General features: G+C 36.1%; 1 protein-coding gene across 3 annotated transcripts; it reads right to left on the bottom strand.

Moving 5' to 3' along the window:
- Positions 1–31656: 31656 nt before the first annotated feature.
- On the bottom strand, positions 31657–68431 carry LOC121416296 (TP53-binding protein 1-like). 3 transcript variants are annotated; one of them, XM_041609830.1, is made up of 26 exons: positions 68176–68431; positions 66722–66926; positions 65969–66111; positions 60236–60365; positions 59362–59474; positions 58038–58226; positions 57357–57438; positions 56120–56962; positions 54675–54850; positions 50795–50900; positions 50359–50503; positions 49382–49971; positions 48673–49067; positions 47735–47869; positions 46092–47139; positions 45280–45469; positions 44698–44825; positions 44140–44221; positions 43516–43613; positions 42566–42793; positions 41528–41806; positions 40422–40516; positions 36922–37044; positions 36015–36085; positions 35427–35575; positions 31657–33200 (listed from the first exon to the last, which is right to left on the bottom strand). In XM_041609830.1, exons 1-26 carry the CDS (start codon positions 68389–68391, stop codon positions 33010–33012), a joined length of 6150 nt encoding a protein of 2049 aa, XP_041465764.1. In that variant the 5' UTR covers positions 68392–68431; the 3' UTR covers positions 31657–33009. The 3 variants fall into 3 exon arrangements, with proteins under 3 accessions (XP_041465764.1, XP_041465765.1, XP_041465766.1); XM_041609831.1 differs by having other exon boundaries at positions 59362–59471; XM_041609832.1 differs by lacking the exons at positions 60236–60365; positions 65969–66111; positions 66722–66926; positions 68176–68431 and adding an exon at positions 60142–60208.
- Positions 68432–72089: the final 3658 nt, after the last annotated feature.

The following is a 72089-nucleotide window of genomic DNA, read 5'->3' as shown; positions in this document are numbered from 1 at the left end:
ATAAATTACTATTGATTAAATCCACAGGAATTCCTCCTTCCAAACCATATCATATTTTTCCTACAAGGGGAGTGTTTCCCCAAACAAGTAGGGCCTAATCAGTGATTTTTCACTAACAAATTTGCCATGAGCCAATCACACACAAGGATTTTGGTAGCTTTTAACAAAAGTCAGTGAAAATCACTGCCATGGGGGGTGAAATGCTTACCAGACAATAACTTTAGAATTTGATAAAGTTTATGATCAGCATCTTCATTCATGACAAACCAATAACCATAAAATCTTTTGTTAGATTTGAAATCTCAGACTTCCTAACAAAAGACACTGCCGAGACAAAGCAGTAAAATCAGGTTTTTCCAGAGTAATTAAATCTAAAGGCATGCGGTTTGGAGTGTGAAGAAACAGAAGTAAGAACTACATTATTGATTGATGCGATGTAAATCATATTAGAGAGGAAAACCTACCTGAGGTACCTCTGTAAATTAAAAAGCAAATCAGAAGACGTTGGCTGCAAGCATTTGATTTAATTCACTTACATTCAGTGTGGTTGGTTCATTGACATGTATTATTCTGGTTTGTTGATTGCCAAGTTCAACGCAACAATGACACCAATCTTTTTTAAGGCCAATGGCCCTGCATTTTAGATTGGAATATATAGCTTGCTTCTTTTTACATGAAAAACTGCAATTCTCTATATTCTTCTACATTGGTCCAAGTGTCAAATTAAATAGAAATAAAATATGACTTCTCCAAAAAAAAATTACAATATCCTAAAGCTAAGATGAGAGGGGTTGCCCCCTTCCACACCCTCCTCCACTCCCTCCCTGCTGGTGCCACCCATACAAATTCTTTGATCAGCCACTAGAGTTACATATTACTTTATCACATTTTTCTTGTATTTTTGTCATAAAATACCAATACATAAAACTAAAGCCCTTATGAAATGAATAAGAAGGTGCAAAGTAGGGGGGAAATAGATAGGAGCTCAGGAGATTTCACCCCTGAACTGCTCAAAAAGAGTCCTGGAAACCATCATCAACTTAAAGCTAAAAATAATGATGTGATATAGGTTGTTAAAAGTAGCCCCCCCCCCAAAAAAAAAATAAATAAATAAAAATGAATGAATGAATGAATGAATGAAAGAATAACAAATAAAAAAAATATAAAAAATATAAAAACAAAAATTCTTTCCTGGTCCAAAGGGATGGTAAGCCTAACACAAATAATATGCAAGTTTATTTTGTGCACAAGAAATCTACAATACCTTTTCTCAATAATTGTTTTTCAATTAGCATTGGGTAACGACTAAATTTCATCTCTAATAGACATAATTAATCATTGGTATGAATTAAGTTAATTTAGATGGAAGTAACACATGTTTGACCTGTCAAACCTGCTAACGCTTCATCTCCTGATGACAACTGGATGTAAATTGAAAGGTCAAGAAGTTGTGTGACCTCTGTCCAGCTAACTGGACTGAGGTCAAATTCAAACTTGATAGCAATGAACCAAAGAGATTGACTGGTCATTGGCAAAAAAACAACATTTTGGGGGGTGGGGATTGCTATAACTTGGACTGATTAAGATTAACATATTCATCAAAATAGAAAAGGATTTGTGCTATTACCAGCCTTTGAAATTAATAGTTTAGTTCACAATTATTAAGTAAAATATTGAAATAACAATGTGCAATGTTTATGTAGGCCTAAAAATAATTATTTTGTCCGTATAGCTAGCTACATAATAATAATTATAATAATGAAAATAATACAAGCTAAACGTAAAGAGGTGATGTATTTTCTATTTAACATAATGAAGATAACATAATCTAATACACTAAATTAATGTTGTGTCTGGCCAAATGAAATTAATCATAATGCATACTTGCTTGCACTGGTTGCTTAATAGGTATGTTCTTTATCAACCCCCCCCAAAAAAAAAAATCTCAAAGTGCAAGTTGTACATTGTATGTTTTTATTTTATCATTGAAGAAGGGGGATAAAAGTATTTTTTAAATGCACTGATTGAAGTGGAGCTAGGCCTACCATACAGTTAAAAGACATAGCCTATTTCCAAGTAAGTATTGGCCTTGTACAGTCGGTGTCCTGTCCACTAGGTAACAAATAATCATTCAGCAAAGCAATAAATCTATTAATTAATATATCAATCAAAATTGAGTCCATGAATACTCTGGGTGGTCAAATAGGGCCACAATTGAACATGCATGTTGCTCAGGTAGAATGACTTTTCACCATGTATTTCATTATTAAATCAATCTTTAAGAGGTAGCATATGTCTTCATGTTAAAGCAGAAATACAATTATTTTATGGTTTGGATGACTATTGTAGAGAGCTTTATGATGATGCACAGTGAGTGTTGAGGGAGTGATGTTATTATAGTGTGAAGTACAAACAAACAAGTCTCTTACTTCTGCTAGGTCTAACATGAACCACAGGTGTATGTCTGAGTGACAGAAAAGTTAGAGAGGAGATAGGCAGGTGAGACAATTTATGATCTGAAATGAGGCTATCATAGAAGATGAATGTATCATCAGAGACAGAAGAGGTGGAAAGAAAGAATGCATGGAGATGGAATGAGGGAGGGAGGAAGGGGAAGAGTGGGGGTAAATAGATGAAAACATAGAGGAGAGGCTTAGAGGGAGGGGGGAAGGAGGGAAGGAGAAAAGAAGGGGGAATACCAAAATGAAAAAAAAAATGAGTTAGGGAAAGAGAAAAGGGAAACCCCTAAAATGATAAAGAATGAAAGTATTGAGATATGATCTAAGTTTGAAACATTAAAGAAAGTGAGAGAGTAATGGCAAGAAACAATATCTTTTTGCCACAATGTAATTGAACTTTTTTCTTTAAAACTAGAGGAAGTGTGTTGACTACTCAGTATGACCTTTATTTGTTTAACATATACTATAGGCCTATTCCCAGTGATAACAACTAAATAAAGATTTAATTTCAAGCATTTATTAATAGCTAAATAGTAGCTGATCCCTACAGCTTCATTATTTGTATAGATTACACACAGTCAATATAATTGTCATTTAGTATTTTTGAATTAAAATATAAGGTATATTTTCATTTTGATAGTACATGCAGAAACCTGCGAAAATATCTCATTTTATCACCTTAGATCAACCTTTCAAAAACACATTCACATCCGAGGATTCATATTCCAACAATGACAATGTGTACATTATCATGAAAACAAGTCTTTGTCCATCAGTCTTTTGTCAGGTCTACAATGCTGTTCCTAACCCCCAGACACCATTGGTGTGAAGTTAGACGGCATGCTGTCACATCAAAGGGCTCTTTATAAATGTACCAACTTCCCCCCTGAAAGGGGCCAGAACGGTGCCCACAGCAGCATGAACAGCGATCCTGCACATGCTATGTGGGAAAGTCAACATGCCTAGACAGTAGAGCAGCCATGCTTGCTTGCTTGACAAACTGTCAATAGACTCGGTCCAAAGAAATGAAGTTTGAACATTTTGAATGAGGGTAATCATTGATACAAATATTGAACTTGTACGCACCCATCAATCCACAGGTGGCGACCATGTTTGATTCATTCTTCAGCTTTCTTGAAAACTTTGAAACGAGATCCCCCTTCCTGTCACACTCCAACTTTACCCTACTTTTTTTTCCTTCTTTTTTCTCTGAAAGTATACATGAGTGACTGTATAAAATGGGACAAGTGAGGGCAGCATCACAGAAAAGTGAACAGTCTGCTCTTTATTGCCTGGTTTATCAATAAAAAGATCACAAGAATGATCTTATCTTAATTGTGTACATTAGTGAAGACCATAAAGCCATGACCCATTTAACAGCTAAGTGAGTTGTGAGAGGAAAAAGGTCATAAGTACGAATTTTTCAATTCCTCTATCACATGTGAAGCTTTCAATGCATCATCCGTTTGTTCGTCGTTCTGCCACATTGTATGGTCATTAACGAACCCAAAACAAGTCAGTCATTTAGGCTCAGACAGATACATGTAAAGCTATGAATTTATAATATTCAAAGTAAATTAATGATGAAGACAAATTATATAGGCCTACATATCAAAGTACACATAAACAGATGACAAATTGCATGCATCTTTCCATATGTTTCAAAGAAAAATATTTAATGCACCAAAATAACAAACGGGCCTACACCACATATAAATGCATTTTCATTCATCAAAATTCAAATTATTATTTTGAATCAATCTCACTTGCTGTGCATCAAATGCAAAAGGGAAGGTATCACTGTTACTCTCCCATCTTCAAAATACACTGCCAAATATTTTCCTTGGTTAATGTGCATTTATTCCATAGATTGAAAAAAAAAACTATGTGAGGTATAGTTGCAAATCATATTGCTTTCAATTTTTTTACTTGCAGTACCAAATATTCTGAGCCAAAAATGCAGAAGCCATTTTCAAATGTCATCCATATCTTTGCAATTTATGACTGTTTGCAGTGCTGAAATTGGCTGAATAAATTGAGAGCGACGCGGCACATACATCCATATTAGGGTAAATGGAGAGTATGGTAGCTGGTGGAAATCGAGGAAGCATGGGGGTAATCTCTGACATAGCTCTTCCTTACTCCAAGGTTTATTGGAGAGTATCCCATAATGCATTTCAATACTAAGAAAGCTTTCTAGTCAAGGGCAAGGTTCAACTTTCATATAAATCACATTGCTTGTCTGTATTAATGTACACATTTATTTCTTCTCAATTCTAGTACAACTCCTGCCAGTGAACTTTATAAAGCAACAAATATTTTCCTTTATATTCATATGCCATTTATATGTGTTTTCGTATTGTAGATTCAATGTCAAATCAGACTTTGGGGCTGCAAAATTGAAAAGATATCATTTGAATCTTGAATCTGACAAATGAAAAAAAAACCTTGATTAATGTGAGATACAATGATACCTCAAGGTTCAGGAGAAAGCAATAATTTTTTTTATCAAGTGCTCACCAAACCAACGATGTACATGAAATCACCCAGTATAATGAATGGATTACGTAGTACCGGCCATGTGGCATGTTTTCCTTCAGCAAGAAATTTACCCACATTGTGCTGCACTCAACCCAGGAGAGGTGAATGGGTACCCAGCAGGATTAATTCCTTGAAATGCAGTGAATACTGAAAGTCAGCTCGAGCTAAATCCAGGGTAATAATAATAACAATCCACCTCGGAATAAATGCCTATAATCATTACTACGATCTACCCAAGATGTAGACACATTCTACTATATACACAGTTCATATAGCCTCATCTTTAATTTAAAATCATCTACAACCTTAATTTAAAATTAGTTAGTCCACAATAATGGACCCCTCTTCCTATAAACTTCTATTTGACCAGTGACCCATCCCCTACAAATTACTTTCATATGGTCCAACTACATGTATGTCACTTATCTGGATGGATGCCAGTCTCAAGGCAGCCAAATGGTTGGGCAACGCTTCAGTTAACCAAATAGGCTTGAATATATCATGATAATAATAATAAATACAGCATTTATAATGAGCCAATGATCTAGAATGACCATTTTAACACAAAAATACAAGGCCTATACTACAATCTACTCAAGATGTGGACTTATCATTCTACAATACACGATCAACATCTCATTTTATTCCCTTTCAAACAGGTGAACTTAGTTTTGTTTTTTTACATGGTTTTTTTTCTTATTCCATTACCAGGATATTAAGATTTTTTTCATATCTTGCACTATCATGGTAACCAATTTTTGCCTACTGGAGTTGGGAGGTGACCTTTTGAAGCCAACCAACGTTGTATACATAGGTCATCAGACATGCAGTATATCATTTTAAACATTGCCTATTTCCCACGTCAGTGAGAAATAGGTCATATCACTTTTATACTTCATATCTATAAAATCAAACTTGATTTACCGGGTGTTATCACTGCACATGTACATGTGATTGCAGCAATAAGTGTTGGCATGTGAAATTGAAAGAGCGTAAATACGTAGTAAATACCGGTGCTGTGTATGTGCCTGGAAGCAAAGCTGAATGAAACTTCATCCATCTGAGAGAGGAGATTAATGATCTGGTTTATATGAACCTCATGCTACCAAGTTTCTGCTTCTCAATACTTGATAGCTTCAGTTAGAGCATTCACACTAGAGCATTCTTTGGAGAATCTTTTCCATTAAAGATATGGATTTTTACTCAAAATGTGGAAATAAACTTGGAAGCTTGATGTACCTTACAAATAGTTGTATGTGAAGACAAAAATCTGCTTTTGAATATTTGATTTTAAAAAATACTGTTTTAGTCTTGATGATTTACATTCAATCTATAACTATTTTTTGGGCAAGTCTTTAGTAGTTTCATGATTCTAAAATGAATTCCTACATGTAGTTCCCAATTTATGTCTCAATAGTTCTAACATCTTTATCCCAAAGAGTTAATAGGGTGATATTCTATTCACTCATCCCTACAGTGTATCTTCTCTAATAATGGCTATCCCAGGGTATCATTTCATTAAAAAAAATCATAATAAATGATAATAATGTGAACAGTGCCTACCATCTGTATGTGTTCTAACCACTATCACAAGATTAAGAGCAGACTGGCGTCTTCTCCCATTCCCATCCGGGATCTAAAAATTCAGATTGATCAAAATATCAATATGCCAACACAAATCTTGATTTCACCCCATAACCCATAACCTAAATGTACAGGTTTAAAATCTTAGCTTTATGAAAACTTATAAAAAAAAATAATTTAGATGTGAACATCCCCCATGGCATGTAGATTAAAAGATACAAAAATCCAAGCTCTTTGGTTAACATGTGAACATATCCTATTGTGAATTGAAAGTAAATATTAACATAATGTGAACAGGCCCAGTGGCATCTACATAATCTAGAGATTCAAAATCCAAGCTCGAAGAGAGTTCATCTAGAATAATTTTGATAAATATGAACACAGTGGTCATCATCTAGATCTTACAAAGTGAATGGTAGAATGGTATCTTCACTCATCCCTATCTGAAGCAATAACACCATTCCTGATTCTAGAAGCTCATAAAACTGTCTCCATGTGTATGTTTATATGTCAGCATGGATGTCAACCCTACTCCAATGAAACATTCCAGATGGGATATGGAATCCATACATCTACAGACATGTTCATATGCAACAGTACCGGATAAAAACTAGTCTGGACAGATTCTGGACTTTCATTCTCTTAGCATTGTATGTAATTTCCTGCAAGTGCCTAAAACAGTGTTATACATGTACATGTATGTATCTCCGAATCACTGGCCCACTCGCTTGACAATCCTTGACTGTAGCTTTTCTGATAACACCATTTAGCAGTTTGCATTGGGTGAAATGAAAGTACTAGTGGAGCGCCTCTGGCAGTCTCGCCTGCATTACGCGATTCAATTTAGCAGCAATGCTGACTTTGAAAACGAAAATAGAGTAATCATTTACAAAAAACACAACATATATGATGATACTATGTTCATTGACCCTAGATGACATTTGACCTTGATCAGGTGACCGAAGACTTGTGCAAGACAATCAGAGATACTAGATTATTAAACCTTATTAGAGTCCTTATTACAGTCCACATTTCATGAACTGAATCCATAAACTTTCAGTTTCAGTGAAGTTATGATGGCAATTCAACGAATACACCCAACACGGCCAAAGTTCATTGACCTTAATCTTGGTTAAGATGATTCCCCCAACATGATCTAAGTTCATTGACCCTAGATGACCTTTGAACTTGGTCATGTGACCTGAAACTCACAAAGGGTGTTCAGTGATACTTAATTACTCTTACATGTTTGTCCAAGTTTCATGAACCACATCACTAAACTTTTAAAGTTATGATGACAATCAACAAATGCACCCAACATGGCCAAAGTCATTCACCCTATTAAATGACCTTTGACCTTGGTCATGTGACCTGAAACTCAGGCAGGATTTTCAGTAATACTTACCCTTATGTCCAAATTTATGAACTAGGTCTATAAAGTTTCTAAGTTCTAAGTTATGATATTTCAAAAACTTAACCTTTTAAAAGATAAAAGATTTGATGTTGACGACGCAGGCGAGACAAAAATGAACAGGCAAGAATCCGGTCTGGGTATTAAAAAGCATTAAAAGTTTCAAAAAGGATTATTTAATATATGCATTACAGACTACAGTTAGTTTTATACTGAACACTGGCTAAAGGGGGGTAGGTCTTAGTCCCAAACATTTCTCGGGGTTAAGTTTAGCCAACTTTGGTTTCAGACATTTTCCATGCCGACAAATTGTTCGGTACTATCTACATGTACATGTAGTCCTGCTAAAGAAGCAGGGTTTGCCCACTTTTTTTGCAGTGCTATACATGTAGGTAATTATGGTTCTGAGAGCTCTGTATGTAGTCTGAAACCACACCTGGGGCCTGTTGCATAAAACCGGAGTTTTTGCCCTGTGTTCAAGTCAATGGCAGAAATCAGACTAACCTTAGTTTTCAGTTTTTACCAGAGTTTTCTCAGGTAAAATGTTTTATGCAACAGGCTGCTGGTTTAGGAAAAACAAAGTTCAGCATTAGCCAATCACAGACAAGTGGGGATTACAAAATTGTCAACATGTATGAATTGTGTGAACTGCATTTTAATTCTTAAGCCTGGCTAACTAGTAAATAGTGAGGGGTTTAAGATAGAGAATCTAATCCCCCCCCCCCCCAAAAAAAAATGTAATTTAATAGTATGGATTTAAGGAGAGGCCTGGATTAAGAAACTTAAGTCTGAAAAGCATACACTATATAACGGAACTTGAGTAACTGCACACGGTCTTATACCCTTTTCATAAACCTTTCCTCCAATTAGCCGCCTAAGAGTAATGCGGATAATTCAATAAAAATTGCGTTCATAAACTCCGAAAATAATCCGCACTATTTTTACGAGTGCCCGTCCTGAAAAAGGAGGATAATCGTCATGGCAACCGCACACGCCCCCTCCGATGCGGTTGTGTTGGAAAAGGGTGACCTTGTGACCGCACCATGGCAATTATCCGCATTATTTGGAAATGCATTCATAAACTCAAAATCTTATCCCGATGCTGCTATTATGCGGATAATAGCAGCATCAAAATAATGCGGATAACTCTGGTCCTCCTCTGATTTTACGACCAAATTATGCTGCTATTAGCCGCATAATTGGGTTTATGACAGGGGTATTAATATTATCTCTGTTGTATATGTACATGTGAGTTTATCAAGGTCTTAAGCGAACAATACTGAATAAATGTTGAAAAATTTTAAGTACCTGTATAGCAAACTTTATAAATTCATCCAATCTTTGTTCAAATTTAAGAAACGGGAAGCAGGGTGATAATTATTGCCAAGATCACAGAAAGACTTCATTCATGATTCAGTTCTATTCTCTAACACAAAACTTTTGAAGCACAAGATTCCAGCAGCATTTAAAAGTTATACACTGAAACTTAAGCTTATATTTTCAATTATAAGCAAAAATAGATCCTAAAACTTTTAAAACTGTACAAGATAGGCTAGCAGTTAAAAGTGTGACTAAAAATTAAACTTCTATGCTCTCGTGTGAACCTAACTATATTTATAAGAGGGGGAATGAGATGAGGTTTGGCATAGATATGTTCCCTGGGAAAACAACAAACATACAATAAATGGCACATGTGTGCCACAGTGAAGGATAAGATATGGTTGAATGGCATGTGACAGGGTATTATGTCAATTCTAATATGATTCCATCTAGAATTATATCTATTTCAAAAAGATCGTATCTTATATCACCAGAATACAGGTTATTTTGAAGGGGGGATGAGAATGAATTTTGATTACTACAAATTAATCTGAAAAAATAATCATATATACTATTTGAAAGCTTCATTGATGTGCAGTAATTTCAAAAATAAGAAAATACATGGGTTTTTTTTTAAGGAAAATAATAAAACTGTACGTCCCATAATTATAATGTAGATGTACAGAGTCAGAGGTACTGCACTTTTTCATTTGGTTGCAAAAATCATGAATACTCTCTAAACAAAACAGAAAGTGCATTGATTGGCAGGCAAAAGTACAGTTTATTACTAGAATAAATTATTCTTAAAATCTATTTGTTTTCTTTTAGTTTAAAACAAACCCCAAAATAGCCTCTTCCACCACCATCAGTAACACCACCAGTACCACCACCAGCCCACGTTCCCCTCATCACAAATACATGAGTACCCTAGATCAGAAGGACAGGTTCTCCCAGGGACCTCCCTAAAATGTCAAATGACTGTAGCAACTAATAATAGAACACATAAATCTGAAGACCCTAAATACTACTCTCAGTGTTTTAAATCAAGAAAATGATGTGGGAGGTTATGATCCTTAACATCACTCTATTTTTTATAAGCTATAGAAGAGAGAAAGTGGAGAATAAACAAGTGTGTTTTTTTACCTATCATACAAGACAAAAAATCTCACAAAATTTACACAGATGGTTATATGTAGTACGTCCTGGGGTGGGTCCATGATTTTTTTAAAGGGGGGTGGCACATTTTCCATGTAGACAAATTTGACAAACAAAATAATACATATTTCGTCCCAAAAAAATTGACAAGCAAAAAAAAGAGAAAAAAAGGTCTTCACTTTCAAAAGGGGGGAGGGGAATTAAGTGTTTTAACAGCATTTTTAAATTACAAATTTTCATTGTGCCTCTCAAGGGGGGCACGAGCTGGCTATGCCCCCCCCCCAACCCTGGATCCGCCAGTGAGTACGTCTCACACAGCAAGCCTAACACTGAATATAATGAAATGTAGGCTGAAAAAAATATGCTGAAAATCACAAACAAGAAAAGCATGGGCACATTTATTATTGCTTGGAAATTAATGTACCTACACACTAGGACATACATGTACATTAATATCTGAGTGTCCAACTCCCAAGTTTAGTCTGAATAAATTAAGTCATTACTCATCTTTTTTGCAGAATCATTTTGTAGTATAAATTTCATTCATAACAATAATTCTTTTAGAATTCATTTTGTCACCATGACAATTAACTTCTAAACTTGATTTCAAAATCTATACACACAAACTTACCTTTGAGCAGACTGTACAGTCATAATAGCCATACTTCAATCAAGGGTCACATATGTTTCCTATATATGTCAAAATAGACAAGATAAATTGTTTAGTTGATTTTGTAAATCGACTCCAATTATATTTACACTATGATATCTTCCTACTACACCAAAAACATTAGCCCTGGATTAATAGCTGAGATTATCTACGATGGGACGTCCCTAACGAGATAAAAAGTTCTACTAAAAGCCCCTCACAGACCTAAATATACCTGCCATCCAGGGTAGAGATCAATGCCTATCTCAGCTAATGACGTCTTTTCTGCAGAAAGTTCAAAGATAAAAGTAGATAGTCAGTCGTCTGTGTTTAGTGTTAGATGTTTAGAAAGGAGTCAACTTCACTTTAGGAGATATGAATACATCACTGAAAAAAAAAATTAATAGGATAAGATTACTGTTGTTGCACTTTTTTTTAATACCAGTACTTAAAAAGTAAAGAGTTGAATTAAAAAATCCTACAGGAATTAAACTATTTTGTGATATAACACATTTGAATTCTTACAAGTATTATTTTTTTAAATGAATATTATTCTTCTATCCTATCATTTTCAAAAAACTATTAGCCTACTCAACGTAACTCTTGGTTTTTTATATTTACCTCCTGAAGTTTTCTTCTTTTTCAAAGACATTTTCAGTTGGCCTTTTGTACAAATTCTTCCAATAAGTTTTTGTTCTCAAATGTTACATTTATATTTATGATCAGCCACCCAAAACAACAGTAATTTCAAGTTTGACACCACTTTTTTTCACACTTCTTGGAAGTCTCACTGAGATTGCAGGGTGCAAATTTCATGCTTGAGTGAACCCCAAACTTCAAGATAAATGCCAATTGTGGTAATGATCTCAAAATGACTTTTTACAGAATCCAATATAATGACCACCCAAGTGTCTGTTTATATGAATTCGGGCGCTTCCATTGGGTCTTTATTCCAGCAATAACATGCACTGTCCAACGTGTGCCTATCTATGTTGGCGAACTTCAGTGTGATTTTTTTTCAGCTTAGATTTTATGATTTCACAAAGTTCAGTTTATGTAACTGTACCAGATCTAGATCGATGATGATATAGAAATACTTACATGTGTAACCTTGGTTTTACAGACTTTCTCACAAAAACATTTTACTGCAACTACTGTCATTTAGCTTTCAATCCCTGTTTTCTTCTTATTCACTGAAGCTCTCACCTTGTTTTTTTCTTCATTCAATCAACTACTTGTGTTGGTTATTGTTGATCAATTTGGACAAAATATCATTTTAAAGATTTAGGATTAGGATGTGTGTTTCCAATACTGGGTGAACAATTGGTGATTTTGGGATGTCAGGACACATTTAGTTTATCTCTTTCATATTCTTAGCTAGCAACTAGCCAGCTACTATTATCTTCACTGTATTGAGTTGAATGCAAACCAACCATGCATTCACCAACAATTTCACAATGTATACAGGTATATAAACTTGATCACATTAATAAATCCATATTACTCAGAGTACCCGTCGTATCACTACTTTCCAAACTACTGCAAAATGATAGAGGTACAACATCAACATATAACAAGAAAACAAAACATAAATTTCTCTAAAATGCTCAAAATTCAAGTCATGGAAGGATTTCAGTCACTACTTAAATGAATTAAATGGAATTTTGATTTAGCCAATATTCCCTGTGCCTACTTTGCTCTAATGAAGTACGCTACTCTTCCACCCCAGTAATGGAAAACAAATTAATGTCGCGGTACTGCCAACAATGTGCGTCCTGAAGGTCAAACGGTATATGAATCAAATCTATTTTGATTTAAGCGAAGACACTCTTGTTGTTTAGAACACAGGAAATAGCATCAAATATTCTTGTACATGGAACAGAAGTATCAGACATGGTATGTAGCTGACATTTCCGAACTACTACATGCACTTCCAAATTACAAGCAATAGGCTCTACTTGCTAATATTGAAGTTCAATAAACATTTCAAGCGAAATTGAAGTTATTTTATCAATCAAAATAATGTAATTGGGGGAAGATGTCCTTTGAAAACACCTGTATTTTTATAGAATATGGCCCAAATACTTTACTGCTATTTATCTCACATTAATTCAGTAATTTACAATTATTTTATTTCTCAAACAAAAACGAATGACAAACAACAGTTGTAAAGAAAGGTGAGCATTTTAAGGAATGAGATTATACAGGTGTAAATGATTCTGTTTAATAATGTTTTTGTTTTGAATTTAAAAAAAAACCTCTACAGTATAAGAGGAAATATATCCTTCTTTATTTCAAAACCTCCAATAATTTTTCTAGGGGTTTTTTCACTGTTATTTACCCTAGTAGGAGATTGTCCCACTTCTTAAGAAAAAAAAGCTTTTTGCAATCTGAATATTGAAATTTCTATTTGAATGGTTTCAGCTGTATTTCAAACCATCCTTATCCACTTTGTGAAATATTTTTATTTCCACTTTAAGATTTAACTCTACACCACAAGTATGTAAAATGACTCTTTTCTATCCATTAAACATCGATTTACTGGCTATCCAAGATCAATCCTAAAAGGTTTAGGTATGCACAGAACAAAACAAAATGCATGGAGCAATTCCATCGAGAGAGAAAGCGTATCTTAGTGATGAAATACAGGGCCTACATTCATGTATATAGCCTTTTCACTTTCACTCAATATCCCTTCCATGGCAATAGAGAGGGCAATAATTTTGTATATTGCACTAAAGTGGAATACCACAACAAAAGAGCTTCTACACTACATCTGCACTGCTATTTTTCATTCTTCCTGGCTGGGGGATAGTGAACACTATCTCACTGACTGAATAGAGGTCCCGGGAGGAACAAACAGTTGGTCTAGAACTTGATCCAGTACCTGGGCCTGATTCCCTTGGGGCTGATATAAAGTAACCAAGTCAAGGTTTGGTGAAGGGATAGGCGTATTTTGACGGAGGTAATCTGATTCTCCAACCCTAATATTTGTGGGTTATTTGGTATCACCTTCATGTTGATTTTACCACCCATTACAGGGTCTCAGTCATGTTTGGATTCATACTTCTTCTTGTTTATTAAACAGAAGATAATCCATCAGGAAGTAGATCACTCCTTTTAATATATTTTTTGAAAAAAAGTATATATTTTTGTAAAGTAAAAGCTGTACTTATTGAAATTTTACTTCTAAAACTATTCTCATTACAATTTTTGGTTACACTTTTACATTTCATACAGTTGATATAGTTTCTAATTGTAGGCCAAATTATTCTATATTTTCAATTAAAACAACAGCAGGATTAAATTTTTTTACCATTTTTCAACAAGTGCAGTGGAATCAGCTCCATATAAATTAAATAGGACCTACTAGTATCACTGAGTATTCAAAGGAATGTGATTTTAGACTAGTGCTCTGCCACAGTAAAAAGAAAGTCTGAAGAAAATGAAAAAATTGTACAAGATCAGTAACATTAATTTGTTCAATGACACCACTATACTTCTTTTAAAAAGCAGAAGCCCTTGATTTAAAACAAGCTTCTTTTTCTTGACCTTTTAATAGAGTTCTGGTAAGACCGCTAAAATATCTCTGATATAAGAATAATTTGGGGGGGTTGCAGCTCACAGGACCACTGAACAATCTGTTGTTATTTTAGTAGCAAAGATAGGCATCTGTGACACTATTCTCATATTTCCATATTTGCCCCCTTTGAAGACAACTGTTAACCACAGGAGAATGGCAATGGAAACAAAGTCTTTTACCGACCTTTCCTTGAATTCTTCTGCCAGGGAGATTTACACAGAACAATGCTTTAAGCCTTTATAAAGCCTTTAAAACTCATCATGTATCAAACTGCAATTGGTTAATCGTTATGACTTCTTCAACGGGATATCTACAGGATCACCTCACTCCCCGTATGCCAGATGAAGATGATGATGATAATGAAGATGATGATGATGATAATGATGAAGATGATGATGACGATGACGACAACGACGACGATGGCGATGATGATGATGATGATGATGATGATGATGATGGTGATGATGATGATGATGGTGATGATGATGGTGATGATGATGACGATAGTGGTGGTGATGATGATGATGAAGATGATGATGATGATGATGATGATGATGATGATGATGATGACTATGGTGGTAATGATGATGATGATGATGATGGTGATGATGATGGTGATGATGATGATGATGACGATGGTGATGATGATGATGGTGATGATGATGATGATCATGATGACGATGGTGATGATGATGGTGATGATGATGATGATAATGATGATGGTGATGATGGTGGTGATGATGATGACGATGGTGATGATGATGATGATGACGATGGTGATGATGATGATGATGATGACGATGGTGATGATGATGATGATGATAATGATGATGGTGATGATGATGGTGATGATGATGATGATGATGATGATGATGATGATGATGATGATGACTATGGTGGTAATGATGATGATGATGATGATGGTGATGATGATGGTGATGATGATGATGATGGTGATGATGATGATGATGATGATGACGATGGTGGTGGTGATGATGATGATGATGATGATGATGATGATGATGATGACGATGGTGATGATGATGATGGTGATGATGATGATGATGATCATGATGATGAAGATAAAGATGACTTTATGAATTCAGGTTATGAACTTTGTTGCAAAATCATATTTTTTTAAAATCTTTTTTGTGTGTTTACATTGTAATCTCACTAGTAATCTGAAAATTTGGAAGGACTTCAAGAATACAGGCAAAAATATAAAACCCAAGAGAAATTGGCTTTAATAACCAACCTAATAATTTCTTACACATGGTCAGTCTTGACCCAAACATTTATTCAAAAGGTCACAGTTGTTCTTTTGAGGTGACCTTTAGCGAATATTGGTCAAAACTTATTTTTTAGCGGGATACTTTATTGAGAAGTTAATGAGTGACCATGCTATCTGACTGATTGAATGCTAAAATGTCACTAATCATAGTGTAAAGGGCAGAGAAGGTTTAGATTAAAATGACTGACATGTTTCCAATTAAATAACATTGACCAATATTTACCCCAATATACAAGAAATTGACCTTTTTGGTTTAGAGGGTATTCATGTAAAATCAACTTGTAGAAGTGCAACCATAAGATCTAGATGTAGACTCTATGGCCCGTATTCTGAAGTCTGGTTTAACTTAGACCAAGGTCTAACTCTGTGCTAAAATTATGGGAAGCCAAAAGTGTCCAACTTTTTATGAAGTTGTGTGTTTCTTATATTTACTGTGCTCTTTCCTGATTCATTGATGGTGAAGAAAATCATCTATTTATACTTCCTAGACAATTATGAATGATTTGAGAGCCAAATGAGCTGAAATATGATATCTTCACGTAAGTGATTAATGTATGTTCAATTGGCTATCCATACTTAAACCACAACTTTAAACCTGAGTTTAAGTCAGATTACGGGCCTATATACCAATATGGCCATCATGATAGCTTTGGAAATTTTGTTTGCCCAATTGTCTTTACAGTATAGACTAATTTCCTACTGAGTCTACTCTATAGCAATGATCCCCCTTTTCATTCTCCTTCACATGATCACAGCACCCACCCTCAACAATTTTACCTTTTTTGCATCTTCAATATTTTTTTCATTGATTTTCAAGATACTCACACAGTAGATTCATTTAAGAATGAATTAAAAAAGACCTAGGCTAAGACGTACATGTAGAGCTAATACTTACAATCAACCAATAAATGAATAGAGGCAAGAAAGCGGGTAAAAAAGCGAATAAAATAGGCCTCACATTTAGATAGACCTTCATACAAAAAAGTAATTACAAACAATATAATTGACTTTATTGTGGCAGTTTATTACAAATACATCCAGGCCTGTGCTGAAGTTACACTTTATGTGCAATGACAACATATTAACAGTTTCAATTTCAGAGGTATAGAAAGTCTAGTCTAGACTCTGTCGCACAAAATTTTGAGGCGAGACATGTAATGTAGGGAAAATTATTTGACTTTGAATAGGCAATAGCTGCAAACGTCTAACGAGCAAAAAAAAATTCAACACCTAGTCAAAAATCTATTTTTTATAGGTTTTAACAATATCATTCATTGTGGTAAATATACCAGGTGAATTCTCTCCTTCTCTTTCTGTTTTTTTTTCTTCGTTTTTTTTTTTTTTTATTTAGGGTGCTTTTTGCCAAGAAATTAGTTTGTGGAGGCAATCATGCAAGCCCCTACAATACACCCACCTTCTCATCTGTATGGCAGTGAATGTGACCCAAACAAATCAGAAATCATGACATTACCCTAAACAAACTTTATATAGGTCTACAGACTATAGAGTAGTCTGGACCAATGCAACTAGATCCCCTGCCACTCACTCTGTTGTTGTGTCTGGACGATCAGATTTAGAAAGTCATTAGAAAAAAATTAACAGCGAAGTTGCAATTTTTAATACAAAATGTTAGGAAATGTTATAGAGAACAAAATAGATGATGATTACAACTATTGAATTCATATTTTTAGTGTAATCCAAAGACAAAAAGAAGGCTTCAAACCCTTCAAAAATATAAATTGTCCGGACACCCGACCCCCTCCTATACTGCGAGGTATTAATAGCCGACCCCGGGCATTACCCCATTACCTGGTGACCAAATTCCTGTCAAGTGCTACTCAGCTTTGTGACGTTGAAAAGATGTGGTGTATTCAGTTTGTGTTTGGTTTCTATCATTGAACTAGCTCATTAATTATAATCCAACCTAGCCGAAAGCACCTACGCTAGGGATCCAGATTTTCTCACCTGCGACTATTGACCACATCAATTAGGGCCGCTGCTCTCTTCAGTCTTGCTTGCTCCCAAAACCCACATGTGGAGCACGACTCCATTATTATCCCAGGTCGCTGCATGCCATGCGAGATCGAGGGGGTCATTTCAGGTCACTCGTGACATTGTCTGTTTTGCACCTGAGTTGATCGATATCAACAAGGCAAAATAATCAGACAAAATAGGGTAGCACGTGGCTCCACTGCCCTGATACCCACTCTGATTCATAATTTCTTTTTTATAACTTTATTGTACGCCTATATAGCATTTCTGGTCTAAAAAGTGCGCCCCCCCCCTTTTTTTGGGGGGAAATAAAATGGAATGGGCCAATGTTTTGTTTTTGTGTGCGTGTTTTTCTTTTGGAAGTTTTGTTTATAATTATAGGCCTATATGCAATTGTTTGTACCTGATGACGGTTGAATAAACTTAATTGAAAATTGACTTGAAATGGTTTTATTCAGGGGGGTGATGGGTGTCCATCCGTTCATCATGCATATCCCTATATTGCCTGCTAATTTTCAAAGAGACCAATATAGACATCATAGGATGATGAGAGCTCACTATTCATATAGATTGATATTCATAATTGGCAATTCGGTAAGAAAGTCATCTAATCATGGACTAATTGTCTCATTAAACTCGATGATCATTATTCATAAGGTTCGTTATTCATAATGGTCAATGTTATCATCGAATAAAAGTGTAATTAATCATAGGTCCCCTTTTTAGGCCACTGATCAAAGTGAATCAAATCCAATTTAGTATTTTGATTGTGAATAATTTATGTTTATTAAGAAAATACACACACCGATGTCCTTCTGGCAGTGGTCCTTATTAGAGGAAAAAAATTAGAACCCTTCTTTTATCAATCTAATATTTCATGGGTATATAGGCCTCTATAGCCTTGTCAGTTCGGTGTTGTTGTTTCTACTTTACTTTTTTTATTCCTTTTTTTTCATCTCATTTCCAATAAAATCATCCAGTTGTTTCTCACTGCTTTTCTTTGGAAGGGGGTGACTTTGATCTAACTCGCTTCCCATTGGGCTATCAGTATAATGAGGTGGGGGGGTCAGGGGCAGAGGTGATTTCCGTGATCTGCCTTACGTTGGAATATAAAAACAGGTTGGATGCTGATGAGTTTATACCACAAGTGAAGAGAGGTGTAGGTCACCATGGCAACCGAGATGCATTGAAGATGGCAGCAAGATCTGTTGGTTGGCAACATAGGAAATCATGGTGTTATACAGGCCTTATTGACAACGAATTGAGAATCAGCATTATTTGTAAAAAAACAAATTGCATGCTTAAGACGGTGATGTCCGAACCAAAAAGTTTCCTGTTTTTAACTATTGATATTCAAAATGTGCAACGTGGAAATGAATTATGTTGACCATAGAGATGTCTCTATGCTGTTGACACATCAGACTTCTTTAGAAAGAGGAACCATTAATTTTGATCATCAAATTTTGTCCTCATATCACATGGAATTCATGATACGAAGTTTCTTTGCGATGAAAACGTATGAATATTACCAGTGTCTATATATTTATTTATTTTTGAATTATCAGTTGAATCTCGTTCAAAGAGATATGGGATAAACGTTGTGAGATAAATAATTGCGTAGGCCTATTTGACCCCCCCCCCCTTCTACCTTCTACGCCTACCTCCCTCTCGGTTCCTCTGTGCTACAGCCCAAATCTATCTCGGGAGGCGATTCATCAAAAGCACATCTTCCTGCATCTCTGCCAGAAGACCCTCCGGCTATGGTCTTGAACGGGATCCTCTTTTCTAACTAAAACGCAATCAGGTAGTTATTTTTCAAGACGATGCGTGATAGATTGACGGATCCCCGCACGATTGATACAAGGACTTTATTCAAATCATGACCTATCTTCTTTCTTTTCAGATAGGGCCTACATAAAAGTTCAACCAACAGGTTACTTGCGCGAGTTTTAGTTTCTGCAACGTTGTCATTAGCATTTGTGTGAATGTTATACCCCTTTTAATAGAACTTCATTTGAACATAATACACTTAAATTTAAAGTTGCCTAGTTGTAGTCGTTTTGTTACCCGTATAAAAAAGGGAGTGCCTACTTTTCTTACGTATTTTTTTCTCTCTCAGAAGATAGATTTGATTTCTTCATAACTATCATTTGTTCCCTAATATGTACACACAGCAAAAACTGTGGTGTTAACCGGTGTAGGCCTACATACAGGACCACACAAGTTATTTTACATCGGTGTTAAATCGGTGTTGTTAGTTTTACACCTATGTTATTACAACACCTATGGTTGTTAGATTTACACTCTTTGGTGTTATGTTCAATCTCTAGGGTATTATTTTAACACCTCAGGGTGTGGTCCTCTATTAACACCAATTGGTGTCAGCTTTAACACCACAGTTTTTACAGTGTATATACATAAAATCAAATTACTTATATATTTAAATATACACATATATTTTAAACAGATGTACTTTATGAAATTAGTTATGCTAATATCTCGGATTGTTCGTCGCCAAATTCATTATTTTATTGAATTATCACTATTATGATTTATATTTCAACGGTAATTCATAAAGGCTATCGATATAAAAGCTAGATTTTAGACCTTAATCTAATACAATTACAATGGTATTATCAAGATGGTACAAGTGTAATATTTTAATGTCCATCAGCTCACCTGTGTAGGGGCACTCTTATTCACCCTCCCTAAGACACCCCCTCGGGGACATGATGATGCAGGACATCTCTGAGCCTCTGACAAGCTCAAGTTCAGAAGGTTAGATGAAGTGGGTCATGTTGATTGACTGAAGATCCACGGAGGAGGGGAGGGGTCAGGGGTCAACATAGAAGCACTCCATAGCTTCCATCACGGTTTGCAAACATACACCATGATCATGGAACTATACCATAAGCCTTTTTGATGACAACCTGATGCCACACACGGCAGGTGTATTATGGGACCTCCTTTTTGTGGGGTGGGGCGGGGGTGCCACTGGTACCCCTATCCGTTTACCCGATCCTGTTACATAGGCCTAATACCAATATACTTAAATGTCAATATTGTAATTTTTGAAACATTTCTTGATAAACGTTCTGGCCTGATCGAAAAGGAACCTGTTATAAGGACTGTTACCCATGAAGACGATACATATTTCAGCACAGTAGCGGACCGTGACCCGGAGGAGACAAAGCATTGGGGGGGGGGGGGGCACAGCATTGTTTACAAACAAAGCAGTGCCCCCCAATGGAAAGGATGAATTTAAGCACTATTGCAAGCCCCATGTATGAAAATTCTGAAGGGGGGTGGGTTCCTACGAAACGTCGTTCATTTCCATAATGTCATCATACATTATGAAAAACACACACAGCACCCCCTCTTCCCATGTATGGCCATGGTGTTATGGCATTTTGGACGTAGCATTACAGGCCTACGCATCGACTTTCTTATAGGCCTATACTCCGAGAGAGTTCAGAAAGTTGAAACTGTTTACTGCAAATTGCGATTATATACAGAGAACGATTTTCACTGCTATTAGTACTGTTGTCACTTTATTTCATCTAATCTGATTATGATACTTAAAATAGAAAAGGAGTTAATGGGGTTTAATAGCTCATCTCCTTCTATGCATGAGTGCGCAAATCAACTCTTTAAAGGCAAATTTTGTTATCAGATAAAAGTGTATTAGTCTAATCTTTGTTGATAGTCCTAATTCTCTAAGGAAGTCCATTGATTGAGCACCTTATTCTTATATAGTTTGTAATTTGACGAAAATCGTAAAGTATTCTTAACTTTCACTGTATAAAGATGTATTTTCATCAATGTGCTGTATCCTTGTTCTTTATTAAGACCTATAATGGCTGTCTTTAGTTTGATGACTTCTTTATTTGATCTGGTCTAGTAATCACTGGTCTGTTCTGAGGACGTTGGTTTGACCATATAGGTCCATGGTTTGACAAACGACGATAAGATTTTTTAGTGTGTTTTATATAGATTTCAATGTTATTATACAAAAAAAAAACGATTTGTGTGATGCCCTGTTAATCAATACAAAAAAATGTGAACAAATTAAAGAACAAACACACTTTTAATAGGTGTTGAAAGCAGATTATGTATATGCCTGATAATCGGCATACGAAAAGGGTACAGTATAATATTTATTTAAAAAAAAATAAAAGCACGTAGAAATTACCAACTTGTGTGCATTTGATCCACCCCTCCCCCCAATTAAAATAAACAAAAATAGTACGGCAACAGTCGACGCAAAATGCATATACATGAAAAAATACATCGCACAACCCATCCTTGGTGGTGAAATCATGAAAAGCAAATATTTTAATCATCAATGACGTAGCCAAGATTATTTTAATGGGAGGAGGGGGACAGTTTTAGCGATCGGGGACCGACATCAACGACTCGACATTAATTTTATCAATTTGTCTTTTATTTTGTATTTCTGCATGGACAGCACCTAACCTAAAAAATAAACATATGGGAACCATTTTATGCATTATTAATTTAAAGTTCATTATAGTCTTCTTATGAGGAGGAGCCGTAGTGTAGTGGTTCTGACTCTCGCCTTGTGAACAGAGGGACGTGTGTTCAAATTCCACCGCGGTCTGTCGTCCTTTCGCAAAGGCGTTAATACACATTTTGCCAAAGTGGAAGTCATTGTATAGCTTGCCCAGTATACTGCATGTGTGCGCCTTACCGGCGACGGACTGGAATACTCCCCAGGGAGTGGAGGATGTGCACACATTTTTACTGGAATGACTGATTGAATCCGATGACCGGGGTAATAACATATCTGCCTCTTCTTGCCTCTTGATATCCTTATCTATTGTCAATTCTTTCATCCCTTACTTGATCATCCCTTTTAGAAGAATTCATTATGATCTCGATGTTCATATTTATGCATTATAAAGTGAAAATGCCTTGCTCGGTTATTTCACCCCGGTATTTCACCCACTTGCAGTTTTTAGAAGTGCACCAAATAAAAAAAGGAAAGAAAACAAATATCTTCAGCCAGAAGTATTTACTCCTTGCGTCAAAAGAAGGTTCTTGTTTTTATCATGCCTTTAAACTCAAATATGATAATGTGTTGTTTGCATGGTCAGGACATAATCAAACCACTGACGCAGTGGAAAAGTATATCGCATTACATCAGTGGTTTTCTAAAATACATTTGGGTTGTTAATGACAAAAGGGATTCCGACATGAATATCCCACCGATTACTAGGAACTTCAAAGAAAAAGTTTTCGGAATCCACTCGACACCCAACCAGCTGCAGTTCATTTGATCTCCATTTTCTTAATTGTTGTCATCGCACTACAACTTGGCCTGAGATGGGGTTTCAGTCTGTGTTGTCGTGGTAACCAGCCTCAGGAAAGAAATGTTGGGTTGATTACCCCTCTGAATGAAACTGCACTCTCTATCCTGGAATGCACACGTTCTTTAATTCAACTTTTAATAAGAGCTGACTGAAACTTCGGTCACACCATGACCGATACATCAAAAACTTTTCAATCACAAAATTCGTATAATTCGTAAAAGTATAATTTTAAGGAAAAAAAACAATACTCAAGATGAGACGCAAATTCCCATCCCTTAGTTTCCCCCCTCTCGCTTGATCGCTTCCACCCCCCCCCCCCCCGCTCTATCTTTCATGTTTATTCGATCTTACGCGAGTGATCACATGTGACTGGGCACATTGCTTGTGAAATGGATGCTTCTTCAAAGGCGGGAATTCTGTTACCGCGCTTTCTCTTCTTCAATTGGGATTCATGTCGGAGGTTGCAGACATCACTTCAAGTGGTCGGTATGGAGCTCACTACTTCTATTTCACCATTGAACTCTTACGGATACTTGTTTGCACGTCACCATGAGATAAACACTCAAGCTTTCAGGTTTCCTGGATTTACCAAGCTGCTCATTTGATACCCGAGCATCATTATGTGCACTTGAAGAGAAACAAAACAAAATCAAGATATATCTAAAGGCGGAAAGATGTAACATTCAACAAACTTAAAGACATTTTCTAGGTTCTGATGCCTATTGTGATCCCCCCCCCCCTTTGCGCTATAAATATCTACTATAAAATTCATCAAACTTACAGAATACCGGCATATGTAAATTTATTCAAAACTTAATTTTTGGAAAAACATAATATGTTAGGTAACACAGGATCAACATCATCGGATCTCTTTTTGTGACTCGTTATTTTTTCAACCATATTGCGGAATCTACTATTGTCAATATTGGTTCACGTTTGGATGTAATGTATGAGACTCCTGCATGGGGCCCATTTCATAAAACTTCTTACAATTTCAAATTTGCAATATGAGTTAAAAGCTACTGAAATCATTTAATCTCATTGGCTGTAGTATTTGTTATACACTGCAAAAACTCCGGTGTTGATTTAACACCAGCACGGAATCTATGTCCATACCAGAAAAGTATTGAAACGACACCAGTTTGGAATCAAACCGATGCTGCTTTAATACTAATTGGTGTTGTATAAACACCTATCCGGTGTTAGACCAAAACGAAACTGGTGGTGTTTAACACTTCTTTTCTGGTGTGGACATATAGATTCCGGGTGTTAAATCAACACCAGAGCTTTTGCAGTGTAGAAATTGTGTATTTGTTTTTATGAAAAGGGACTCTGGTCATGATGGAAGAAGTGGTACAAATGAGATTCGAAAGGTTTCATTTTAACACCTTTGCCTTGTATGGTGTAACGTTGCACACGGGGTTGAATTTGGGGTGCAATCTTGAACCCCTCTTTTTTATTTGATCTCTATTCGACTTTAACAATTCCATAAATATCAAGACTATTTTACGAAATAGCTAGGTTGCGTAATTTCAATCGTTGGTAGATCTGTTCCCTATACCATGGACCTACCAGCCTATACTGCCATGTTTTATCAATTGATTATGATTATTTTTTGTTTAGTATTTAAAGGAGAATGAAACCATTGGAACAAGATAGCTTGTGTGAAAACAGAAAAATCAAAGAAACAGATCAACAAAACTTTTAGAAAAATCCGACAAATAATGAGAAAGTTATGAGCATTTGAATATTGCGATCACTATTGCTATGGAGATAGCAAATTGGCAATGCGACAAAGATGTGTGATGTCACTGATGAACAACTCTCCCCATTAATTTAGTATATATTTCACTTGAATTGCCTCTTTTATCACATCTATCCATAGATCATGTGTTCTTTCTACATGAGGGCATGTAATACATATTTTTTAAGAATACATAATGGATAAAGAGTTTGTATCATCGTAAGAAAAAGCAAAAAGAGACATTTTGAGGGTATTTTATAGTCCACCAAAGGGAAAGTTGTTCATCAGTGACATCACACATCCTTGTCGCATTGCCAATGGGAGGATCTCCATAGCATTAGTGATTGCAATATTCAAATGCTCATAACTTTCTCATTATTTGTCTGATTTTTCTCAAACTTTCTTTATTCTTATTCTTTGATTTTTCTGTTTCTACACAAGCCTATTTGTTCCAAAGGTTTCATTCCCCTTTAAGGTCTGCATTATAGAGGGAGATGGAGCGAGTCGCGAGGGAGGGAGAGAGGGAGAGAGAGAGAGAGGGGGGGGGGAGTAGAGAATAAAATAAGAGAGAGAGACAGGGGAGGGATAAAGAAAGAAATAGTTCGACTTACCTCATCAAACCAAAAGTGATATATTGATATAATCAAGGCGACAAGATGAAGAAGCTTGCTTCATTGCTAACAATATCATGGACCTATCACGTAATAGGTCCATGACAATATACATGGCATATTCATTTGTATTGATTTGTATGGTTTAATCATTCCATATGTTGTATAATTGAGTTATTGAACTTTTACACCTTAAAGGATGCAACACGGATCATCACAGATCTCAGTCCTCCAGTCCGTGGTGCCAAATTGATATTTTTTTTATATGATTGCCGGAGTAAATAAGGATTTAACTGGGTATGTACACGGAAATGTACGGGGAAAGTACGGCTTCTTCAAGGATAAACAAGGGAGACAAGATAGCCCTAGGGATCTGCTTGATAAGCGTGGAAGATAGGGAGAGAGAGAGCGGAGAAGGGGTACATGTGGAGGGGAGAATTACCCGAAATTTTGGATGATGGCGCTATTTTTGTTCAATCGACTGCAATGATAGACCGTATAACCATTTCTATTGACATGATTGAGTTTGATCGATATACGAGGGAGGGTATGTGGGGGGGGGGGGGTGGTAGGAGGTTTAATCCCCCTCCCACCTACACTCTAAAAAAGAAAAATATTAACTAAACATTTGAAAGGTTGGAGGAGTGACAACATTTTCTAAATGTTGCATTTACCACTTTAAAGGGTTCTACCCAACATTTAAAATGTTGGATTCAGCCTTATACAAGGTTGGATGTAGGCCTAACATTTGGAAAAGGTTGTCACTCCTCCAACCTTTCAAATGTTGATTTAACATTCGAATTTTTAGAGTGTAGGCTGCCAAATATGTAATTACTCTTCATATATCGCAGATGTAGCTTGAAAAATTAAAATATAGGCTATATAAATCAGATAAAATTTTGACCTTATTAAATATTTAATAATAATGGAGTAGGAATAGGGAGTGGAAAAGGGACTGCCGCTATAACAGCCCTGTTTTTGTCCACATGATGGTACCTATGTACCACCCAGAGTTTAAAATAGGGGGCACTGGAACTAAATGTTGGTCTTAAAATGGGGGGGGGGGTCTCCGGAATGGTTCTTTGATCGGCAACGAATGGTAAGGAAAGCAATGCTCTGGAAATGACAACGTCAAAATCAAGGATCAAGAAATCAAGTCAAGAATCTCCGGAACGTTGCATGGTAGCGGCTAGCGCTAGTGTAGACGCAAAACCACGAGAAACCACAGAGGGTCTCTGAAACGGGGAAAAATAGGAATTTCTATATATGGCTTTCTAAATCAGTGATGCTCTGGAACGGAAGTTTAGGATAAATGGGGTCTCGACCGCGGCACACACGTATCACACATGTATACTAAGTAGCCCCCCAACCCCCCCCCCCCGTTATTTCCAATTCGTCCATTTGCCAACTTGTCTACTATCTTTTGGTCTAACCATCAGTTCATTCACTATCCACATGGTATTTGCTATTTCGTCCAATCACCATTTCGTGTAATAAGTTTGTCCAGTAGCCATTTAGTCTATATACCATTTGGTCTAACTGGACTAAGTGTTATTTGTGCAAAAAGAAAGAAAATGAAGTGAATATTAGACCAACTGGTTATGAAACGAAATGGTCAGAGACGAAATTGTGATCAAACTAAGCGATGATTAGGCCAAATGGTTGTTGGAAGAAATGTTGATGGACAGAATGACAGAGTGGACGAGTTGGCAGTAGACGAATTGGCAATTAACCCCCCCCCCCCGAATTCCCGGCGAAGGGTTTTTGGTACTGATGGAAGTGGTTTTACTCGGAAACGTTGTAAGATGGCGTTATTTAACTCTCATTTGAACAGAGAGTTAAAAAAAGGTATCTTTTTATCTTTTTACTCCTGAATGGTTCAAGCCCGTCGCCAGAGAGAGAGAGAGGGGGGGGGGGGGGGGCGGGACGGGTGTGATTCAGCCGTTTCGGTTAAACCCTTCAAATTTCCAAAGCAAGAAAAAATAAGGAAAACTGTTTTTAGGGACAAAATAAGAACAATTTTCTCTGAGAATCTTTTTTTTTTTGGGAGGGGGGGTTGTCATTTTTGGGAGACAAAATGCCCAACAGATATAACTGAAGGCCTTTTTTTGTTTGTCAAATATGTTAGCCAAATTAATGAAGGAATCTAACCCATGATTGAAAACCCTTGCTACGTGGCTGTAGATTGAGTGCCGAATATGCTGATAGATTAATACCGTGTTTACACAGTGACACGGCTCGGGGGTTCGACACGTGAGCCGTGCTCAACACGGCAATTTTATGCTGTGTAAACGCGATCAGTGTGATCCGCGAGCCGTGTCGAACACGGCTTTTTTGATCCGCCAAAATCGTAGGTTTCAACCCGCGAGCCGAGTCAGACTCGGCAATTTTTTCGTGTGTAAACAGAAAGCCGTGTCGAACTCTCTTGACCAGGTCACTGCGCGCGCTTTCACTTTTGGCATTGTTGTTGTTCGCACGGACAAGATTCGATTCCAGCGGTGAATTTCCCGCGTTTAATTTGCGACGTCATAATTCTTCTTCCGTTCGAGATCCGCGAGCCGTGTTGAACTCGCCTTTTTATATGTACGTGCAAACGCGATCTCTGATCCCTTCTTCGCAGTGTTCAACCCGGCTCGCGGATTCAACACCCGAGCCGAGTCAATGTGTAAACACGGTATAAGTCTCTACTGCCACAGAATTATTTCATAATGGACTATCCATGGTCAACCCTCCCTTTTTAGCCTTGGCTATTTTGAATTAGCATGGTCTGTGGGTGGTTTTTTTTGCCCCCCCCCGAAGTATTGGTTGTTGATTGCAACAAAAATTGGCATGCACACTACCAATGATGTAATCTCCAAAAGTAGATAGTTGAAATGCTAATGCCCCCCCCCCCTGTCACACAGGTGAGATAGGGAAGATTACAACTTTAGAAGAGTTCTGGGCCCGTTGTACGATTGATCCAATCAATCGTAACTCTATGGAAATCCATCAGTGTCATAATTTTTTCTACAGGAAATTTGCAAAATGTCCTTTGTAAACAAAGGAAAACACACCAAATTGTCAAGAAATCAATGACTTTATGGATATACATTCATATCTAGAACAATTTTTGAACAAACCTGCATTTCGTATGTTGACTTTGCTGGCTTTCCAAAATTGCGATTTATCGGATCAATCGCAACTCTTTGTAAGACGGGCCCAAGAATAGCAGCCACATACAGTATGTTGAATGATCAAGAAAGCCAAACTATTACTATCCTTGCATCCATTGGCGGCAGAAGCAAAAAATTTAGGGGGTGTCCACCTGAAATTTCGGGATGGACACAGGTAAAAAATTGGACAAGCGCCCCCCAAAAAGGTTATCAAGCTAAATTTTAGGAGTGGCTAAGCAAAAAAAAAAAAAGGTCATCAAGCTAAATTTTAGGGGGGACAACACACGTTCCGAGGGGGGTCCATGTGACTTTAGGGGGGACGCTGGGGAAAAAATTGAAAAGCAAAAAAAAAAAAAAAAATTGGGGGGGGACCGTCCCCCCGCTTCCGCCACCTATCCTTGCATCAGAATGGCTGTGACCATATCATTCAGTAAAATCTGAAGTTGATTCATAAATGCTCCCTTGAACTATACTGGACACACGAGGCCAGAAAAGAAATGATGCTCGACAAATATGGATACTCTCATAAATTATTTTAATTTTGTGCATATAAATTCTTGTAAAAATTCAAAGTAAGTAAATAATGGAAGGCACTTGATGGTAAAGCTTGGCACTCTCACAGAAAATGAAAAAGCTGCAAATGGCAAAATAGAAGATCAAAGATATCACAAAATCAGAACCATTACAGCTACATACAAAACAAGTAGAAAAAACCCTAAAAAATATTAGCATAATTTTGCAATAGAAAATTGAGAAAACATTACATCACACCATTGGGTGAGTGTGTTTTGATTTGCAACAAATTTGCATACATAGATGATTCATCTTGAAAAGGGATTATTAGAATGAAATAAAATGAAAAGAAATGAAAATGAAAGAGGTGGATGAGAGGAGTATACAAGCTTTGGGTGAAATCCTAAAAAAATGTTGAAATATGAAATGCAGGTGAACTTTGATGGAATGTTACCCTTTTTAAGTGCAAATGATATATATTTATATCTGGTATATCGGTTATTTTAGAAGTACTCTTGATGAAACTGAAATGTTTGAAACCATGGACTTATTCCCATGCCATGCTAGGATAATTATTTCAATGTGAATGTCACCATCCAGTTCAATAACTTAAACACCAATTTCTGCTGCCACATGTTTCAAATTCAAGAACAAAATCTTTTAGTCAATAAGGGGCCCGTTTCATAAAGAGTTACAACTGTTGTAACTTTGCCATCATGGCAACTACCATGATGGTAACCTTGATTATGATTGGCTGCTGAGCCCTGTTACTGTGGTAGTTGCTATAATGGCAAAGTTACAACAGTTGTAAGACTTTTATGAAACGGGCCCAAGGAGATGTTTCTTTGCCTAAAGTAAACAAATGAGGTCATAAGATTTAACAAAAGCAAGAATACAAGCCATGCATTAACTACATAAATGAGACCTTGAAATTTACTAAATATGTTTTATGAATCTCTTCTTGTAATGGCTTTACAGTGAATAACTATCTATATGGATTTCACTCAGTTATCAGTTCCAAACTTATTATCTGCTTTTCCAAAAAAACAACCACCTCATAACAGTATCCCCCATCAATTAAATAAATTTAACTAATTGTTACTGACTGGGCGGTCACATATAAACCTCTAGAGAAAAATATATTGTAATGAAAGCTGGACTAGCCCATAAGGCTATCATCACACAGACGACTTTCAGAATTTCATTAGAAAATATTACTCTGGGATTTTTGCATTGGAGATTAGTTTGTTAAATCCATATCTTTAAACTATCTTTTCATTCTAATGACATTCATCCAATCAAATTTCATTAACCCTAGTCAGACATTTTTATTCTGTTTCACAGAGCAGCTAATTTTGTGTCTGTTCTAAACTCATTTATTTCACACAAGATACCTAAAAATATCCTCACAACATTAATATGGTGATATAGTGCAGCTCCTTCTTTCTGCACTTAACCTTTTAAAATCATTTCATGAAACTAAAAGAGATTTTAACTGACTTAATGAAATACATCAGAGAAAATTTGTCAGTGAAAAACACTGTCAAAGGAATAGAGTAATCATGGTAGTGAGAGAATGGTCAGGGTAATCAAAATTACTCTCATCATTTTTGGTGATGGTACTTTTTTGTTATTCAAAGAATGATTTTGTACATTGAGACATTTGTTTATTACTGGTAATTTACCATTAATGTTACAGTTATTAATGTGGAGCTTTACACGATTAGTTTCTGTGTTAAATTGCCTATTTCTGTTATTTGTTTGTCTTGTTTTACACACAGTAGAGGCTTTACTTTAAATTATAACTGAAAACTCTACATGGTGATTTTTTTACCTGATTGCTATTAAAGAAAGCATGAATGCTTGTAAGCAAGCAACCAGAGGACCGATGGCTTAAGGTCCCCTCCGAAGGACCTGGTACTGAGGATTAATGCCTTACCAAAGGGCACTAGCGCACCAAGTGGGAATCGAACCCGGGTCACCGGAATACGAATCCCCCGCTCTACCGACTGAGCTATCGCGCCTCCACTAATGTGTACATGTGGATAGTGCATACATATATGTGAGACATCTATAAAACAATCTTTCAGTGTTTGTTTCTACTCAGCTACCTCGGTGCTGATAAATGTAGGGATACATGCAACCGATTACAGCAATAACAAAAAAAAAATCACTTTAATCACATCATTAAATCATCTACCATTAAATCTCATCAATTCTTTCCTACAGTAATTAAAAAACATACAAGGAAACATATTCATCAAGTCCATTCTAATATTTTCATGACACAGATCCATGTTCGAAGCAATGAAGTAGATTTGTTTTGGAATGTTACTGGAATGACCTAATTTCTTCAAATATTGAATATAATTTCAAATGAAACTCATTTTCTATATGAATGATAGAATATTTTCAGCTACATTTTTCATATTGAATTTAGTTGAACATAGTGCAGGGTTATTAATTTTGGTATGTATATCACTTAAATACCATGCATGATCAGCAAAATATCAATATTTATATTTTCTAATTAAATACAAACAAACCATGCTTTGCCAATAAGTGACAATACAACACACTATAATTCATTGTTTAAAGGCAAAGACGAACAACACTCTGGAAGCAATTCATGAAACAAATAATCAGTGATTTTAAGTGACATATGTTATAAGCTACTAAAATCCTTGCATCTGATTGGCTCGTAACTAAAGTCAGTGATAACCACTGACAGGGTGCTTCATGAAACACTCTCTATTTCATAAAAAAGGAATATCAATAAAGATGAAGATTTGAAATGATAAATTTCACATCATTAATTATTAAGAAGCCTCAACGGTATGTTGTCATTACCGTATTTCATGCATACCACCTCAAGTTAGGCACAGCATTTCCTCATGAAATCTCACCATGTGTAACTTTAAAAATTCATTATTCTCTTTAATACTTGAAATAATTTTTCTTTATAAATTGTTACTGTCATGTTTGTACAATTATTTTGAATTGATCCAAATCATCTTGATGTTGAAATGGACTTGTCCTTTATTGGCAAGACTAAGCATGCATCTCAGTATGGTTTACATATAACATTCACATCAAAGTCATCCTACAAGGTTTACATCTCAATGGTCTCACTTACACACGTTATTATTAGGTGTAAGTCTATGGTAACCAGAACAAAAAAATCTTTCTACCATATCAATGTATTTCACTTTAAGACCTTTATCTCAACTAGTACATGTACATTCGACCCCACTTTCACACGATGTTCAGACTCTTGAACTGAACGTGCAATGACCAGCTTCACACACAATAAATTTTATTTTAGACAAAGCTTCCTTCATATGAGTTTTGCATATTGTGGAGTCCAGGCCATGACCTACCTTCAGATAGCAAGTTTGCATTTGTCCAACTCCTTTAATTTAGCATTCACACAGAATCTAGCTTTATAAAACAACTGGGAACCTAATCAGTTCACTGTCCAAAGACTTTATCTGATATACGAAAAGACCATAGTACACTTCATGATATTCACTTTGTTAATCTGAAAGTGAAAATCTTCTTTCTTACATTAATGTTGGATAAACATATACATTAGTCATTGCAGAGAGGAACCAGGTGATCCCTGTAGTGGGAAAACAGGTTGATAAATACTGCCAGTGATGGAATAAATACTACTTGATTTTCTCTCTATAATCCCATGCAAACTTGTAATGCGAATCATAAGGCATCCTCACACCGTTAATAAGAGATTGCATGACCCATTCTGCTGATACGACCGGCATGTCAAGCTGCTGAGCTCTGTGTAGAATATGACGAGGGCAAGAAGGATCAGTCACCATCACGTTACAGTCAAATGGTACACCTGAAGCATCATGGGAAATAAACAATGCAGATAATGTACAAACGGTGTTAATCAAGGCTACGATTCTCAATGCCCAACATTGGAATTCGCCTGAACTAGGCTTTTTCATTCCAATTTTCAAAAGTTGTATTGCTTATACATTGACTGAATGTTTGTAAAAAATAAATGTATAAACATTTGATGATCTTTGGCAACTTCTTCTTTGTACTATCACTACTCCTCTTGAACATTTATATTCACAATTGCTTTATCAAACCATGTTATAACAGCAATTTTGTACAACAATTGGAATGCCTCTGGCAATCTCGCCTGCATTACACAATTCGAGTGCTGACTTTGAAAACAAGTGGAATGCCTCTGGCCGTCTCACCTGCATCACGCGGTTCAATATAGCAGCAGTGCTCACTTTGAATACTACTCTAACTCGCACAAGATGTTCAGTGATACATGGTTACTCTTATTTCCCTTTTTTATGAACTAGACCAATAAACTTACAGAGATATGATGGTTATTCAACGAAAAACCCCAACATGGCCAAAGTTCATTGACCTTACATGACCTTTGACCTTGATCATGTGACCTGAAACTCGAACAGGATGTTCAGTGATACTTGATTACTCTTATGTACAAGTTTCATGAATCAGATCCATAAACTTTCAAAGTTATGATGGTAATTCAACAGATACACCCAATTCGGCCAAAGTTCATTGACCTTTGACCTTGGTCATGTGACCTGAAACGCGCACAGGATGTTCAGTGATACTTGATTACTCTAATGTCCAAGTTTAATGAACTAGACCAATAAACTTTCAAAGTTATGATGGTAATTCAACAGATACCCCCGATTCGGCCAAAGTTCATTGACCCAAAATGACCTTTGACCTTAATCATGAGACCTGAAACTTGCACAAAATATTCAGTGATGCTTGATTACTATTATGTCCAAGTTTCATGAATCAGATCCATAAACTTTCAAAGTTATGATGGGAATTCAACAGATATCCCCAATTCGGCCAAAGTTCATTGACCCTAAATGACCTTTGACCTTGGTCATGTGACGTGAAACTCATGCAGGATGTTCAGTGATACTTGATTAACCTTATGTCCAAGTTTCATGAACTAGGTCCATATATTTTCTAAGTTATGATGACATTTCAAAAACTTAACCTCAGGTTAAGATTTCGATGTTGATTCCTCCAACATGGTCTAAGTTCATTGACCCTAAATGACCTTTGACCTTGGTCATGTGACATGAAACTCTAATAGGATGTTCAGTAATACTTGATTAACCTTATGGCCAAGTTTTATTAACTAGGTCCATATACTTTCTAAGTTATGACATCATTTCAAAAACTTAACCTCAGGTTAAGATTTGATGTTGACGCCGCCGCCGCCGCCGTCGGAAAAGCGGCGCCTATAGTCTCACTTTGCTTCGCAGGTGAGACAAAAACAGCCATTGAATAATTATTCACACAAGAAAAAACTCATATGACAATAAAATACTATGTCCATTGACCCAAAATAATGTTTGCCCATGATCATGTGACCTAAGATATGTGCAAAACAATCATTTATACTTGATTAGCCTTATGTCTATGTTTCATGATTTAGAACAATAAACTTTCTTAGTTATGATACCAATTCAATAAAAAAATTCCAACATGTGCATTGACCTATGATCTTAGTCATGTTCCTGAAACATGCACCGGATATTCAGGGATACATGGTTACTCTTATGTCCAAGTTTCATGAACTAGATCCATAAAATTTTTAAGTTATGATGACAATATCACAATAACCCCAACATGGCCAAAGTTTGTGGTCCCTAAATGACCTTTGACCTTGGTCATGTGACCTGAAATTCAGGCAGGATCTTTAGTCATACTTGAATACCCTTATGTTCAAGTTTCATGAACTAGGTCCACATGCTTTCTACGTTATGACATTTCAAAAACTTAACCTTGGTCAAGATTTCAATGTTGATAACGCCGCCGCCGCTGCCGTCGGAAAATCGGCGCTAAGAAGTCTCGCTCTGCTATGCAGGCTAGACAAAAATGATACATGTATATTCATATTGAAGTGACATGTGCCTAAGCAATTTAATGTATTACCCGCTCTCCTGCATTTCCTCGTGCGATTCTAGTTGTAGGAAAAAAAACTAAAAAAACTTCAAGTAAAAAACTAAATAAGACGGCTGGCAAGCATATCATCAAATACAAGTCTCACCTCCTCTATTGAGTTGATTGATGGTTGGGAATCTAGCTACAATATGACACCCAGCGGCCATGAGAATACTCCGCCATGTTGATTCCAGTCTATAATAACTAGATAGAACCAATACTTTCAAGCCAGACAGGATCATTCGATTTGGTTTCCTATAAAATAAGACCAAATGGTTGGGCGTTTGTTAAAAAGTTACGTGCATCTTTATGCTTGAGTGGTGATCCTTTCTTGTGCTTTTAATGAGATAGCCCAAATGTGTCCTTTTCATCAAAGCGGAAGTGGATTTCCTATAACCCTTGTAAAGTTTTTAAAAATAAAATATACTTTACATTCAGATGGTTGTTAATAGCCAAGAAATTACAATACAAAGATTGTGTTTTTCCTAACTTTAACTGATGAGAATCAACATGATTACGATTGGGTATCCAAGAACAGATCATCAGTCATTCTGAAAATCAGGCATCAACTAAGAACAGATTTATCAATCAGCATCATAGTAAGTGAATTATTGATGAAAAAGCTATGATTCTTGTTCAATGTTTGAATTTGATTATTTCATCAATTTCCACTCATCAGAGATTAATCACTTACCATTCAATGATGTCACCATCCACAGACTCTCCTGCTTGTAACCTGTATGCTTTGTGACTCTGAAGTTTATTCTGGAAAATAAATCACATCAATAATAACACTTTGAAGATGATATGAATTGTTTAACAAACGTTGTGTAATGTCATTGATGATGTACATTTATTCGAGTGAGATTGGTGTTTGAGGGAGATTGGTGTTTGAGGGAGATTGGTGTTTGAGGGAGATTGGTGTTTGAGGGAGATTGGTGTTTGAGGGAGATTGGTGTTTGAGGGAAATTGGTGTTTGAGGGAGATTGGTGTTTGAGGGAAATTGGTGTTTGAGGGAAATTGGTGTTTGAGGGAGATTGGTGTTTGAGGGAAATTGGTGTTTGAGGGAGATTAGTGTTTGAGGGAGATTGGTGTTTGAGGGAAATTGGTGTTTGAGGGAGATTGGTGTTTGAGGGAGATTGGTGTTTGAGGGAGATTAGTGTTTGAGGGAGATTGGTGTTTGAGGGAGATTGGTGTTTGAGGGAGATTGGTGTTTGAGGGAGATTGGTGTTTGAGGGAGATTGGTGTTTGAGGGAGATTAGTGTTTGAGGGAGATTGGTGTTTGAGGGAGATTGGTGTTTGAGGGAGACTGACCCAAGGGTGAAGTGAATTCTGGCACTCCCGTTCGACAGAGATTTGTGCTAGAATATTCCATATGCATTTTCTTATAAAGTCTACTCATGTTTTGCCATAATATTCGGCTTGGTCTCAAGCTGAATAAATGATAAAAAATATAAGATTATTTCCAAGATGACATTGAAGATGACATCCGGCTACCTCAAAATCAGGCATGAAATCACATTTAAAACTATCCTTCAAGTACTTTGAGTGCTCTTGCTTGACCCTAGAATCTTGTTATCCCTTTCTGCCCTATTTCTTACCATCCTTGAGCAATCTCTGATCCATAGGTTTGAGATACATGGAATGTTAGCAGCCAGAGCGTACATATACTTCATTGTTCGACAGTAGGTATTAGCTATCACAAACAGCTTGAACTCTGTTCTCTGTGAAAAAAAAAATATATATATATCTGAGAACTTGATAGACAGATGCCAATTCAAGGAACAAAAATAAACAATACTTGCATGATTATCATAACAGTACTATATTTACTCCCTACAAATTATAGGGCAAATAACCAAATGAGATACGTAAATATATGAAAATGAATTCATAGATAATTGAACTAAATTAAGTTCCCCTCCCCCTAACCAAAAAAAAAAAGAAAAATAAATGCAAATGCCAAATTTTCTGATGAAAATGAGACAACACTAATAAAACTATACAATGAAATCAGAATTAGAACAGAAAAAATGTATATATTACTTCTTGTTTACATTACAAGTTAATAATACTGATGCAAAATACCGATGGGTGTTTCATAAAGCTGTTCGTAAAATTACGAATGACTTTACGAACGACGGGAACATGTTCTTAGGCTATAGATGAATAATATTGGGATATCACAAAGCACAAGAAAGGATCACCAGTCGTGCGTAAAGTCATTCGTATCTTACGAACAGCTTTATGAAACACCCACCAGGAGTGGTTTCAAAAGGAGTCTCGTGCGACTTATGGTACAAAGTAATTCTATTTGCATGCAGTATATGAAATATCACTGCACTGTTTATATACATGGCCACATGGAGGAAACATTTCATTCCTTTTTGTGGTTTAATTTAATTGAATGAAATCAATTGAGATAAATCTAAAGACATTTATAATTGTTATAGTCTACTGATTAATGAAGAGCTATATGAAAAGTGCATAGACCAGTTGAACAAATAGCATTAATTGGATTTTTTTCAGAGTTGGCGGATTTAAATCACGTTGATTTAAATCGTGATTTAAATCGCGATTTAAATCACCATGATTTTTTTTTTAAAATCATTGATTTAAATCACTTCCATTGAAACATGTACAAATCATGGACAAAGTATTTGTTCAATGCAGTTTTAATTCTTCAAGTCAACTGAAAAACTTTGAATTAACTTTATATCAATAAAAGATCAACAGTCTTCATATCTACTTAAAACAAATTAAAATCAAATTAATAAAATCAGGTAATTCCTTAAAAACTACAGATGTATGTTGTCAATAGGTACTCATTTTTTGTAAATTATGTCGAGTTTTTCTTCTGAAATTTTACATTCTTTGTCAGTTATTATTAGTCAATTTCTTTCTTAACGTAAAGTTTTCACATAATCCAAAGACTTTTCAGAGAGCAGTTTGTAAAAAAAAAAATATAATATATAAAAGTCGATGAGAAAAGGTTTGTTGGCAGTTTTCTAGTTTTGATCCTTCGCCTACACATAACTACTTCTGTCATGTAAAATAAAAAATGATACCTGCATGTAATCAACATATTTAACATGCCTCTTATTTCGTATTGTTACATTTATCATACATTTGATGTTTTGAATAACATAATTATAAAAATCACATTAACATAATGTAGTACAGTCATAATTTGACTGTTGAGAAAAGCTTTCTCTTATAAACCTTTTAAGTCACTGCAGCCCATTTTATGTTCAGTGCTACAAATAATGGAAGTTTTGTATCTGCATGTAATAATGGAAAGAGCTCTATAACAACAATTTGCAAAACTCAGAATAAACATTTAACACTGTATTTTAACGTTAAGATGCAGGTACTTCAGTTACAATCATTGGCAGTTGTAAGCTGTGGTTCATCTAAAATAAAATTCTTCTTTTTGTAATACATATGTTGTAATTTAAGCAGTTTTGCAGTTTTTATCCTTTAAGTTAAAAGTAAGTAGATTTTTTTTCATACTTCATGGATCAAACAGATTTTTTTGTAGAGAATATGGGAATAAAAATTGTAGATTAATGTAAAAAAATCACAGTAACAGAATGTAGTATAGTCACCCTTTGACTAAGCTATCTCCTATATTGTTCTCCAAAACTGAGAGTTTTGCATCTATATCTGTAGCAAGAGAAGAGCTTTTTATCAAAAAGATCCTTAACATATACAGTTGTAGTCTCTCTTTGACTATTGTAAAGCTGTGACTAATTGAAAAAAAATCATTGATGAGAAATATTTCTCTTACAATATACATGAATACTAGTAATTGGCAAAGGGTTTGTTGGCAGTTTTGATAAGGGATTTTTTCTCTTGGATTTTTTTAAATATTTGAATGAAAAATCCCAGAGGGGAATTTTCTCTACTCACTGGGAATTCCCTATGGAATATTCCTTCATAGGCCTATGTATGATAGAATTAAGTTCAGATACATGATTCCTCAAATTTATTTTTAATTGTCCTTTTTTACTGGATTTTAATTACAAAATATGTGGTTAAGAACAATATTAGGGGTGAAATGTATAACATCAATATTGATGTCATTGTAAGAGTAAGGGGGGGGGGGATAATTACCCTTTTTTTCGAAGGAACTTTAAAAAAATCAAAAAAATCAAAAAAATCTGATTTAAATTAAAAAAATCTGATTTAAATCAAATAAATCCGATTTTTTTGATTTTTAAAAAAAATAAAAAAAATCGCCAACCCTGTTTTTTTCTAAGGTTCCATGACATATTCTCCGGCAACGATTGCTCTGATGGAAAATAATAATATAGGATATTTATATTGCGCACATATCCACCTTGTTAGGTGCTCAAGGCGCTCCTATATTACCCGGCTAAGCTAGGCTTTCATAGCGCACACAGCTTCTTAAGGAAATACTTCCTACCGGTACCCATTTACCTCACCTGGGTCGAGTGCAGCACATCGTGGATCAGTTTCTTGCTGAAGGAAATTACGCCATGGCTGGGATTCGAACCCACGACCTTCTGTTTCAAAGTCCGAAGACTAATCCACTGGGCCACAACGCTGCAAATATGCATTAAGCCAAACATAAAACCTAATCTCCCATACTAAATAAACCCTAATCCTCATCTTTACATTATTATAAACCAAAAACTCTTATTACAATCTTAACTAACCCAATGCCTTCTGAGATATTAAGACAGGAGCAAATGTCACATGAGCAAATGTCATGCCTCCTATTCTTAACTCTTTGCACGCTGAATTAATTTTGGGGGGATAATAATGACGATTGTTTCCATGTTATTTTCTTTCATTTAAGATATCCATATTGCACTATTGATACTTATTATTATTGTATAGATGTTATCCAAGAACTACTGCCTTTTATTAGCCTATCTACTTTTAAGATAGGGGAGAAAACTAATTATTGTTGAATTTAATTGTACGAACGTGCAAAATTGCAACATCAGTGCGCATATCAAGCATATCAAACATACATGTATCAAACATATCAAGCATGTTGGTGCTTAAAGTTTGGGGTCACATTCACTTATTTGTGAAACAGCTTCATTAATGATCAATGCAATCACCTTACCTGTGATTTTTCAATGTCTTTAAAGACAACTCCTCCTCCTGCTTCTATCTGTCTTCTGGAATAATCTTTATTAAAAGGAACATCATCAGGATCATCTGAAAAACAAAGACATGTTTAAAATGTGAAAGGCATGACAATCCATATCTTGTGATAGTAATAATGATCATAATAATAATATATAGATTTATTGAGTGTAGAAACTATTTTATACAAAAGTAGATATTCTTCTGTGCTATGTAAGACTCCTAAAATGCATGATATTTATAATGAAATAGATGCCTTTTTTGCCTTTTTTTGCCTTTGATTCGAAGTTGTTTATAGATGATGATTTTCTGACTATTGTTTGAAATAGAAATAAGAAATACAATGTAGACATCCTAAAAAAAAAATCATTTTGCCCTATTGATTGTGGGTCTAGCAGCCACTGAGCAGCAGTGGACCGACGTTGCTTTATCAATTAAATTATTGCAAGCAACAGGTAGCAGCAATTCCCATCTATTAAGGTCTTTATTTTGTCTAACCCGGCCAGGTTTGAACTCCCCACCACCAAGTTGTGAGGCAGACACTCTATACCAACTGAGCCAACACACTGATGTTGAAACATCATTCATGTTAAGGAAGCTGAATCAATACAAAGACACCTCTGGATTGTATCTAGTCAATAAGATGACATGTTCTTCAAATCAAACAAACCGTACTTTTATACTGGTGAGGGTCAAAAGTTACAGGGTCATGACCTTTAATATTTCAGGCTCTGTATCCTATTGCTTCTTATTTTGCGAGTTTGTAGCTGTTTTCAAAAGAACTACAAAATGGCTTATCTGTTGAGTACCCTCAGCAGTGGATTAATAATGGCTTCATTAGTGCTTTATTAGGCAGGGGATAGCATTTCACTTGGAAACCCTTTCGAAAAATGGCAACAAATCAGTGATTACACTAACTGATTTGTTGAAAAAAACTAACTTTCTTGACATGGAAAATATCCAGTACGATAGAACCTTTAAGAAGATACTGACAAAAGTGTGACATGAATGCAATTCAAGACTGTAATTGCGATTGTGATATTCAATCTAGTTATTATGGCCTGAAAAGGATAGATAACTCACCATCACCCTCGCTGTCACTGGTACTTGTATCAACCTTTGACCTTTTCTTGACCTCTCCCTGGGTCAATAAAAAAGCCATGCCCTTGAATAGAGTCTTGTTGTTTGGCATCGGACCTAATATCATCTCCATGGTCCTAGGGGTGGAAGGAGTACTGCCCTTAGCAGCGGCTGAAGTGAGGCTCTTTGCGGGGCTGCTGGCCGTTGATGTGGAGGGGGTCTGCTTCCGAGGTGATCGACGAACTCCAATCCCTTGCTTACTGATATCTGGACTGGATACAACTGTGACAGAGGGCAAGAAAATCAAGGTACTGGATTTTATGATTATAATATTGGATCATAGATAATATCTTAATCACTCCATAATACAGAATTGGGATATGCCAAATACTTTAATCGTTTTATTATAATAATTTAAACAAGAGTAAATTAATGAGGAATTTTTGTATCTTGCGGTACTAAAGAAACTTTTCGCATTTGTATTTGCTTTGTACCGCTACTATCATGTGTACTGAACTGAAATTGTAATTCTAGCTTGTCATTTTTTTTTTACTAGAATGTAGAAATAGACTTGAATTTCATTGGATTTAAAGGGGAATGAAACTGACCAACATTGTGTATTGTCTCTCATTGGTTGTGTGTTATAAATATCTAGTCTTAATCTATACCATTTGAGATAACTTTTTATAAGACAGAGAATAAATAAGCCGATAATTTAACTTGTGTAGGGAAACTTGTATTTGAGAGGATTAGTAACATACCTCATGATATGAATGTATTGCATACTAAATTAGCGTTATCATTCCATCGGGCATATATTACGAGACTTTACTACTCAGAATGGTGCATTATGGGTAATGAACTTGGCCAGATTTTAGTAATTGAGGACTGAATGTGAGGCTATTAAGGCTGCTGGTTCGTATGCACTTAATATTTTCATTGCATTTGCCATTGGTTTTTGTTTATTTTGTTATTCAGAAAACTTTGACCTCTGCATGGTCAACATAGCTATCAAATGAGAAAACAATGAATCATGGTTACCTGTTGTAAGTAGCCTTGTAGCTAGCTGTTTGGCTTTCTTTTTCGGTGAGGCAGCGCCCTCTATTGATTGTTTGTCATCAGCTTTTCTTTTTCCTCCTGACCGAGTGATAGCAGGGGATGGAAGACGCTTTGGAGTTCGACCAACTACTTTACTAGGTGTTCTCACGACAACATCACCATCAGGAGCACGAAGTCTGCTTCGATGTCGAGGACCATCCACCAAGTTTTCTGCATTCAGAGACAATATCATAACCATGGAAAGATGTCAGCGAGTACCTTCTGAAGAAATTTATAGACAAATTTGCTAACAGCCAATCAGTTTCAAGGATTTGTGAAGTTTATATCAATTTGTGATTTTTTTTTATTATCTGCCTCATAAAATCATCTTCTCTGGACCTCTCAAATTTCACTCCATGAAGATTACATAACTTTGAAATTTTATTGAATTAAGTTATATAACATATTTCACAGATATATTTATTTACAATCAACATCACTGTAACATAATACATAGTATTTTAGTAATTGGAGCAAACAATCGGAGAAAACCCAAGTAAACATGTTGTTACACATGAATATGAAGTAGACTCACAGTTAATGGTGAGCCCATGTTAAAAATAAATCTTATGTTGTGGTATATCATATATGTAGGTGCTAAACTGTGCTACAATGGAAGATGAAGACAAGCCATAATGTATATGAGTAGATTACAAGAGAAGTTCTTGCAGAAGATTTGCTGGAGACAAGGAGCACACAAAGGAAAGGTTCAAGAAGAATTAGTGTAGTAGGTTTCATGGTACACCATGTATCTTTCTTGGGCAAGCGTTGGTCCTGAAAAGGACCACCCAGTCTCGATGTTTTGACAAGTGTGTTCTTGTCGTCCTCAGGAGAATGAGGAGTATTCTTCTTCGCCATGGAAACCTTCAAAAGTTATATTGAAGAAGACTTACCAAGTGTGATGTCTGAGATTCCTGAACTGCTGCTTGGACAGGAAGTCAACAAGAGATTTGCTTGATCCTTAGACAAGATCACCTTCTCTCTAGGAAACCTGAATCAATTCAAATCAATTCAATTTATATTTCAAGTTCAAATCAGATTCACATCCAAACACAATTTCGATTTTAATTTACAATTCAATTCAACTTCAGGCAATGCATTTTAATTTCATATGGGAAACAAGGTCAATATGTCAAATGGCTTGCTTGCCAGTTACCTTATACTTTTTTTGTAGGAATGGTCAAAACTAGCTTTGGTTATTCATTATGCTACATTTATTTAGAATTAAAGACAATATCCTGACTTTGGCCCAGTTGCTCTCAAAGGCGGAAGCACTTAAAGGAACAATTAAAAGGTACCTATCTATGATTTTGTTGCAGACTTTTCAAATTATAATTCTCTCTTTCTCCCAGTCTGGCCTAGTAAGTTCAAAATCTAAGGTAGGCTAGGCCTCTTCAAGACTTCAGGGCATTTTTTCAAGCGTATCAAAATCAGAACTATACTTTTACAAAAAATTTGAAAAGACAAGGTACATGTAGTTTGTACACAGAAACTTGAATTATTGCCAAATTGCTCACTTTTCCGTTTTTCCATCATCAGTCTCGATATAATAGCCATCATCTTTGGGCGTGGAACCTCGATAATAACCAATCACAATTCCTGAAGAACAGAAGAAAACAGCAGAAGATGAAGTAGTAGTAGTAGTAGAAGCAGTAGTAGTAGTAGAAGTAGTAGTAGTAGAAGTAGTAGTAGTAGTGGTAGTAGTAGTGGTAGTAGTAGTGGTAGTAGTAGTGGTAGTAGTAGTGATAGTAGTAGTGGTAGTAGTAGTGGTAGTAGTAGTGGTAGTAGTAGTGGTAGTAGTAGTGGTAGTAGTAGTAGTAGTAGTAGTAGTGGTGGTAGTAGTAGGAGTAGTGAAAGTAGTAGTAAAAGTAGTAGTAGTAGCAGTATTAGTTGTAGTAGTAGTAGCAGTAGTAGTAGTAGTAGTAGTAGTAGTAGTAGTAGTAGTAGTTGAAGTCTATGGTAATCAAATCGTTGTCCAATGTCCATCAGTTATGAACAAGCTCAGATTTAATTTGAACTCTCGAACAAACATATATTGATATATCATTTTAATTTTTAATTTTTTTTTTACTAACCTGGGTAGCTATATTGATCTTCTGGTAATTCAGCCATGACACTTTGTCCCCTCGCTAACCAATCTTTGATGATAACATCTTTGCTATTCACACTTCTCATATCACCATCATCAAAGGCTATCTTCAATCTAAAATCATATAAACAAACAGAGTTAGGCTTGATTAAAAAAAATTACAACATAGCTTTTTGTCAAACAAGATGCTTTTGTTACAACAAAACGTACATATTGTACACATTGCATTTCACAAGAATAAGTTACGTTAGTCGTAAATAAACAAATATCTATAAATATAATTTGAATATAAAATCAATTTATACTTATTTTCAAAATTTCTTATAATCGCGTCAAGTTTAAAGTGTATAGAGAAACAACTTAATTTGCACTTTATTCAAATACCTTTAATAAAATTATCATTATCAATATTATGCCCACGGCATATGAAAATATTAGTTTCATGTAAGTTTCATCTTTTATGCACTGAAGATGATGGTATGCAAGGCTGATCCAGGAATGGCATCACTACCTGAATGATAAACACATAAGCAGCACTTGAGATTATCACTGCAAAAAAAGTATTCACCTGTTATTTTTTTCTTCTGATTTGATGATACCCGGGTAATAGAAACCATCCAACCAACGAGTAAAGACTCTAACACCAGGTACGAGAAAAGCTTGTGCTGAATCCGTAGTAGGATCACTTGATGTACTGACCCGCTGCCTAGACTCCAGGGGAGGCTCGGTCAGGATTGCATCCATCTCACCTTCTTCCTCTTTATAAGGAGATTGAGAAGATACAGTAGATATTAAGTGTTTTTAGAAGGGCTTTCTGCATTTGGGCTCTTTGAGGAGGGAGATATTATTTCTTATACCAGGGACAATTATATATTGCACACCTCCCAATTAACAGGTACATGTACCTTCATCATACATTCAATCTCACAGAGTTTTACACAAATTTGATTATATTTTTTTTTTGGGGGGGAGGATTGAAACAGGTCTTTAGAAAATCTGTTATTCTGCTGTAGAAGAAGTTTGAATTTGTTGAAAACTGTTTGTTACAGATTGTAGGAAATTTAATATGAAATTAGTCACCCCAAATTACTCAAGAATGAACCCATATCCATCATTTATTACTAATCATTGCAAGTAACACACATGAGTGTAGAATCCTATGCTGCAAGTGCAGATGATGTAATATACTCAAAGACCACTTGAACACAAATTCTTGAAGTGATTTCACAAATTTTAATTTGCAATGCAGTTCCTTACATGTTCTTAAGAATGACATGTGAACATTTTCCATACCTTTTGATGATATCTTCTTCTATTTTGTTCTCTTTCTCTCTCATTTATAGCTGGTATGAGAATGAACTAGTGCATGATCGTACTCACCATCTTGTACAACAATAGTATCATCCAAAGACTGCTTGATGGGAGCAGTTTTCTGTGTCTTCCCTCTCCTCTTTCCCCTGGCTGGTCTGGTAGATGTCACATCACGATTGGATGGACCGGGTTCATCCACTTTGTCTTCAAAACTTTCTCCTGTCGTGGAAGTAGCAGTGGTAGTCTCTATTTGCAATAGTTTCCCAACATCTCCATCACTCTTTTCATCGCTAGAAATCCTTTCCAATTCTTTCCTTGGTTGTGCACAAGGTATTCCTTCCGATTCCTCTGAGGATTGCTTGACTTCTTCAACATTCCAACCCTCACTGACATTCAAAGTAGGAGATGAATGTATTTGGGCTTTTGAAGATTGTTCATGCGTGCTTTGATCAGCTTGGTTTGGAGTCCTAGGCACCGACCTTCTACTAGGGGTTCTCTTAGGCTTTGCAAACTCGCAATCTTTTTCATCAGATACCATCCTGACTTCTGCATCAGATGGAGTGACTGAAGAACTGCTAGTGCCCTTGGAAGACACCCTCTTACCTCGTTTCCTATTAGAAAGCATCAAGGCAGATGGACTTACATCGGGTGACCTAGCTTGACCAGTCCTGCTAGATTCTTCTGTGATGCCCGGCAGATGCTCAGCCCCACCTGAAAGAGACCTCCGTCCATTGTCCGTGGGTGACTGTCTTATACCTCTGGCAGGAAATGCTTGTTGGACAACCCCACCAGGAGATGTCAATTGCCTTCCAGATGCAGAATGCTCATGACCCGAAACATTAGGTGATGTCTTCTCAGATCCTGGAAGACTGATGGTCTTGTCCAGAGAACTGTTTCTTTCAGAGATACTTGACAGACTGATGCTTTTCTGTATGCCAATGCTGAGATTGCTGGATGTCTTCTGGAGGCTTCCCGCAACGCTAGAAGACGTCCTGGAACCAAAAGAGCTGATATCAGCCAGGGAACCAGAGGTTACAGAACTTGTTTTGGAAGAATGAGTAGGTGATGGGGTCCTGAATTCTTGCTCTAGCTTTTCAACTATTTCTTCATTCACAACCTGTAATTTTGGAGAAATAAAATGATTACGACCAAACTCTCTTATGGCTTTCTTGCCAGAACAAATCATTTACACATTAACAAAGAACAAGAGCACACTCCCTATATTGTGAAATGGTATTTCCTAAATCAAATAATGGACCTAGTACAACGGTGGAGTAGAAACACAATTTTAAGCTCAATGATTATAATTAATACATAAAATAATCAAAAAACAGCGAAAGCAACAACAAAAACGACAACAATAATAATCATTATCAATATTATTTTTGTACCAAAAATGCTATAATATCTTTAAATTTCCAGAAAAATGATGATCATATTATATTATGTGATTATAAAAAATGTCTTCAAAATAGAGATACAAGGCATAACTGGTAAATCATACGAAAAAAAAAATTCCCAAAAGACATTTTCAGATCAAATGATGAAACATATATACTTACAGTTCCTAAGGTCAATTCTATATTGACATGAAACTTCTTTGGGTGATCATAACAAACTGTTACTTATTCTGAGCTTTCTGTTCTTTTGGTTACAGATGTATTTATCATGTTTCTTCAAGGAAAACATAATGAGAATAAATAAATGTGTACCTGATCAAGGATAGTACTCTCTATCAATTCACCATTCTCAATCACTTCCTTGATCCGTTGAGTGATATTAACTTTCTTATAGCGAACAATCTTCCAAGGTATAAGTTGTCTTGCAGGAGGGGAGTGGCCTGGAATCTACAATAAAAATACCAACAAATTTATAAGTCAGCTCTCTTCTGGTATTAACTAGTACACTGTATTAACTTTTTGGATCAGTGTATTGGAATTTCCTGCCCCAAAACTTCAAAGAATCTCCAAGCATTAATGTTTTCAGACACAAACTTAAAAAGATGTTAATTTGTCAATACTCCATACCAACAAGTCAAGCTAACTAAAAGCCTTAAAGTTTAACCTTTATCTATCAATAAATTTGTCAAATATTACATATATTCCAAATAATGACACGACAGTGCCTAACGACTTGTGCAACTACCATGTTCCTTTTCAGTTTTATTTACACCACCCTTCTCTCCCTCCTTCTTTCCTTTGCCTCTTTTTTCTCCTCTTGTTATAATTTTATAATTACCATTTTAAATCTATCATTATTATTATCATGGTAATTATCATTTAAATTACTTTCTCTCATTTCTGAAGTCACTTATTCGCTTTATTTTTATATTTTGTAGGTTACCTGTTTTAAGCTAATCTCCGTCTGTCTCCATTATTTCATACAGTTTTGCTAATTAGTATTGAAACCAAGTTTAGGGACTTGCCGTTTATGCAAGCCTTGCTTTTCTTGGCAAGTCAGTTTATTTATCTTCAATATTTGTAATCAAATGTCAGTGAAATATCTATATTATTTTGAATATGTATTGTTACTTCAATTATATTTTATTTTATTGAACGGAAATAACTAAATATAATCTAAATCTAATTTTGTTGTAACTTCTGAAGTTATAATTTAGTACTTTTGTAATAGCATGATTAAAAAGGCTTGCCTGTATGAGTTCCAGAGAAGCTGGGCTAGCCTGTGGTCTTTGTTCTGGAGCCATCGTATCCTGAACTACTCTCTCTGTCATGGATGGTGCTCTGACGTTTGGAGGTTTCTCAGGTGGACCCTCAGCCATTTGTAGAATGTTTACTTGTTTCTCCTGGGCTTTTCCTCTCTTCCTAGGGGCCTTACGGACAGTAGAACTTGCCTTCCTTGGGGATGTCCCGGTCCTATTTAGTCTAGAGTTTTCATTTTCTCTTTCTTCTTCCGTAGTCTCTGCGAGGTCTTGTGGTCTCTTCCGCTTGGCACTTCGGGTCTGACGACTGCCCCTTGGAGTTTTCTTACTCTTTGGGGTTACTGCACTAGTTGATGGCTGCTCACTTGCTTGTTTGGTAGATGATACTGGTGTTTGGGAAATGGAAAGAGAGAGAGGGGATGACAGACAAATAGAGACAAAGAGATAGAGAAATGCCAGATGCATGCCTGACTTTATGAAACACAATAAGATTGCTTCGCTGTTGATACCAACAGAACATTCAATGTTTTATGTTAAAGGCTGGTTCTACAATGGTCCACTTGCACATTATCATGAAATGAAGTAGAAGGACGAAATTCAATGTAATTCTACTGTGGCAAACAATATTCATGGATTATCTGTGTTTGTTTGAGCAAATCAATATGTATTGATGAAACTTGACGTGATTGAAATAACTTACGTTCCTCAAGATTTCTTGAAGGAAGCTTCTCCTTTGGCACAGTGTCATCTTTCCTAGCCCAGGTCTTCATTGGTGTGGGAGTCTTGTTAGACTGTGACTCTGTAAACTCATAAGGATCTCGTCTTCTTCTCTCCTGAGAAATAACAACCTGATGCTCCTTGGGAGATGCACCTTCTTGCATTCTCTCTTCAACAACATCTTCATCAATTTTCTCTTCCTCTGCATCAATATCCATCTCAACATCAGCTTCCTGTTCATCATTACCTCCATACCGCTGGGTTTCCTCTTGCTTCGTCTTCAAGATCCTTGATTCCTCCACCACCTCCACATCAGGACAATCCTCCTTTGGGTCCTCATCAACAGGATGGTATTCCAGTGGAATCGTTGCAGGGTCATCATCATCATCGTCCATTGCAACATCAAAAGTTTTACCCTCATCAGCGTGCTCGATCTCGACACCCATCTCTTCCTCCTTTCTGGCCTCTTTTCTTGTGACCCGAGGCTGATCGTCTTGTGCGGTTAGGCTCTGCTGGTTCCTCTTCTTTCCAAGAATCAATTTGGTTTTGGGTTTTGATAATGAGAAAGGATCTCTGCAAGTCAAGTGGATGATGAACTTTATCAGTCAGAAGAACAACATTTGTAAAGTCAAAGATATTCAAGTTCCCACTTGTTTAGTGTGATTCAGATATTCCCCACTCAAATTTTAGGAACAAATTGGACAGGCAATCCCCATTTACTGTTACTGGATGAAAACTACTTTTACTGAACTTTCTTAGGAAAAGTAAAGACTCTACCGGCATATCTTATTTATGGCAGAATAAAGACAAATCAAGAGAGCCAATGTATTGTTTAGTTCATCAAAACAAAAACATAGACCAAAATAGGCTTCATGGTCCAGTTACTGCCTGTCAAGCAGTAGATGACAGGCTAAACTCTTTCTTTGTTACTATTTTTTTTATAAGAGCTAAAAACCTCACTTGTCAATAGGATCAGCCAGTTTCCTTGATTTGGTGTTACTCTTTGCAGTCTTAGTTGCTTCTACCACTCTGCTAAAAACCGATTTGCGTTTCTTACTCGGGCTCTCCTTGACTTCCTTTAGCAGTTCATCACAATCAGCAGGATCTAATGACAGATAAATAACAAGGCTTGTATCTTTTTGGTGATATTTGTGAGCCTCTAGCAGGTTAAATACATCATCAAAAGTCCTGCCCTTGAAAGAGTATTTCAAATTCACAGCTACATCATATGAATACAGTATTTTGTTGAGCAGCCTATGGTGTAGATTTTCTTTTGCTCTCATTTATTAAATATCTCTCTTCATCCCTTCCTTTGTACGTCAGAAAAGGAAATTTAATTTCATCACAAACTTTGTCAAAACTAATACCATAAATACAAAGTACATACATGACTTACTCCTTAGATTGAAGACTGGTATCTCACTGCTCTCAGCTGAATCCATGTCAATCACTGCACTGACTACAAGAGCACTAGAAGACTTGCTACTTGTCTTTGGGGTCTCCTGCAAATAAGAAGTAAATTTACGTTATGATGAGGATGAAAAGGCCTAAAAAATATTATGTTGCCCTCATCATAAACAGAAAAATGTGAAAAACCAGGGTTGCTGTTTTTTTTATAGCTGACCCAAAACGGAAAATGTCCGATTCGAGAGAAGAATTTGCACAAATTGACAAGTATGTTATTTAGGTTTCCCGATATTCAATAAATTTTCAGTATATATTTAATATTAGGTGTTATTCATCTATTGAAATAAGAATTAGAATTACTCATTCACTATACATAGCTCATGTTAGTGCTGCAAGTCAGGCGGCATGTTCGGGTTCGGTTCGGTTCGGCAGGGTTCGGCAATTTTTTTCCGAACTTTGGTTCGGTTCGGGGTTCGGCAATAAATGCCAAATTAAATTTAACACATAAAAAATAAAGACCGCCGACCTACAAACAAGTAATCTCGTGCATGATCCGTCATGTATTAATAATAAATTTTGTTTCTAAAAAGAATAGTTAAGATAATTGTTGAACTTTCTTTTGTTTTAATTAACAAAAAATAAGTCATTTCTACTTTCATTTTTAAAATGAAAATAAAAAAAATCAAAAGAAAAAAATATTGATTACGAGAGAATCAGGACAGAAACAGAATTACAAAGATCAGAATATTTTTTTCACGATTATTTCATGTAGCTATGATCATGATCGATTACGATGTCATTGCCAACGCAGCTTCTCAAATTGGAAAGTGTTGATCGGGAATGTCGAAATAGTAGACAAACAACCTCCACTCAACTGTTATTATACCGGTAAAATTCACATTCCAAAGAATACGAGTGTTTTAGAAAGTCCCTATTTTCTGAAAAGTGGTAAAATCTGGTCAATGAATTACTTTAAAAAGATAAATATCAGTCCATTCTTGGTCCAGAAAGATCGACGCTACGTGACTTCAAACATATTTCTAACACGAAAATGAGTACATGGGACTGTACTGCATATTTTAGTGTTGTGAAATCACTCGGCGTTGATCGTCAGAACTAAGACGGAACTGATAATTTATCATTTCATTCTCAGTAATTGGCCAGATTTAACCACTTTTAAGAAAATATTGACAATGGAAAAACGTTTCAAGTTTGGAATACGAATTTTACCTGTATAATAGCGACCGAGAGCAGGTTGTTTGGACTTCCTGTTTCAACTTTCCTTACCAACCATTTCCGGAACATCGATCAGGGAACATGCGTTGATTTGGTTTGAATTTTTATCTTTTTTGTTTTTTTCACCCTCATTCCTTCATCTCTTATTTATTTATCTTTTATATTAATATGGAAATTTCAGAAGGTGGAATATACTTTACCATTACTTTGTCAGTCACAAGGAATTAATTTATGTCTTTTCAATTAAATGTACATCCGATTACAGCAATACGTAATTCAACTACACTTTTTAACTGAGTTAAGCTTAAAATGTCCCCACATTTTATAAGGAAAAAATATATTCATGTTTAGGCCTGGGACGATTGTCATTATTACCATTCGATTATTTCCTGGAAAAATAATTGAATGATTCGATTGTTCGTCGGGAATTACGTTTTTTAAGTCACAATAGTTGTCCTACTTTATGGTGACCCCTCCCCCCCCCCATGAAGAAATCTCCATCAAAGTCACATGTTTAGCATAAATGAGGCCCTTTTCCCCCTTCTCCATGATTTTTTTATATCAAAAGAAACTTCATGAAATGAGATTAAATCTTTCAGTTTATTGTCCCAATGATAAAATCTTTCCTAAATTAATACTGGTACCCTGGTATTATGCATTCATCCCTCCAAGTGCCACACCCCTGCATATAAATGAATCAGCCCCGCCGAGTCCAAAGACGTAAACAACTCATTCATGAAGTATATTCTTTGAGACTGAGCCCAGGTGGAGCATTTCACTTGAAAATTTTCATCCCTTGCCCACACCATGTCCCCGCCTCCACTTGTGGCACTGCCCACGATGCTACACATGTATTAAAAAAAAATATTTCATGTGAAATACCTTTCAAAATAACGATTTTTTTATCATTTGAACCTACATGTATAACTGGGTCTATTTTTGGAGACTAGTCGAGAAAGTACTGGTGAAGGCGGGCGCGTGTTGGAATGTAGTTTTCATTGGTTGAGGCCTTGAGGGGGATATAAAAAAGGTTGCATTGTTCTGAAACATGAAAGAAATTCTCCGGCTCCCACCCCCTATCCTTCCCTCTCTCTTTCCCTCACACGCACACACACACACAGATGGGGGAGGGGTCAATTCATTTCTGAAGTCATGACCTTTCCTGATAAGGGAACCACATGCCTTCCGCTTCTTTGTTTCCCAAAGTTTCATTGGCTATCCGAAGGTCCAATCAGCTCAAGTGAGCTGGTTATGTGTTTACTTATTATTGTGCACGCACACAATGACTTATTTTGTGTATGAGGGCAAGGTCGGGTGGGATTAACATTTTCGGAGCGCTATCATGTTGGTATGTAACTGTGAATGTGATACAATCATTGATAATTTTTGAAACATTACCTCGGTAACATCATTTTTAAACCTGTAAAAAACAGCTGTCATCATTGTTTTCTTGTCATTTTATTTTTATTACTTGGGTATTAGAGGTATCCCAACGTCATAATCGGGATCTGCCGAACATTCGATTAGTGTAAATTTTGCTAATCGATTGGTGATTGGCGGCATGCCAATCGAACCATTCGATCAATCGATGTTTACTCCCAGGCCTATTCATGTTTATAAAAAAATTGAAAATGATAAAAATTTAATCAAACACGAGACCGAAACTGTCATACTTTGTCATTTACGAGGAATGAATTTATGTCTGGTTCTTTTTCTTTATTGAATACAAAATGATTAGGTCCGATTACGATCACGATCGATTACGGCAATACGTAATTCCACCACACTTTTATACCGAGTTTAGCTTCAAAATGCCCCCTCATTTTATCAAGAAAAAATATATTTATGTTAATAAAATATTCTTAAGTTGATAACAGTTCAATCAAAGACAAGATGGGAGCTATCATAGTGGATTTTAAAAATATATTGAGTGGAATTCTCTTTGTGCACAATCACTAACCAATATATATTTTATTGATTTTATACTTAAATCTATGTAGTCATCGCACTCACGCATTGCATACAAACATACTTTTTTTTACCGAACTTCCGAACCAGGCCTTTGAGTTCGGTTCGGTTCGGTCCGGTTCGGAAGTGCCAAGTTCGGCGAACTTCCGTTCGGTTCGGCGGTTCGGCTGCAGCACTAGCTCATGTGGTATAGTGGTTAGAGCATTGAACTCATAATTGCAAGGCTTGAGTTCAAATCCCACTCTGCCTCTCAGGCCTGAAAATAATTTCTGTCCTGTATAAGGTCAGCCATCAGATGCGAATCAGACACCAGCTTGGCGTTATACCAGCAAAAAAAGTTTCCTGCTGAATTCATATATGACTAACTATAACAGAAACAGTAACATACTAAATATAATATGATTATACTTGAATATACATACATATTATTCAATGAAAAATCAAATAACTCTTCTTAAAAAACCCTCAATGATCCAAGTAAAGTTGATTTCAAGTGGATTATGTGACAAGTGTTCTGCTCCAATACTAATGATGGCTTCCGACAACAAATTCAAAATCATTATTATATTACCACAGTGACTACTTGAACATGTAACATGCAAGAGAAATAAATTATGAATTTTTACACTTGTCAGTTTAACTTAAATACCTGACCATGAACTTACTTTGTCTGGTGTGTAGGCGACCTCTCTCTTTGTATTGGTCCCTTCTATCTCATCTGCTTTAGGAGTACTATGACGGGGTGTTCCATCAGTCCATTGACCTTTCTTGCTAGGTTGAGAGGTCATACTACTCAAAGGTCGTAACATTGCACCATCCTTGGGAACACTCAAATTAAAACCTAGAAAGAACAAGCATGGTAAAGTTCATTGACCTTGCTTGCTAAATTGAGAGGTCACACCCTGTGATACATTCAAATTAAATCCTAGTCTTATTGGAGCATTTTTCAACTTAATACTGTAGACACTGAATTATAGACGGTAATTCTCTTGATCTTGGGCCCGTTTCATAAAGGTCAACTGTTGTAACTTCGCCATAATGGCAAAGTTACAACAGTTGCAAGTCCTTTATGAAACAATCCCCAAATCTGCCTCAAGTAAACTTACAATGGATTCTAATAATAAATGTACATAGCACATGACAATAACATTATGGGTCTAACATGCTTTACCTAGTAAATACCTAGTACAGCATTTATGAAAACTCTGTAGAGTATGTGACATCAATTTATTGTAAAAAGTGCTAAAATCATTTAATTATAGCTAACAAATAAAGCTTTGAGAGTGATCATTTTTAGTTTTTCTTTTAGAACTTTTATTTCATATTTTCAAGAACTGCTTTTCTTCAGATATACCATATTTCTATGCATCAATAATAAAAAAAATTTAATGTAAAATCATGGAGCTGAGACTGAAGTAAGCAGGAACTATTTATGATCAAATCACGTAATATTAACTAATATGAATTCAAATTTATCCTGTAGATGAAGATCAATACATGTATTATCTGGTTCATCCTATCAGGGCCATTCTTTGCAATTATGCGACCAAAATTATGACAAATCTTGATTTTAATAAGTTATAATTTTCAAAAGCTCATAGATTTAGAAATTCGATGTGGGTCACATGTGTGACACTTTGAAGTCACACATGTGACCCACTTCTTTTGACCTCTGACCTTGAACATGCGTATTGTTACTTTGTCACCAAGAATATTTCCAAATGATAGTTGACCATACATGTAACTGTCATATAAACATTGAATTGCTATATCTATAAACTTTTGAGAGTTATAACAAATTAAAGTCAAGATTACCAAATTTTGAGTCACACACGTGACCAAGAATGGCCCATTACCGAAGGTTGGTTCCGAGACATTTGCTCCTGCTTGAATAGCACACATTATTAAAGCCAAACATAAACCCGAGCTTTAAACATTACCTTAAAATTAATCCTAATCATCACATGATTCTGAACAAAATAAACCTAATCCTGATCTTTTTTCAGAGAAACTAGCAGAGCAATAGACAAAAGAGCGAATGTCATGGTAACGCTAGGTCAAACTAACAATCCATTGATAAAAGGATGTTTTATGCATATCAAGAACTAACCTGTTATTGGAGAAGGGTTGTCCGACTCTCCAAGCTGACCAAATCTTAACCTTGCATCACTTGATAACTGAGCATTGCCTTCTAAGAAAACAGAATCCTCCATTCCTTCGCCAGATTCTGATAACTTTTTCCTTAATCCTTCTTTCGTCACATTCTCTACCCCGTCATCAGGGTCTGAGATTTTTTGTTTAGTGCTCTCATTTTCTTTGTTCTCATCCTGTTTTTCTGATTCTGGTATCACTATGGCAACCTCATCGTCTCCATCATCAGCTTGCGTAGAATGCCATGGTGTAGCTTGCCTGGAAACAGTGCCTTTCCGATTGCTTTGAACAGACTTTTGCTGCTGAGGTACATCTCCTTCTTCTATATCCTTGGTCGGATCCCTCTGTGACATGATATCTTTACTATGAACAAAGCTATACTGTGTCTGTGTTTGGGAAGGTGAGAGCCGTAGATGCCAGTCATCCGATGGTTCAACATCCATTCCAACTTCAGCAACCTCCCCCTTATCTCCATCCTCCTCATCATCATCATCAATAATTTCTATTACTGCTTCTTTTACTGCATCACCACTCCCTTTCTCCTGCTTTTTTACACCTAATCTTGTTCTATCATCAAACTCTGCTTCACTTGATGTCTTCTTCATACCCGTTGACTGATCTTGAGTGCTCAGCTCCTTGACCAGGGCCGGTTCTTGCCCTGACCTCTTGGTATCATATGTCATACCTTCAGGTAAGCTTGCCGGTTTCTTGGGATGCGATCCAGAAGAACTTTGTCCATCTCTTGCAGTAGTTGATAGCAGAGGGGCACTATGTGACTCTCTATCCCTCCTTCCGCTTCCAACTGTGGATGAACAAAGGAAAGTAAAAAAAAGTCTAAGCAGGAACTTACTGTTCAAGATCGTTATCCATTTCAATTAAATAAATGAATGAAAAAAAATAAATAAAATGTCGAAATCAAATTATTCAACCAAAACAATTAAACTAAGTCATAACACAGTCAACACTGAATAATATATGAGTATATTGAAACAAATGGTTCCATGACATTTGCTCTGGCGACAATTGCCCCAATGTAAATTCCACATACTATTCAAATAAGTAACTTCAACCCTTAATTTAACACTATAACCTATCCTAAACCTACATGAAACGTAAAACCCTATTGCAAAATTAACCCTAACTCTTTATCTTAGATGAAATAAAGCCTGGGCAACTGTCACCAAACAGAGACTTACTTGGTATTTTTGAACATGTTGATTGTACTGAACTCTCATCTGTTGTAGATGGCATTGGAGGCTGTTGTTGCTGTAGTAATGACTAGAGAATCAGAAACTATTTTTATTCACATTAGAATGTGTTAAGGTGGATATCATATGTTCACTTGAGACTTTATGATTTGCGTGTTCTCTAGTGCACTGCAATGTGAAGTGTATGTCATAATTGTGTTCAAGTTCAGGTTCAGTGTAGTTTCGGTGACAGGAAAGCATTCATCAAATATTTTCAAAAAGATACTTACAAATTCATCAAACTTTTCATCCACATCCATTAAGGAACTTAGGTGACCCCAAAGAACTCCTTTGAAATATTTCTTTGTTTTCATCACTAAAGATTCTCCTTTTTATAGATTTGATCACATCATTTGACTACAATTCATACGATAGAAAGCACTGATAATAATAAATGGTGATAAGTGATCGCTCACGTCAGTTAAAAGAATACCAGCATGAATTACCTTATCAGTTTGATTACCGGTACAAAATATATTGTCAAGTATTGTGGCAGAATGTGATGTTACTCTGGTTGGCCTGGATATTTGTGGATCAAAAGAGAATGAATGCAATACAGCTACTAAAGATGATAACAATTTGTTGGTGGTGTGATGAAATGCCAATTACTATCATGGTAAGTATACCCACCTCCTGTAATTCTAGACTTGACTTGTGAATACTCTCAGAATGTTCCGACGATGGATTAGCAGAGTCAATTGAAGCTGATAGAGAACGTTTCTTGGAACCTGTATTGTCATCATTCCAGCTATCCTGTGTCCCGGCTTCTACTTCTTTTCTTTTTTGTTGTAGATTGAGCTCTTGTTGCCAAGCTGGGATCTAATAAGGTTAAAGAGAAATGTCAGTAGTTGCAGTAAACACTGATTTCATGAGAGTCTGTAAAACCAGGCTTAATTGTCATAATATCATCGAGGATCTAGATCTGGTACAGTTACATAAGCTGAACTTTGTGAAATCTTGAAATCTACACTGAAAAATGTTCACGCTGAAGATCACCAACAGATAGGCACACGTGGGACAGTGTATTAATATTGCTGGAATAAAGACCCGACGGAAGTGACCGAATCCGCGCTTATTTTGCTTATTTCTCAGCAATTACACAATTTCTTCCAGAATCCTTTGGCACATAATTATTATTCATACAGACACTTGGGTGGTCATTACATTAGATTCTGTCAAAAGTAATTTTGAGATTGTTACCATAACTGGAATTTATCTTTAATAACCACAATTAAAAAAAAATTACATGGGAGCTTGGGCAATGTATGCAAAAAAGTGCTCTGGAAGACCCCATTCACTACGATGTTACAGCTTTGAATAGGTAGTAGGATTGGAAAAGTAGCACATGAATGTAACTGAATATCCCCAAATGATATCAAGTTCTTGCTTCAGCTGCTTTCACACTGCAACAACCAATGTGACCATGTACAAATATATGTGGCAACTCTCATAATTCAAACAATATCGACTAACTTTTAGGTATTTTATTAGGGAATGTCATAGGTAAAGAAAAAAACTGTCTATTATGTAGACAGGTTCTTTCTACATTGATCCAATGTTCATGGGTTGGTCATTCTATGCAGGCCCTCGGTAAAACAAGTTTGGACTGTAACTTGCATGGAATCCTTGATTTTGATTGGCTTTTGATTGCTACCATGGTAGTTACCATTGGATGGCAAAGATATCAACATAGTAACATTCATGGAACAGGACCCACGTCCAAAGTTCAACCCCCCCCCCTGCAGCTCTCAAGTCCTTTGGCAAGGTTTTGATCTAAAATTGCCACTCTCCATCCAGGTGTAGTAAGTGGGTATCTAGTAGGAAGGAATTCCTCAAATGCTAGAGCGCCTGGTGAGAGTGGCCTAGCTAAAGCAGGGGTAAAAGTATGTAACATTCTATTTAGCAATATATAGAGAGAATATGAATGCCTTTGCCGCCCTCTAGGGTTGCATACCTTACAGATATCTTCACTCTCATCTGAAGTGGTGGTTGATTTACGTTTGATAGGAATCTGTGGAAGAGCACCTCTTGGCATATCATCAGTGTCACTCAAATCTATAGGATCTTCTGAAAATAAATCAATCAATTTTGATAAAATTACCATCCACTCCCTCCCCTGTGAACCTACATTGTTAACTGATCATAACTAACAATTTCATTCCAAGTTAAAAATGACAGTTAAGGTTTAATGTCCGAAGACACAAACCCAGTTTGTTGACAGCTGCTACAGCAGACAGAATTTTCACACTATACAAAGATAATGGGAAGCGTAGAATGTCTAAATTTTGCTCAAATTTGTTAGAAATTTGTGTCCCCAAATAGCTATCAATAGTTGAATCACAACTTTAGACAGGAATTAGAATTAAATCAAAGTTCATAAAACAGGCCAGTATTGAAAAAAAAGTTAGAATGTGTGTAACTTTTCTCAAGACTCAATAATTGATTAAAGGGTCATGGTCACTGCTTTAAGTTTAGTCAAGTGTTTGCAAAATATTCCATTTCCTCCCAACACATTTATATCTGCAGAAAAAAAATTAATAATGATTGCAATTATAAAGCGCCATATCCATACTAAGAGAACGCAAGTAAAGGGGGACCATTATAAAAAAAAATAATGAAGGATCACAGACATATCTTTCTCAAATCATTGCTAAAAAGAATTTGGCAACAACTTCCCCAAACACATAACCTGAATTCAATTCTGAATAAATAAGTTGTCTACATAAAGGCCTACCATTGCTTGTGTCTGGTCTTGTTGGTGTACTAGGAATGACACACATAATTTGAATTCAGTTCTGAATAAATAAGTTGTCTACATAAAGGCCTACCATTGCTTGTGTCTGGTCTTGTTGGTGTACTAGGAATGATGATAGGTGCCGGACCATATGCCTCAGGTGATGGAAACACTACATTAATAGAAGAACCTGATCCTGATGTACTTGTTTCATTGGCAAGAACCATGCTTGAACTTCCTACCTTCTCTGGTTGAGCACTAATAATGTGTGATGCATCCTTAAGAGTGCTATGAACGTCTTTTGATGATGTGCCTATTTGTGATAAGAGTACAAAAGTCTCCTGTAAAATATATCAAATGCTTCAATGACTGTAAACACTGTTATTTCCGCACTTGGCAGCTTCAAAACATATTCACAGGTTCTTGAATTCGCGCTGCACACTCCATTATCACAAAGTCACTTCCTTCTTCCCCATTCTATGATTTTAATTAACATTTCAGCAACAAAATCATATTTTCTGATTATTATCACAATTCTAGCTCAAAAGCGGCATAATTCAGCATTGTTTTGATCGAATCATGAGCTTTTATGACATTTAGTGCAACTTTTCTTTGCGGGGCGGACATCGGAGAAGGCAAAAGAGGCACTGCTGGCCTGGTATGGACAACCATGCACCGGGTAAGGACCGGGGGGATTACGGCTATTCAAAGTGCATGGGATCAATCAACAAATCTCGGCGATTGATGCAATGTCTTCTTAAAAACTAAACAGATCTTAAGTTAACACTCACTAATCAAACAGCAAAAGCAATTTATATTTCAACCAAAATCATAATTTAAATACCGATCTGCAACTGTTTAAAAAATTATCGCATTGCTTTGGAACAAATTTTCACGATACATATGATTTTGGAGCTCAAGCTTGCTTGCCTTCTATATGTCAAATTATACAATCGCCCAAGGTAAATTTCACACACTATTGAAATAGGCAACTTCAACACTGGATTTAAAACTATAACCTATCGTAAAAAGACAAGTCCACCCAAACAAAAATTTACACAGAAAATTTCATCAAAAACGGATGTAATTAAGAAAGTTATGGCATTTTTAAGTGTCATGTAATTTCACAAAACAGTTATATGCACATCCTGGTCGGTATGCAAATAGGGTAACTAATAACGTCATCCACTCACTATTTCTTTTGTATTTCATTATATGAAACATGAAATATTCTAAACTTCTCCTCATTGTCCTGTAAACAAAATTCTATTTCTTCCTTAAATGTGGATTTAACATTGTTTTAACATTTTGTGGTTCAGTCAAGTGGGTCCTTATTGTCAAATCTGTAAAATTAAATAATTTGTACAATTCAAACAACAAAAAACAAAAATAGTGAGGGGACAGCATCGACTCTCTCATTTGCATCTGTAAAATTAAATAATTTGTACAATTCAAACAGCAAAAAACAAAAATAGTGAGGGGACAGCATCGACTCTCTCATTTGCATCTGAAAAATTAAATAATTTGTACAATTCAAACAGCAAAAAACAAAAATAGTGAGGGGACAGCATCGACTCTCTCATTTGCATCTGTAAAATTAAATAATTTGTACAATTCAAACAGCAAAAAACAAAAATAGTGAGGGGACAGCATCGACTCTCTCATTTGCATCTGTAAAATTAAATAATTTGTACAATTCAAACAGCAAAAAACAAAAATAGTGAGGGGACAGCATCGACTCTCTCATTTGCATCTGTAAAATTAAATAATTTGTACAATTCAAACAGCAAAAAACAAAAATAGTGAGGGGACAGCATCGACTCTCTCATTTGCATCTGTAAAATTAAATAATTTGTACAATTCAAAAAGCAAAAAACAAAAATAGTGAGGGGACAGCATCGACTCTCTCATTTGCATCTGTAAAATTAAATAATTTGTACAATTCAAACAGCAAAAAACAAAAATAGTGAGGGGACAGCATCGACTCTCTCATTTGCATCTGTAAAATTAAATAATTTGTACAATTCAAACAGCAAAAAACAAAAATAGTGAGGGGACAGCATCGACTCTCTCATTTGCATCTGTAAAATTAAATAATTTGTACAATTCAAACAGCAAAAAACAAAAATAGTGAGGGGACAGCATCGACTCTCTCATTTGCATCTGTAAAATTAAATAATTTGTACAATTCAAACAGCAAAAAACAAAAATAGTGAGGGGACAGCATCGACTCTCTCATTTGCATGCAGCTGAGTTGTGCATATAACTGTTTTGTGAAAAATAAGCAAATGTTTAACCCTAAAAAGCCCCGAGGGGGGGGGGACAGATTCCGCCCTCCCTCTCATGATAAATCTGCAGCGTGAAATATTTCAACCGCGCCGCTCGCTGACTTTTTACTTTCAAATCTCGTACAACTTTTGAGATCAAATTTGCGATGCCGTGGTAGGCAGTTAATGAAATTTCACAACGTTATGTAAGTGCATGTCAGACCCAAAACTGCTCAAAACCATGAGTTCATGTACAAATCCAATGCAAATTGTGTATTTAGCCAAAATTCATAAATGTATCATTATTTTTAATCTTAAACTTTTATCTTGTTCATGATCAGAATTAATTCTGCAACAATTTACATCGAAGAAACAATAAAAAATACACAAAGTCGAAAAACAAAAACATAAGAAAAAAAAATTAGAAAAAAATACATAAGAAAAAAATTGCGATACCAAATACCAAAAAAAAAGGATGACTGTTGATTAGAGCAAATGTTTTATTTCATGCATAAATTAGCACAATTAATTCATCAAATGAAAAATTGTATTACCAGTATTTCAAAAGAATTAACAATACAGCCTTGTACATCTTATCATACACTACCACTGTGCAAATTTTCTCGGCGCTTGCATGATCAAAGCCAGAGATCTTTTGCCCCCCCCCTCCCCCCGGCTATGAGAGGACTCTAAATAACCCAGCTCTTTTACGGTTAAAATGTCATTATTTTCCATTTGAGTTTGATGAAATCTTTAGCAATATGCTCATTTGATCAACATTTCACTTGGGTGGACTTGACCTTTAACCTACATGTAACATAACATCCTATTGCAAAATTAACCCTAACTCTATATCTTAGATGAAATAAAGCCTGTGCAACTGTCACCAAACAAAGACTTACTTGGTAGTTTTGAACTTGTTGATTGTACTGAACTCTCATCTGTTGTAGATAGCATCGGAGGCTGTTGTTGCTGTAGTAATGACTAGAGAATCAGAAACTATTTTTATTCACATTAGAATGGGTAAAGGTGGATATCATATGTTCATTTGGGACTTTATGATTTGCATGTTCACTAGTGCACTGCAATGTGAATTATTTTGTCATAATTGTGTTCACTGCATATAAAGTTGGCAGAGTTGAGCACCATGAGAAACTGAACTTAATAATGTTAATGTTTTGACCAAAAAGTGCCTAACGGGAAATTGAGCATCCAGCAAAATCATGCCAAGTTTCTTTTTCCTGTATTGTAGTGTTGAGGCACAAACTACATGGACAAATCGAGATCAAATCTGAAAAAAATCTTGTGTTTGACGTGAGCAATGGGCCTCTCTTCTGCCAGCTGCGTGCGTGAAATTCACGCGCAAAATCGGCTGGCGGTAATTTTGGGGTTCACGCCTGTCTCGCGGCAGATTCGTGACCCTTCGGAAGGGTGTCTACTTTATTCCGAGCAATACTGTACACCCAGTCACAAAAAATAATAATTGAAACCTGAAACCTTGCCAGATACTTGTCACTCATAGCGACAAATATTCCATGCAAACTGGATTCCTATTATTGTTATTTATTTATTATCAAACAGGTTGTTGGAATGCCTTGCTACTTGGGTCTCCAGAAAACATGAATAGAATGTTGTTCCTACAACCATGCAAACCTTCAAACATCATCTGAATAAAAACTTGTTAGTCCTGTAATAAATTGCCAATTACCATCATGAAAACTGAAACATCCTTTATGAGAATACACACCTTCTCAAATTCTAGACTTGACTTGTGAATACTCTCAGAATGTTCCGATGATGGATTAGCAGAGTCAATTGAAGCTGATAGAGAACGTTTCTTGGAACCTGTATCATCATTATTCCAGCTATCCTGTGTCCCTGCTTCTTCTTTTCTTTTTTGTTGTAGATTGAGCTCTTGTTGCCAAACTGGAATCTAATAAGGATAACCACAGCAGGGAAAAAGTTGACCAAAAATTGCTGATACCCTTATCACACCTCCCTGATATCAGATCAAGTTCTTGTAATTTATTAATCTTGTAAAAAGTTGTAATCTCTGACCATATTTCTGTACCAAGAAATGTAAATTCTTCTTCACTCAACATTGCAATTTTAAAACAATTTTTGCTATATTTGCTTTCCCACTGCAAAAACTCACGCTTGTAGTTATTTTCTTTGGGGATGTCATAGGTGAAGAGAATTATTAATAAGACAGGTTCTTACATATATTGATCTAATGTTCACTGGTAATAATGAAATATGATGTACATGGGTTGGTGGTCATTCTATGTAAGGCCTTGCTGAACCACATTTGAACGTATTTCGCTCTCTCCCTAGCAAAACATAATTCGGTGGATAAGTATCCAGACGTTGAACCACAAGGTCCGGAGTTCAAACCCCCCTGCAGTTCTCAAGTCCTTTGGCAAAGTTTTGATCACTCTCCATCCAAGTGTAGTAAGTGGGTATTTAGTAGGAAGGAATTTCTTAAATGCTAGAGCGTCTGGTAAGAGTGGCCTAGCTAAAGCAGGGGTAATAGTATGTAACATCCTATTAAGCAATATATAAAGAGAATATATCTATGCCTTTGCTGCCCTCAAGGGTTGCATACCTTACAGAAATCTTCACTCTCATCTGAAGTGGTGGTTGATTTACGTTTGATAGGAATCTGTGGAAGGGCACCTCTTGGCATGTCATCAGTGTCACTCAAATCTATAGGATCCTCTGAAAACAAATTCAAATCAATTCAGCTAATTTGCAATGTATTTTCCTCTTTCAATCTTTTCATATTTATAACGATAGCTTAATTTATACAACATGAAGTTTTCAACAATTTGTACAATACAATAACAGAATGAAATCGAAAGGGAAGGAGGCCGATTTAAAGCTGAGCTTGTAGGATTAAGGCCCCTATTTTAAGAATGTTACATAAATTATGGTAAAATATAAATCAAAGTTAAACCACAACCCTAGACCAAATCTTAAATTAAATCCAAGTTTAGAAAAAAAGGCCAGTAAGTTGGAATGAATAAGACTTCTGTCATGACTCACATGATTAAAGGGATACTTGTGGTCTATAACTGCAGATTAGTCAAGAGGGTCAGCGGGGTAGGGAGTGACCAAAGATGATATGAAAATAGGAGGTGATAGAGAGGTTTATTGGGTCGAGGGGGGAGGATGCACTGAGTAAAGTGGAGGAAAGGGATAAAGGGGATTACCGTTAGTTTGAGGTACCTTCATAATCAGAGATTAAACTGGATTTAAAAACCTGGTTTACTACTAATTGCAAAATGTACCATTCTTCTTTCAGGAATGTAAAATCCCCAACACACATATCTGCCGTAATAAACACAAAAAAAATTGGCAACAATTTGCCACACACACATATAAATTTAATTCAGTTCTGAATAAATCAGTTGTCTACATAAAGGCCTACCATTGCTTGTGTCTGGTCTTGTTGGTGTACTAGGAATGATGATAGGTGCCGGACCATATGCATCAGGTGATGGAAACACTACATTAATAGAAGAACCTGATCCTGATGTACTTGTTTCATTGGCAAGAACCACACCTGAGAATCGTAAGCTACCAACCGTCTCTGATGGTGTACAAATCAGATGAGAGGCATCCTTTTGTGTGCTATGGACATCTTGTGATGATGTGCCTATTTGTGAAGCCTCCTTTGATGCTGATAAAGTATGAAAGTCTCCTGTAAAATATATCAAATACATAACTTGCCCAATTATGGTTAGAAATATCACACTTTATCAATATGATACATAAGACATCCTACAAAACTATACATTAATTACAAATATATTTTTTTAATGAAATACAGCCTAAGAAAAATTCTATAATTTTCTTTTATAAAAGCCTAAACTAGCTTTTCAAAATTAGTTATGATTTTTATAATTCAATATAACGTCTAAAATCTCATCATGGCATTAAATTTTGGTAAATTCTCAAATGTGTATGATATGAATTGATAATGCATGGTCAGAAGTATTTATCCTAATCTCCGGGTCCCTCGGAGATCTTAAGTTGTTGATCCTCTGGTTGCTTGCTTACAAGCATTCATGCTTTCTAGCAATCAGGTGAAAAAAAATCATCACCATTGCCTACTATTTATAAACAAAGTACTTTGATTACTTTTTGAAAAATAGCACAACTCTATGAGCTTTGAGCTAAATACATCTTGCAGTGACCATTGGTACCAATGACTGCAAAATAATGGAATCATTTTCAAACCTGTCTTAATTCTCTCTCTCCCCCCAACAAAGAACCAATTATTTCAATTCTTATATTGTAATCCAACTTGCCTGGCTTGACTTGTACTTTCTTTTCTTCGTCAAACAGATCATCCTGTGTTGAAGTCACTTCTTCATCATCATCTTCTTCTTCTTCACATATTCCTTTGTCATCTTTCAAAGGGTGAGTTTGGATTCCCATTCCTGCTGTTGGTGAACTGCTCACTTTCTTATCATCCTTTCTGTCTTTGCTACTTTTGACATCAGCAACCAATTCCTATATGAGAAAGCAAAACAAGATATAGCAAAACAGACATTCATTACAGACCAAAAACAGATCCGATCAAGGTAAAAAAAAATAATAATTCAGCCATTTTCTATAACAATGTCCTGTTTCAAATATAGACTTGTCATAATAATGCATACTTTCTAAAAGATTTACAATTAACCAATCAAAGTGGATGATTTCAAAAGTCCTTAATTCATAACAAGTATTATGAAATGGGGCCCAAAAGTTCAGCCGTTTTGTCGTGATTTCATTATCATATCAAAAAGATTAATGACTCTTGGTTGATTTTGGTACAGATCTCATCAAATGTATCATGGAGAACACTATTAAAATATATGTGACAGTCCTCTCCAAAACCAGCAAAAAGTCACCAAGGAGGATTCCCTGTAAATAACCATTATGATCATTTGGTCTCGAAAATGAGAAAATATTTTAGCTTTATACCTAAAAGAGTATTCTTCTTCTTCAACTGCTAAAATTAAAAGTTTTAGAGTTGATCAAAATGAAGACATGACATTTTCTTTGACATTATTTTTGTGGACTGCTTAATTTTCCTTGAGTTTGCACAGTGTGCACATATCATACTTGAGTGAACTCCAAAGTTCAACCTTGTTTTCTCCTTTGTATGTTTTTAAGCTCTCATTGAATTTCTTCAACATTCAATAAAGTACTAATGTGATTATTGTGAATCAGTTCTGACAATTTATTAAAGCTTACGCTGTGGGATGTGCTTTTTCAATCTATATAAAAATTTCAAAATTTGGGTTGACTGTTTTTTTTATTTTGGAGGATCTCCGATCTCAGCATAAAAAAATACAAATGAAAAAGAGATAGAGAAAGCGATATTGAACATAGCAATGATACACATATTTTTCTTTTTTTTAAGAAAACAATTCCTGAAGTTTTTTTAACAGAGTATTATAATTGTTTGATAGAACATAAGATCTGTCACCCCCAAACCAACAATAAGTCAGCCAAAATGAATTTAGAGAGATCGTTTTAAGGTAAAGTGTAGGTTTCACGACATTTGCTTCTGGGACAATTGCTCTAAAAGCATACAATATACACCAAATATAAAACAGAGATCTTCAAACTTACCTTAACCTTAATCATAATCCTCACAAGATTCAGATTTTTTAAAACTCTAACCTGTCTATCTTCAGATAAATCAGTAGAGGAGCATTTATCGTAAGAGTAAATGTCTTCAAGTTACAAAAGAGAAGCATGTTGTTCTCACCATTTCAATACTTGGTTTAACAGTGGATGAGTTCTTGCTAAGTTCTTCAAGCTGCTTGAGTCTAGATGTCCTATCTTCTGTGATTGATCCTCTACTAGCATCAGCACCCTCTGCCTGGGAGTCTAACACAATAAAACATGGGGTGTTACTAACGTCTGGAAGCCCTCCTTGTCCAGAATTATCAGAATGGTCTTGAGATTGGGAATTAAGGTCCATTACTGCTACCTCTTCTCAGGTTTGGGCTGGGTTGTAATGTTCACCTACCTGGTATGTAAAAAAGAAGAATTATGTAGTTTTCAAGAAATAATCTTGTAGATGAGTCCCATCATACCAAAAAATTGTGATTAACAATATCAATCTCAAATATGGAAAGCTTTCTTTGTCATCATGTAACCATCAATGTTTAGGCATTTACAATGAATGCCTATATTGAGCTCGTTCAGCGCAGCTAGCCCAATATGAATCGATGCGTGGGCATTACATAGCCGCTACAAATCACACCTACAATCTAATATTATGACTTCCGCAGACACATATTAATTCACTGCGGAATTTAAAATAGCGCAAGCGAATTGCACTACTGCGAGGGGTCGTGCGTGCAATTTGCGTTTGACATTTTGGATTCTACAGTGAATTAATACGTGGGAGGAATTGCCAACCAGCATCAAATTGCCGATTTTGAGTTGTTTACAAGAAAGGGCAAGGAGTGAGTCTGTGACCGACAGTAAGTTTAGTCACTGTATAGTTATATATTACTCAACAATTAAACTTATGATAAATATTGGTGATGATACATGAAATGAAAGGTTTTTGAAACGCGACAAAAAAATTAAGAAAATTCAGCCAACCAGTAAGGAGTTTTGGGCAATAAAGATCAAATTTTTAAAACCCATTCTACCGCATGTGATGCCTGAACAATTTTGGCAACAAATATGTTACGTTTGAAAATTGCGCACCGTCATTCCAAGAATATTTTCCCTAGAACCTTGCGCAACCGTAAACCATAAATTGCTAAAATACCTGATTTTATTTCAAAAAGCGAAAAAATGTGTAAGAAAACGATTTTGGTATCAATTGTTTTTGAAGAAAAATTGTTACAAATGCCATGAAGAATATGTACAGCAAAAATTAGCACTCTACAAGCTTTAATTACCGTAAGTAACAGATTATAAACCACACCCCCAACTTTGGACAAAAAAAAAAAAATCCTTCTCACATTTACATGATATTTGAGGTACAAAGAAACAAAAACTAAGTTCAAGATTTCAAAGCATCCAAAGAGATTAAAGGTATGCGGAAATCTGCTGTTCTTGATCAATTTATCTACAAATGTTAGCACGAAAGGTCCCGAAAATGTTGGCCACTTATGCACTCACTCACCTCACAGTCACAGTGTACACACACACACACACATAGCACTGCTGTTCTTGTACATTGCAAACTACTATACATTACCAGTACATCTTATCAAATTATGATCTGTGTCTTTCCCGGCGTAGGAGGAAGAAACATTCACATTTCTTGCATCACAACCTCACAATCACTTTCAGAAATTTGATGTCTTAGCATGAATTTTGGATACGGGATTACAGGAAGGTTCAAGAAACAAAGAAATTTGCATTTTGCGGCTTCGTGCCGTCTCTCTCTCTCGTGCATGGTTTACATGGTATCTTATGAAAAGCAAACGGGAAAGAAAAAATAAACTGGCACGAAACAAGACTTTGGAGGGATTAAAATAGCACCAGCTTAAGTTGCACTATAACCACAATACAACGCAAGCTCGATCAGCTCACTCAACAGTTAACTCTCGCTCAGCTGTGACAAAATATTACTGAGTATGCTTGGCATCTCTTTTAACTTAGCCAGGGAACTTCACTAAGGAGTAGGGTACTTTGAATCGAGAATAAAGTCAAAATTAGTTTCATGATTCATGAAGGTGGGTGCTTTTGTAATGGACAATATTTGATTTAGATCGTAATAATCGCTTCCCATTACCCGCGGCTCATACCCCTCTAAACGACATTGCCTGGGCAGCTACGCCTGGCCACTCGATGTGTTGTGAACTGGCATTTCATTTTTGGGGGGCGGTAGATCTACAGTACGAATTGGACGCAAGTCTGAGACTAAGCACAAAGTTTCTCTTAGTGAATGATTTTTACTCTAAGTCTAAAGTCTAATTTAGGAGCCTCCTGCCTAGGTCACCCTGTGACTACAGACTAGCGGAGGGTACCGGTATTAAAGTGTAGTGGAGCCTGCATCAATACAAAAAACTCAGCTGTACCCTGGCCAAGGCCCTGACGAGTGACCTACCTGGCTGGCCGCCAGGTCTGCGCGCAAAATGCCTATCGAGTGGCCGTGCCCGTGGCGTGGTGGTGCATTGGCTGCCGCGCAGCCAGGATTTTGAGCGTGTCTCTCTTTTTTAAACATTTGGATCTCGGGAAGGCATTAATCTTACGCAAGAAGAAAAAGCAACCGACCTTAGAGATAAAGTAGGAAAACTAATACACATAATTACCAATTTCAGTTTGAATATGAAGTCCCTAGCTAGCTAGCAAACAGTCGATCTAAATCATGTAAATCAAGATTCAAGTAGCGACTCGTCTCGGTACTATGGCAAGCTAAATTCTAAAAAAATCAAAACAAAATACCGGTACTAGTAAATAACAATAAAAATGATTGAAATGATAATAAGACAATTAAGTCCACTGAGTATATATATAGGGATACTTAAAATAATAGACCCTGCCAAAACTTTTAAGAAAAATATGATTTCCCTTTTTCAAAATCAGTTAATCAAAAATGGAAAAATCTTTGTTGCAGAGGGTGCTTTCTGGTTGTGGTACATGTCAATTGAATAAAGATAGATCCTTTTTTTATCATGGACGATGAGTGTGGTTGGGTTCAATCATTTAATCATAGAGTTATAGCTCCATGGTGATTGAGAATCCCCGGGATGAATCTATATATTTCTTATAACAGGGAGACCAGGCTGAAAATTGTATGATTTGAACAGATGGAAAAAATTCATCAGAATCGGATGAAGAATGATAAAATTATCACAAGTGCAGATTTGTTTTATTTCGTTAACCCCCCCGGGGGGGGGGGGGCACTTCCATTCACGAGTGGATACCATGCGCGACCATCATGGGGTCTCGAAAAGCACCCTAAACACGTAATTTCCATATTCTGAAAATGCACCCCTTAACGAGTATTGGCGTGTGAAACCCTACCCTTAACAAGTATTGGGGAAAAAAACGATACTCGATCGATCTTGGCAAATATTCCCTGAAATGAACCCCTAAACAAGTACAGGAATGTTTTATTGTTACGGGTCCTTCGGTCGTCGGCTTCAGTTACCTTATTTGGTTTAGTACGACTTCACCTTCTACACCTCGCGCAAATCGGACTCTATAAACACGAAGTGTTGGGGCAAAAAGGACATCCTTTATAAAACACTTAATTTTGTTTTATCATCCCCGCAAATTCGACCCTAAACACGTAATTTTCCTAGCGAAAGTGTGTTTCAGGTTTGTCAGACGTGTATCAATCAGAAATGATAATTTACGTCTGGGACCGACCTTTAACGTCACCATCCGAAACACGTGACCGGGGCTCGAACCTCTGCATCAATTTGCATTTGCAACTTCCCCACAGCTTGGATGAGCGATAGTGGTTTCCACTGTAAAGACTGCATCTCAACAGGGTGAGACGTAACATACAACGCAGGCTTCAGTACTGTTATCCGCCCGGGTGTATCGTGGACTCGAACCTACGACCTTTGGTTCTTTTCCTATTTTTCATTCACTTAAAATCGGCCGTGTAATAAGGATTTTTTCCCTTTTTGGCTGCTTCCCTCGATGTCAATGCTTGTTTTTTCTTTCTTGTAAACTTGTATGTCTTTGATGATATGTATT

This window comes from Lytechinus variegatus, chromosome 5 (assembly GCF_018143015.1).
Source record: "Lytechinus variegatus isolate NC3 chromosome 5, Lvar_3.0, whole genome shotgun sequence".
Taxonomy (NCBI): domain Eukaryota; kingdom Metazoa; phylum Echinodermata; class Echinoidea; order Temnopleuroida; family Toxopneustidae; genus Lytechinus; species Lytechinus variegatus.
This window is presented reverse-complemented; position numbering and strand designations above follow the sequence as displayed.

Excerpts from the sequence above, each read along its gene's own strand:
- LOC121416296 (XM_041609830.1), bottom strand. The coding sequence starts at position 68,391 with ATGGACCTTAATTCCCAATCTCAAGACCATTCTGATAATTCTGGACAA. Across the intron at positions 59,475-60,235 it reads AAGACCAGACACAAGCAATG|AAGATCCTATAGATTTGAGT; the intron begins GTAGGCCTTTAT and ends ATTTATTTTCAG. Across the intron at positions 49,068-49,381 it reads TTCAAGAAATCTTGAGGAAC|TATCATCTACCAAACAAGCA; the intron begins GTAAGTTATTTC and ends CCCAAACACCAG.